The following is a 72089-nucleotide window of genomic DNA, read 5'->3' as shown; positions in this document are numbered from 1 at the left end:
AATATATCTTAAGTCTATTATATAGTATTTGTTATCTCATTTTTACTGGACATTTTGGACCACACTGAGATGGCACTTAAATGAGATATTTATTCATACATTAAAATGGGAAGTGGACATGTGCTCATGTATTGTTTATTAGGTTCAGGGTGCATCTTACTGTTGAGAGCTGAATCAGATACAAAATATGAATACTGTTGGCAAACAGTTCAGGTTTTCCAGCTCTTAGACAACCTGGTTATTCATCAAAACATATTACTTTATATTTAGCATATTCTTTTATCCTAGCTGATTCATAAAAAAAAACCAAATACAATTCATTTAATTGTTTGACAAGACTGTATAAATTTAAAAGGCACAAAAGAACTAAACTACTCCACTAAAAGTGGAGTACAGGAAGATTATTAGTTCTAGATTTAGGGTAACTAGGAATCGTGTACTTTTCCAGAGTCCTGTAAATCTATTCCAAATTAGGTGTCTTGATTTATTTTTGAGATATTTTTATTTGTGCTATATATCATATGTTACTGATTCTAGAACCACTGAAATGTGCTGTGACTTGTTGGCACTGATGTATTATGTTTAATCACCATATAAGCTCATTCTGTTCAAATCAAGCATGAGGTCTGACCTATAACATGTCTTAGTATCTAGTCTGACCTATAACATGTCTTAGTATCTAAGCACAAATAATATACAGATGCACGCACCATTCAAAAGTTTGCTTTGAATAAAAAAAATGCAGACCAGCCTAGAATTCATAGCCAAGAAAGGGCATTTTTACATTTGTTTTTGTAAATTATATGGATATACCACAGTGGTTAGTGACACTGTCAGTAATATTGCTGACTGGTTTAGATATAAAATATTAGAGTGTGTGGTTAGGGTTTTCTGTTTTATGAAGCAATACGTTTCTCTTTTTGTTGCCCATGGTCTCTACTCTAATAACACACAGCCTGCATGTTTGGAGCGACTGGTTGGGCATCCTGCTGATTCTGTGGTTATTTCTCCAACAAAATCACTGCAGCCTAAGATGAAAGCCACTTAAGGATAAATTTCACGCTAGTGTTAGAAAGTGCATCTTTACAATTAGATCTGTAGATACACATAATAAATTGACAAGTAGTGTTGTAGACTCTTTGGTGATATTTTCAAATCTATGCAAGTAGTCAAATTGGGATTGACAAGTTATATAGGGCTGAATAGTCTGTTCTCAGACCTTCTTATGTTCTTTTGATCACCTACTGTGTGTTTTTCCCCCCATTTGCAGGTCTTTGTGGTGTGTTTCACTTTTTTCAGTGGCCTAATGGTATTCAGCTACCAGCAAGTTCTACAGGTTTGGGTGATCCCACTGCTTCTTATTTCCTTTTTGTCTTATTCAGTGGCACACTGCTTCCTTTCAGTGTTTGAAAGGGTAGTTGATGTGCTGTTCCTGTGCTATGCAATAGATCTGGAAACCAATGATGGATCAACAGATAAACCCTACTTCATGAATAAAGAGCTGATGGTAAGGAAAAACAAATAATTGCCCTTTTAATTTGAAAGATTATGATCAAGAGAAGAGATTTTTTGACGTTTCAGACTAAAAGTTACTTGTAATTTGTTAGGTTTTCCCACTGCTAACACGGACCTATGGAAAAAATGAGCATCTTTTTTGCCTTTTTATATATTTTTTTGGCTAATATACTGACTCTTAGCTGTCCAGTTGTAAGTTCAGCTGCATTCCTTTCAGCTGACCTAAGAAGAGTTGAATGTCAAGGTCTAAATTTTCCAAAGCATCACAGGGAATAGTGAAGCCCGTAGTCACATTGTGATGACAATTTTGCAATTATGTTTGAGAAGGCCTGAGGCAGAAGAAAACAAGTACAGATGTTATGACCAAGCCATGACAGTTGTGCATGTGTTTGTCCCGTATATTAATCCACACCACAGAACCCATTTCTGTCAAACTTTACACAGATTTCCAATTTGCACAATAAAAAACCACAGGCTATGTTTTGTTCTAAATTTACTTGGCACCCCCACCTTGGGCAATACCGCTTGGTGCAGGCAGTATTGGGTACCCTTGCTACTTCTCAATATAACTTCAGAAAGGCCAGTAAGAAGATATGGTCCAAGGCATACCCACGATTGACAATAAGGGCAGGCCTACACATACAATATAATCACATCAGCCTTTTATTCTAAGAAAAACTAAGAAAACACTGGGAAACAAGGATGCTATTTAATTTAATTCATTATCATCCAAGATGTTTCTGTATCAACACTGTTTTACCCACAAAAATAGTTTATAGCTTTCCAAACAAAAAACCTTGAGAGCTAAAAAGTCTCCTGAACCAGAAGAAGAGAGCATTCAAATCTGATGGCTCTGGTGAACATAGAGCAAGTGCTGAAGAAAAGGTTGAGTGAAGGGAATGAATGCTCTAGGAATGACCACTGGAGTGAAGCAATCCAGTGCTGAGGTACTAAAAGGGAATGCAGACTAATGCCCTGAGTTTTCTTTTTACAACCACATCCTGTATTGTTCCAGTTTCAAAGAAGGCAAGTACCTCTTCACGTACTGCCTTCTGACCTGTGGCCCTAACGCCCCAAATCATTAAGACCCTCAAGGAGCCGGTCCTGGACTTTAGGAGTCCTCTTGTAAGAAAAAAACACTTGGAGCCTGGGGACAAATAAACATCTATTGAAGGTTTCATTTCTTCTGTCATATTCCAGTCCATTTCAAATGATGATAGGCATAATGAATTTGAAGAATGTTCTTATGATAATCTTATGGTAACATTAGAAAAGAGTCTTTCAAAAGAATAAATCATCATAGGCACCAAATTCGCACATTTCTTGATCACCAAACATTGTTTCTCATATTGCCTAACTGTTACATTAGTGTAATAAATATTTATCCTCTGCTTTCTTTGTGCTGGCCTTGTTGGAAAAACAAAGTTTCTAATGGATTGTCCTCTACATTTCTAACATAGCCAGATAAGGAATGAGTGCTTTCTTAACTGCACCTGATCTAAAGCTATACCTGTATCCCTTGCCCTGAAGTTTCTAACATTGACTACCAGCTTGTGTTTTGAATTTGAATCTTCATAGAAGGAGTGATCATGTCATAAATAAATGCAGACTTGAGCAATGGTACTTTTAGCTGACGTGTAAGTGATGTTCTGAAAGGGCCACAAACCTTTCACACAATGTAAATCTGAGGACTTGATCGCTGTTGCTGCAAGCTTGATGCTGACTGTTTTAATAATATTCAAGAAAGGGAATGGAATGGAATTACAGTTTTGCACAAAGGCTACTTTTTCTTTCTCGTATAAGCCTTCTTGTGGCTGCTTGCTTTGTAACCTGGCCTGATTAGATATCGGAATTGTTATTTCTTGGATTGCAGAGCAAATATTCATTATAACAATAATAATGACTCTGTCATTACTAGGAAATGGGAACGTCAAGATATGCTTGCAGTGACAGTATATAACTATAACTACAATCACAATAGGAACAGAAAGTGTCTTCCAGAAGAAATTCACTGGTTATGAACGACAGTATATTGATGGTACCTTGCAGCTAATCCCACCCATCTATTTTCTGAAACGTGTGAAGCAGGAGTCCACTTCAGTTCATCACAGGACATATTCAGTCACAATGCAAATTAGGCCTCATCAGTTAACCAAAAGTGCACATCCTTTAGAGGTGTGATAAAAATGGAGTAGCAGGGGAAAATCCAATTGGGCAAAGAGAATATAAAAATGCATTATAATATTCCCAAACATGCTTAATCCAATTCAGGGATATGTGACGATGCAGGTCTGCTCCACGCTCCCACTTCCCTTTTGGGAGCCTTTTAAACCTGTCACCATCAGTAATGTAACTGGATGAGCTGGACAATGAGGACACCAACAAAGCAAGGGGAACGGTGCAAAGTGCAGAAGTGCTTTTATTTAAAACCATCAAAACAAATCCAAACATAAACCCAAAATAAGTGCAGTGCTTCAAAACATCAATAAATAAATAATCCAATAAAAATAGTGAGGATGTGGAGGTTAAAATCCAATAAATAAAACTATTAAAATGAGGTTATAACAATGGCTGGAAGCAGTCCTTTAAAAGCAAAACCCAGTGCCTTCATATTGGGGCTCCCCTGCTTCTCCCATCTGGGCCGTGCACCAGGGGAGTCGCCCTACCTGCAGCCGACCTTCTCCTGTTGATCTGGAAGCCATTCGATTCCTGGCTCCGTTGGGCTCCGACAGACTGAGACTTGGGTACTGCAGCGACCAGGGCGCTCACGCTGGGGCTACCTACCACTTCCCAAGCCTCTGACTCCTGCTGTCTTACATGGCGAGCCATCTTGGTCATTCCTGCTCCTCTGCATAACTCTGCAGGAGTGACCCAATCCATTTGCCGGCCATACACCCCGCTAGGGCTCACTTCTCCCAGCTGCCTGTCCTTTTTCGCTCACACTGGCTCCTCCACTTCCTGCCTTTTCTCCTTATTAACCTCCATCCTTTTCTTTTTATATCTTTTCTTCCCTCCGCACTCACGCTTCCCCTATTTATAATGGGGACATGGCACAGGTGTGGAGATTAGCAGCTCCCGGCCCCAATTACAGATATGAGACGATTCCACACCTGTGCACTTAAGCGAGGATTCCCCTGCACTACATTGCGTCGAAGAACTGCTCTGGCCACACTACCACGCCACTTTTTTAAGCTGCGAGTGCGGCGATTATTTATTTAAAAACTGGCCTTTTATTCTGAGCCGCGGACCCGCTATACCACAGGACACTGGGAGCAAGAATGTATACCAGAAGGATTGGCCTCAACATAGGAAAAAAACTTGGATGGGGTTTCTGTCCATGGCAGGACCCACATGCTCAGACTACACTATTTAGGAATTGTCGGTTAAACCAGTGCACAACTTTTTAGAACCTAGGAACAAAAGCAGAGAGGAACCCATGCAGATACTGGGAGAACAAGCAAGATCTTCACACCCAACTTATCAATAATTTGAACCCAGAATCTGGGAGGCAAAAGCACCAACTACTGCAGCACCTGATGCATCAATGGCATGTCTATACAGAAAAATAGTCAAAGATTCTGTTTTGGGATTTGAAGTTCTCTGACATACTTTATATTAATTATGCTGTATTTAATGCTGTATATTTACTTCACACAGGAATTTATGAATAGAAGCAAACAAGAAATTCTAACAATGGATACAAGCCAGTCAAAAAGTCATGAAGGCTCTACAGAGTTGCAGCCAATGGTAGGTGAATGAGCTGGCAGAACAACAGTTGTGTATTGTTTAATGTGTGTGCTTCACCCCTCAACAACAAAACAAAGAGGTAACTTGATACATAAAATTAGAGGGCCTGGCCATAAGAATGGTCATGTAGAGCTACATTGGTGAAGACAAAGCAAGACGTAGTTAAGTACAAGTCTTGTGAATAAACATTAGTGATGAAGTTACAATTATAAATGTGCCAGTACATTATTCCTGTTCATGCTGACCATTTAGTGCATGTCTAACAAAAAATGCAGATTCAGATCAAGGTCTTCTGTTTATTAACAACCGATGTCCCATTCACAGATATTCTTAACACTTTTCCTTACTCAGTTTGAACCAATGATCACTGAAACATTCAGCAGAACCATAGTTCCTACAGACATTAAGACTGACAGACAGACATGAGCTTTCAAAAAAGGCTGCTCTCCGGACTTTGGATACCGCAAATGCAGCCGCCATGTCCTCCAGGTGCAAAGACCTTTGAACATCGGGCACCAATAAAGTTAGAGCTCTCCTGGCACGTAGTAGATCTCAATCAAGATTTAAACAGCTTTAAGATTGGAGATTTTCCTTCTGAGGCAACAGTGATAGAAAGAGTCAGAACTGCCACAGGACTATATTTTGACTTCTTAGGCACCCATCTCACTGTTATCCACTTATACTGAGGCTGAATTGGTGCTGCTGATTTTGGCCACACACTGACTAAGGTGGAGTGTGGAGATACTGAAGTCGAATCAGAAATAGCTGAATTGTCTGAACAAAAAGAGTCAAAACTAATTTTTGTTTCCAGACATGTAAATGATCTTAATGATTTATGAGATCTGCTCTGATTATATTAAATGTTACTAAAAAAGTAGCATTCATCAAAAAAATAGACATCCTCACAATGGAGACTGGGGGTTTCCAAATGTGTTGTAGTGTTCTGATGCTATGCTTAAAGGGCAATTCCTGTAGATCTGTCATTGTAATGATTACTTACATAAATAGATGCCTTTAGGGACCCCACCTATTGAGGAAATGTCAGAGTAAATACCTTTAAATCTGCATGTTCAGAGGGTATCAGTGACATGTTATAATCAGTTGGAAAGCATCTTCTTACATCTTTAGTTTACATCCTTCTGTATGATATGAAGTGCCTCCTATCGAGCACAGCACACTGGACCCAGTTTGACAACTTGATTAACAGATGTACAGAGGACCCATATTTTACAGACATCCACACATCATTTAGTAGCAGCCTGTGTTGTTACTGTTAAAAAAGGTTCAGTAACCACTGCCAGAAAGTGAATGTTAGCACAGGGTCACAAAAAAGACACAGAATTGTGTTCAGTGTTAGGTTTGTAACATCGGGCACAAAATTTGTGTGTACCTGTACTGTAATTGCATCATGCACTTTTTAAACTTGTCGACTAAACTGAACAAACTGTTTTCTTAAAATACAGATAGCATTTTTAACAATTGGGGTTAGGGTTATTTGTCATTTTGTCATCAACAAAAAAGGTGATGGGGATTTCTGTAATCTGGGTCTTGCAACGTGGCCGTATAACTGGAAAAGTCTCAATGCACAACTACAAGGCCTTGTAACCTTGTGCAAGCCAATATGCAGGGCCATCATTCCTGCTGAGTGGTCATCCCAGGACACTTGGACAAAAGGGACACTTAATACAAGAATGCTGTTCATTCATGTTAGCTTGGCTTTCAATGCCAATGTCCACCGAATGCTTTTACAAAGTTCAGGACATTTGTTTAGATGAAGGCCCCAGTGATTGCATAGTTTTCTTCCAACTAGCTTTTGAATTTCAGGTCACTATTGTGATCAATGAAACTCCTTGTTTCTTTAATGGCTCATTCTGCAAAACATAAGAACATTCGGAATGTGACCAATGAGAGGAGACCATTCAGTCCATTTAACTTGTTTGTTTAGCTAAGTGGTCCCAGTGTCTCATCCAGATACTTCTTAAAGGTTGTCAAGGTTTCTGCTTCAACTTCATGGCTTGGTAGTTCGAGATTCCTACAACTCTATGTGTGAAGAAGTGCTTCTTGGCTTCGGTCCTCAGTGCACTTCGCCTTAATTTCTACTGGTCTACTCAAGAACGCGATTCACCATTAGGCTGAAAGAGTGCTGCAAGATCTACTGTATCATTGCCTTTGAGGATTTTGTAGACCCAGATTAGGTTCCCACACATTCTCAAGAAATAATAAAAATGTGACTTGCATTTCTGTCTAAAGTTCAAAGTTCTGCCAGCTCATTCATAGTCTCTCCGTCTTCTGTTTTTTGTTTCATTTTAATTAACATAGTTGTCAAAAATGAGTTGTTTCACTTTGTTTACCAGAAGGCAATTAACAATCGGTCCCAAATAGCAAAGCATCAAGGTGGGCACGTTTTCATCAGTGTATTTATCATGAACATCCATGAGAACCCTGAATACAATGAGGACTGATCATTTATGTTAGGTAGAATGCCTAGAGGGGGCTGGGTGGTCTCGTGGTCTCCAGCCGTCTGGTGTTTTTTTTGTTTTTTCTGTCCTCCCTGGCCATCGGGCCTTACTTTTATTCTATGTTAATTAGTGCTCCCTTATATTAATTCTTATTTATTTTGTCTTTTTTCTCTTTCTTCATCATGTAAAGCACTTTGAGCTGCATTATTTGTATGAAAATGTGCTATATAAATAAATGTTGCTGTTGAAGTAACTGCCTTTCATAAAATAGGGAAAAAAATGTTAAAGTTAATGGACTCAGGGTTTCAAGTCTGCCCAGTTGTTTTTGTAGATTTTTCCCAGAAAATTAAAATAATGGCTGAATGAATTTTGTGATACAACGGTGTAGTAAGTACAAGGAGCTGAAGGTCAATTTAAGTGGTGTGGTCAATAAAGCAAAAGAATCAGCTTCTAATTAAGAATCTGATTACAGCAAAACCTTTGCAGTTACTGCGTCCTCACAGACGCCCTCAGACCAGTGGGCTTGGACGACGCTCATCAAACGCTGCAGCGCCCTTAGGTCATGTGCTCAACCTCACAGCTGTTCATCCAGGGCCGCGTCGTCAAGCATGACGCAAACTCCCAACTGTAGTGGGTCCAGTTACCAACAATGAAAAAACAAAATACAGAGAAGAGGTGAAACTCCTTAGTGAACTGTGTAAAAACAGCAGTCTGTCCCACAGCATTAGCAAAACAAAGGGGCCGATTGTGTACTTCAGGAGGCTTGGTGGGGGTCATGCTCCAATTGAAATCAATAGGGCAGCAGTGGAAAAAGTGAGTCGTTTCAAGTTTTGGGCATGCACATCACTGAGGCTCTCTCATGGTCACTTTTCTCATCAAAGCAGCTCAATGTTGCCTTTATGTTTTGTGAAGTCTGACAGAACGTCAAAGTTTCATCTCAAGTCCTCACTCACTAGCTTGAAGTACAGTGGAGAGCACAGTGGCGAGCCGTCTCAGTATCTGGCACGGCAGCTGAACTGTAAAATCACTGCATGCCTGTACGCTTTGGTACATACAGTACAATGAATAGGGGGATATTTATTACTTCATGCCATTTGTTATAGTCGCTTCTCGCTCAATGTTTATTTTATTATGCTCTACTTTTGGGGGGGTCTAAAGATCGATTAGCTAATCAAATGAGCCTGATGGACTGAACGCTGTCCTCTCACCTGTGACACGTCTTAAGTTCTTAATTGAACCAACGCAAGAGTAGGTAGTCATGCTGATGGCATAACGTCTACCCTGACTTTTTAGACAATTAGTGGTCTTCTACAACAGAGATAAGGACAGCAACTATGGAAATGACATTTTCCTGCCATATTCTCAGTGCCCCTGACATTGGTACCGAGCCCCCACAAACCTGAATTGGATTATATTGCTTCTTAAACTACATTACATGTGCAAAATAAATGCTGTAGTTGATTTTACTTTTCATAGACTTTATCAAAGCTCCAGTATTGCATAAGCACTTGTTCATGTCCAGAGTAAAACTTACATTACAATATTCTTTTCTGTCTTTTCTATTCATAGGCCTGAGAAAAACAGACTGCAGTTGTTGTTGGTCTTTGTTGTATATAATTAAATACAATGACAGCTTTCAATGTTCATCAGCAGCGAAAACAAAAACACATTGGATATTTGAGACCTCACACATAATGTTGACAACCCTTACAGTATGTGTCCTTGTCATTCTTGTATTCAGCCAGGTGATAGTTTTAAGAAATCAGGTTTTTTTTATCTTAAATAAAAATTGTCTGACCTAGATTGGCACATGTTGTAGAAGTATTTATGTTTATACTGGGATTAATTAAAGATGTGGGATAATATAATTCATAACAATGCATCCCTGGTTAATAACTTGAGAACATATCCAAATGTACATGTTCTTCCAATTAAACGTTTTTTTGTTTGGTCCTAAGTGAGTCAACAAGAAGTTCACATTAAAACAAAAAGGCGCTTGTATCCACTGAGAAATCAGACTCAACGTAAAACATGGCGTCCTCACCACAACTTTTCCCCATTTTAAATTTGCTAGGACTGATCGCTCTTTAAAGTGGGTTTTACTTCTCATATGAGACTCCTTATGTGGCATATTGTGTCCGTTCTATCACTTTAATGAATGCAATCTGAATGTGAACGCAGAGATTAAGAATATGATAAACACAGACTGGAAAAACAGTCATTAACTTTATAGCATTCCTAAATATTACTTGAGCAGCATCTTAATTGACCACCAAAATGAGAACAACGAAGAGGTCAGCAAACTACACAACTGCTGCTTTGTGTCAAAAACATTTTTAGTCTGGAAAACAAAAACCTGAACTTCTGCAACTAAACAGAAGCGCACCTACATACCTACATACATACAGAGAGCCTTTTACCCACAAACACCCACCCTCTTTAAAATCAGGGTGGTAGCACCCTTAGCTGGTACAAGAGCCACAGATGGCAGTGGACTGAACAAAATAAATTGAACAGTAGTACTGAGAAGACCCTCACGATCATCTGTTAACATTACAACCCAAAGCACAACACTAAAGCTGCACTCCTCTTAATGCCTGGGAATCACTGGGTGCACACATTTTAACACTGTCAATTACTCCAGCATTTCTGGTTTAATTTAGTGTGGTAATTTTTTTTTTACTCTAATTGACAGGAATGTGTGTTTTTTATTTAAAATATTCATTTTCTTTCTGTAACTTATGGTGTCTTATTGATACCCCTGTAATCTTAAAAGCAGTTCTCATATACAGGACTGTAGTTTAGTACCCAAGTGGATTGACAGGCATTGGATTTTGTGCTGATTTACTTTCCAGTATAAAAATACAAACACATCAGCCTCTCTGCAGTGGGCTGGCGCCCTGCCCGGGGTTTGTTCCTGCCTTACACTCTGTGCTGGCTGGGATTGGCTCCAGCAGACCACCGTGACCCTGTGTTGGGATATAGCGGGTTGGAGATTGACTAACTGACTGACATCAGCCTCTACACGTTAATGTAAAGCTACACACAAATCATGTGATGTGTCGCCTGCTGATTATTGGCACAGGTCACCTACAGTTTCACCGCACTCTACACAGGACAATTGTGACACTCAAAACCTGTAAAAGTTACAATAAACAGTTCAGGACTTTAGTGCTCTGCTCCATAACAAGGCTAATGTCGAACAGTGTCGACCAGCGTTCAACTGGGGCTTCTGCAGAATAACTTTAAACAAAACGAATCCGTGGTTTAACTTTACTTCACTTACAGTATATATATTGTGGTCTATGGCCGGCTTGTTATCCCGGCCAATACCCCCAGGCCGCCAGATGGAGCCCTCCCTGCAGCATGGAGGTGCCCCGAAGACCAGCAGGGAATCCTTAACAATGGAGTTTTCATCCACAGCCCTGCTGGATACCACAGGGGCCGCAAGAGGGAGCTGCAGGGAGGAGCAAAGAGTCATATATGCCCTATAATCCGGAAGTGCGTCATAGGCAGAGCGACGTACTTTGATGGTGAAGAAAAGGACTTTTGATCTGACCCGGAAGTGATAGAAGATCACATGGACTGGGGATTGGAACGCTTCCGGGTCAGGGACTATAAAAGACTTGTGGGAGCTCCCAGACGGGGAGCTGAGCTGGGTGGTAGGAGGGCAACGCGTCTGGGAGTGGTGGATTGTTTATTGATTAATAATTGTGTATTTGAATGAGTATTGTGGAGGAGAGGGTGCTTTGTGCACTGTGCTGTATTAATAAAGACAACATTTGGACATTTATCTGGTGTCTGGCGTATTGGACAGGGGTTCAAGGGAGCGATACTGCCCCCTATCTGTCACTATATATATATATATATATATATATATATATAGTAGTCACACAATAGTAAAATCAAAGTCCAAGACAAAATGTTGGGACACCCACCAGGTTCTCCCATTCAATTCCTGTAACAGAACAGGCGTTACGGAGATGAAAATCGAGGCTGTAGCCTTCTCTTGTCTTACATGTGCTGCTCGATTAAACAGGCCTTAACTTTTTGTGGAGCTCCGTCCTCTGGTTTGGTTCAACTCAAAGTGAGACACCTCCTTAGGACTTGGCCCAGAAGGGGTGCAGTCAGTTGCCCTCACTCCAGAGTCTTCTCTGAACTGTGGAGGTAACAAAAGGTGACAAGGTCAGTAGCAGCACTCCCTCTCATTTCGGGCTGGTATTTCATACCTCAGCTAAGCCCATAAGGCAACCCTCTGACATGCATGGGTGACATCTATCCTTATATAATTTGATACTATCCATATGTATGGTGTTTGCGTGAATACCTCGACTCAATACAAGTTAAAACCATGCAATGCGACTCTGTAATTAGAACATAATGTGGCAAACGCGGACGCAGTATTGCATGATTGACTAAGAACGTTCGAATGCTTCAGTGATGCCACTGGACGGCCGAGTATAGTAAGTCGCCGTTGGTTCGAGCAGATAACAGTAAGTTCGGTTGGTTTTTGGAATGTTGGTTTGGTGGAGCGTACTTTCCAGGACTAACATCGTCGACTGACTTAAACCCTTCGACGGCTCCGGAACCGTAAGTAATTTAAAACGTATCGCCATTTGCTTGGTACGTCAAAATCTACAGTATCTTTGGGCAGTTCGATTTGGCATCTGTCCTTCTGACATCTATTGGCAAACTGAGTAATGACGGCTGGGATCTCAGATCTAAAATGACCACACCAACATAATTATTACTCCGACTCTGATTAGAGTTGTAAAATAGGGTTTGTTTTGAAAATTTGTTTGCCGGAAAAAATCAAATGAGGTGCGCCGAAGAGCTGAGTTCACGTCCTGCAGCCCCGTTTAAACAGGAAGCTCTTTATTACATCAGCTGAAAAGGTCTATTTTAAGCACAAATCAGTGCCATGATAACAAAATCATTTCAAGGACTTACAAAAACAAATCATTCTTTGCATAGAAAGTATGGATTTCACAAACGTAGAATTGGTAGCCGATTCAATCAGGCTCCTAGTCGCTAGTATAGTGTATGTGTGTGTGTGTATATATTTACATGTAACCACAAGGGGGCGCCAGACAGTCCCAAACCACAGACTCAGTAATAATGTACCACACGTTGAGTGGGTAAGATAAAGGACTTTAACTCCTTCCTGAGCACCTTTCCACAATCCTCTTTCCGACAATCAGCCAAAGCACAAATACTATTTAATCTTCCTTCTTCCATCCACCAGCAGAGTTTTGCCGACTTTAACTTGCCCATGTGTGGCAACAGGCTTCCTTTTATGCTTCTGGTGCCATTCTGTGTCCTCTAGGAAGCAGTTCTGGGCCATAGACAAAGTAGGGTGATCCTCCCCCAACAGCACCCTCTACCAATCCCAAGGGACCCCTATAGGACTGCCCTCTCGCTGGTGTCTTGAGTGGTTTCTCATAAAAGGTCCACTGCCACCTACAGCATGGGGGATGGAACCACTCCCAAGTTCTGTCTTCTGTCGGTCCATCTTTTATTTTATACTGGCTGGGCACAGAGTTATCTTTCTGTCCAGCCAGTCACTCCATCCATCATTCCTCTCGGCCTCCCGTCCTGGTAATATAACCCATGCTCCTCCCTGGCGAGGATGCCCATTCTCCTCCTACAATACATTTTATATTACATACACACACACACACACGCACACACAGTGCTGTGTAAAGCTTAGGCACTCTAGATTTTTATACACATTGTGTCTTCTCATCTTCTTTATTGTGGCAGTAGAAAGAAACACATTTCAGATTTTCAAATATTCATTTCCAAAAACTTTTCAGAGAAATATTTGTATTTTTTTTAACCAGGTTAACATATTAAGCATCAGGCATGATTACAGGCACCAAGGATCAATGACATAATGGGTTGATTGAGCCAAACTGATTAACTGAAGGGGAAACAGCTACTGTATGTAAAGGGAATGAAACTGGCCAAAGGACCACTTATTTAACTAAAAGGTTTGGGTGGGGCGGATGGGAAAGTTTAACCTTCAGATCATCAGTTCTTACACAGTGGAAAGAGTGAGCGCTGCAACAGGACATAACACGGCCATCCTGCATCTGCGTGTGCTTCCACACCAAGAAGAATGACGTGCTGTCCAGGCTTTTCATAAGAGCTCAAGAAATCGAGAAGACTGAGGTCCAGAAACAGGGGGGTTGGTCAAGGAAAATTAGTTCAGCTGATAGATCACATTGAAAAATGTCACTAAGAAATCAAACGTCCAGCAGTGTTTTCACCTCTGACCTCCATGACAATACAAGAACCTGAGTAAGCCCCTTTATGAATCCAGAGGAGTCTTGGTTTTCATGGAAAACGTAACTGCCAAAAAGCATTTATCTAAACTGGCAACTCGAAGTCAAGAACTTCACCCAGGAGCTGAACAATAGCAGCAAGAAGTCTGGACTGACCAGGTCCAACTGTGAAACAAGTGGCCAAACAGAAGGTAGTTTGTCCACAGAAGAGCCAAAGAGGACTACATGGACGAGTATCGACCGCCAAAAGTGAAGCATGTCGGAGGTTCCCTGCGGGCTTTTAGCTGCAATTCTGCAAATGGAGCAGATGATTGGATAAGAACTAATGGAATCCTCAGTGCGGAGGACTACAAGTCGATTCTCAACCATCACACAATTTCATCAGAGGGGGGTCTGATTGGCCTCAACTTCAGCAGAACAATTTCCCCAAACACATTGTGAAGATCGTAAAGAAGCATCTTCAGCAATAAAAAAAAAAAGATCACAGAGTTCTGCAACAGATGGTGTGGCCTCCACAGACCTGTGATCTCCACATCAGTGAGGCCGTCTTGGATTAACCCAAGAGACAAGTGACAACTGCAATCAAACACTTCGGGCAACAGCAGATCAGACGTTGGCATCCCTGTCGAGAAATTCTGTCCCACTCATATCACAGAATTCTTTAATTCAGCCACATGGGAAAACACAGGCCTGTTTAAAAATTGTGCGCTGTGTTTGCTCAGGTTATCTTAATTCTAATCCTAGGAGGCTTTGCCCCCTGCTTGCCAACCCCCAGGTCAAAGCTACATGCAAGCCTCTGTCGCTCGTGTTTGGGAATATGGCTGTACAATTTAAACAGATTGTTATTTTCATGGGAATTGTTACATATGCATAATACTCCCAACTCTCACCTCGGAGTAATGCACCCTCCACCCATCCTTCTGCTGATACCAGCATAGGGGAGACATCCCCACCCACAATTATAGCAGCTCAGGTGAGCAGAGAGCTGAGGAGACTTCGTGCCAGCAAAGCAGCGGGTCCAGATGGAGTATCGCCATGACTGCTGAAGGCATGTGCGCTGGAACTGGGGAGTCCTCTACAGCGCATCTTCAACCTGAGCCTGGAACAGGGGAAGAGTCCCAAGGCTTTGGAAAACATCTTGTATCACCCCTGTCCCAAAGGTATCACGTCCTAGTGAGCTGAATGACTTCCAGCCTGTCGCTCTGACGTCACATGTGAAGACCACCATGGAGCGGCTGCTGCTTCACCACTTGAGGTCACAGGTCCACCACGCCCTCGACCTTCTGCAGTTCGCATATGAGGAGAAGGTGGGAGTGGAGGATGCCATCATCTATATGCTACACCAAACCCTCTCCCACTTGGACAGAGGCAGTGATGCTGTAAGAATTATGTTTCTGGACTTCTCTACCACCTTCAACACCATCCAACCTCTGCTCCTTAGGGACAAGCTGACAGAGATGGGAGTAGATTCAAACCTGGTGTCATGGATCGTGGACTATCTTACAGACAGACGTCAGTATGTGCGTCTGGGGAACTGCAGGTCTGACATTGTGGTCAGCAACACAGGAGCGCCGCAGGGGGCCGTACTTTCTCCGGTCTCAATTTTTGTGTTAATTTGTTTGACTTCATTGTTTCTCAGTGCTAGGATTGCCCTTGTACTTAATTTTTCTGTTGATAACCCTTTGTGCTGAAATTCTTCAATAAGGTTTGGACATAATACGTTTTCGTTAATTGGGATCTTAAAGTCAGGAAAACGTTAAAATTTATAAGAGCTGAGGGAGCAGAAACTGTGTCTGTCAAAAGCATTCACATGAATGAGAGGCGAGAGGGCCGTGTGCGTGATTGGAAATGGTTGAAAGGAGAGCGTGACTTGAAAAAAAATCTCATGGCCAAAGTCTGAACTCGTGAGACTTGAATAAAATCTTCCAAAAAGTCTCACATGATTTTTTTTTTATATAATAGAGAGACATTTGTGAGGAGATCAGAAACAAGAGTTATGAAGAAGTGATGAGGAAGGGGGCAAAGACTTGTTCACTTGTTTCGACACATTTTGTTAAAATATATTCCAATTAAAACTTGGGTTTAGGGGTCCTTTGGAATGGAGTCTATTCATTGTGGTACTTACTGGGGCTAACTGGCCATCCTCCTCAGCTTGCCTTCAGCTGACAATGTGGAAAGAAAAAAAAAAACTGGAGAGCTTGTTGGTAAGTGGCATTAGCGGGTACCCTCTTTGTGCTGACCTGTTGGCATCTCTGAGTAGCCCTCACACTGCAGCCGCAGAGCAATAAGCGATACAATCCAGCGCATCTGCGGCCCACAACGTGGAGAAACACAGGGTGCAGGCAGAGCCGTTGTCTTGCTAACAAATGGTCTTTTCTTTTAGTTTTCATTTGCATTGCATTATATACTCCAGTTACTCCGTGTATATCTGAGAAATGAACACCCCCTACAGTGTCCAAAAGAGTGAGGGAACTTTTAATACAAGGATATTGAAGTCATTTACACATTTCTGGTCAGCAACACAGGAGCGCCACAGGGGGCCGATTTTCTCCGGTCTCAATTTTTTGCTAATTTGTTTAGACTTCATCGCTTTCTCTGTGCTAGGATTGCCCTTGTACTTATTTTTTCTGTTGATAACCCTTTGTGCTGAAATTCTTCAATAAGGTTTGGACATAATACGCTGCTAATTGGGATCTTAAAGTGAGGAAAATGTTAAAATTTATAAGAGCTGAGGGAGCAGAAACTGTGTCTGTCAAAAGCATTCACACTAATGAGAGGTGAGAGGGCTGTGTGCGTGATTGGAAATGGTTGAAAGGAGAGCGTGACTTGAAAAAATCTTCCAAAAGTCTCACATGATTTTTTAATACAGGGTGGGCCATTTATATGGATACACCTTAATAAAATGGGAATGGTTGGTGATATTAACTTCCTGTTTGTGGCACATTAGTATATGTGAGGGGAAACTTTTCAAGATGGGTGGTGACCATGGTGGCCATTTGAAGTCGGCCATTTTGGATCCAACTTTTGTTTTTCAATAGGAAGAGGGTCATGTGACACATCAAACTTATTGGGAATTTCACAAGAAAAACAATGGTGTGCTTGGTTTTAACGTAACTTTATTCTTTCATGAGTTATTTACAAGTTTCTCTTTGTTTACAGCCATTGACATGTCGCAGAGGTTAACACGTGAGGAGCGGATAGAAATTGTGTTGATGTCTGGTGAACGCAGTAACCGGTCATTGCAGCAGATTTCAATGCAAGACACCCTACGAGACCACCCATCTCCCATGCTACAGTTAGCAAACTGCTTGCTAAGTTTCGTGAAACTGGTTCAGTGTTGGATTTGCCAAAATGTGGACGCATGAAAACTGTCACTAATGAAGAAACATCAGTGGCTGTCCTAGCTTCATTCAGCAAGAGCCCACAGCGTAGCACTCGCCGCATGTCACTGGAGAGTGGCATTAGTCGAACATCCCTTCGGCGGATATTAGCTACTCACAAATGGCACCCTTACAAACTCCAGCTACTGCAGCATCTCAACGAGGATGACCCAGATCGGCACTGAATTTGCAGAATGGGCAAAACAAAATTGGAACAGGACCCTCAGTTTACGAGAAGATTTTGTTCAGTGATGAGGCAAACTTTTATGTGAATGGTGAAGTTAACAAACAAAACCACCGCTATTGGTCTGACACTAACCCACATTGGATAGATCCCTCCAAGACTGTTGGAACAAAAAATTGATGGTATGGTGTGGTATATGGGGTACAAAGATAGTGGGGCCATTCTTCATCAATGGAAACCTCAAGGCCACTGGATATGCGAAATTGCTACATGATGATGTGTTTCCCTCTTTATGCACTGAAGCTGGCACGTTCCCTGAGTTTTTCCAGCAAGATGGTGCACCACCACATTATGGGTGTCAGGTCCGAGCATTCCTAGATGAACAGTTTCCTGGAAAGTGGATTGGTCATCGTGGCCAGTTGAATGGCCCCAAGGTCTCCCGATCTGACCCCTTGGATTTTTATCTTTGGGGTCATCTGAAGGCAATTGTCTATGCTGTGAAGATACGAGATGTGCAGCACCTGAAACTACGGATACTGGAAGCCTGTGCTAGCATTTCTCCCGTGTGTTGCTATCAGTGTGTGAAGAGTGGGAGAAGAGGGTTGCATTGACAATCCAACACAATGGGCAGCACATTGAACACATTTTATAAGTGGTCAGAAACTTGTAAATAACTCATGAAAGAATAAAGTTACGTTAAAACCAAGCACACCATTGTTTTTCTTGTGAAATTCCCAATAAGTTTGATGTGTCACATGACCCTCTTCCTATTGAAAAACAAAAGTTGGATCCAAAATGGCCGACTTCAAATGGCCACCATGGTCACCACCCATCTTGAAAAGTTTCCCTCACATATACTAATGTGCCACAAACAGGAAGTTAATATCACCAACCATTCCCATTTTATTAAGGTGTATCCATATAAATGGCCCACCCTGTATAATAGAGAGACATTTATGAGATCAGAAAAAGAGTTATGAAGAAGTGATGAGGAAGGGGGCAAAGACTTGTTCACTTGTTTCGACACATTTTGTTAAAATATATTCCAATTAAAACTTGGGTTTAGGGGTCCTTTGGAATGGAGTCTATTCATTGTGGTACTTACTGGGGCTAACTGGCCATCCTCCTCAGCTTGCCTTCAGCTGACAATGTGGAAAGAAAAAAAAAAACTGGAGAGCTTGTTGGTAAGTGGCATTAGCGGGTACCCTCTTTGTGCTGACCTGTTGGCATCTCTGAGTAGCCCTCACACTGCAGCCGCAGAGCAATAAGCGATACAATCCAGCGCATCTGCGGCCCACAACGTGGAGAAACACAGGGTGCAGGCAGAGCCGTTGTCTTGCTAACAAATGGTCTTTTCTTTTAGTTTTCATTTGCATTGCATTATATACTCCAGTTACTCCGTGTATATCTGAGAAATGAACACCCCCTACAGTGTCCAAAAGAGTGAGGGAACTTTTAATACAAGGATATTGAAGTCATTTACACATTTCCCTCAGGCTGTCCAAGTGGTGCCCAAAACAAAATAAAAAACTGGTTGTCATGTGCAGGCTTATTAGTTTCTTTTCATCGTTTCCATTCTTGCATTTTCTTCATCTGCTTATCCAAGACAGAGCCTGAAGCAGCAAGCATGAGGTGCAAGATAAGAACAATACCAAGCCAGGGTGCCAGTCTGTTACAGGACTTTAAACACACACACACACAGAGAGGGGCTAACTTGACAAGCCCTTGTCCTTCTGGGAGGCATCATTGACAAGTAAACTAAACGGCGGCACAATCGTGAAAGAGGAGCCTCTGTTGTAATCCTCTGTGTGATCAAATTCTAACATTAACAGCTCTGCCCGACTTTCAACAGCTGTCCGAGTGCTGAGGCACAGTAACCATGATAACAGATACTCACAGGAGATAAAACAACATATTTGTATGCGCCACTGCACAACTTTAAATCCGATGAGTACATTAAGATGGAGGCGGTGCAACAACTTTAGTGCTGGACTGACACGGGAATCTGCCTTGGAAAGGACAAACACTCGTCTGCGACTGGGAGTCTGATGATGATGGAAAGCCGCACAGCAGGTGCCTTCTCAATGGAGTAGACTGAGCAACGACCCCGCTCTGTAAGTTCAACTTAACACACACAACGGCAGTGTTACTCAATTGCTGTTTCTGAGTAACAATATGAAGGACAAGTTTAGATGCAAGTTTAAAAACCTTTGGGAAAAAAAAAATGCGACGATAAATGGTTACTAAAAAAAAAAATGGATCAAATCCGATTGTTTTATAAAGATTACAAGTAGGTTACCTTGTATATTCAATATAACAACATACTGATAGCTGCTGAAATGGAGGGAGCCAACATCTATACATATAAAGGAGAGTTGGGATCCGAGAGACTTGTGTTTGTGGAGGGATGGAGAGTTAAGGCGGGTGGGGGAGTCACGTGATCATCTCCCCTCCCATTCACGTCATTTCGCTCCGAGCTGACGCGGTCTTGCCGTTCTTTTTCCTTAGTGTTTAGTCCTTTCTCCTTTACTGATTTACTGTTTACTAGACGCAGTACTTCCTGAATAGTATTTTTTCCTTTAGCGTTTCTTAGGCCTTGTTCACACGGGCGTTAAGTTTTGGATAAACGAACTTGCTCTGAACGCCCTAGACGCTTATGTTGCATTTTGTGGTGGCGATCAATTGACTTCTACACCGGTCGTTTGTCTCTGTCTAACGCCAGCCTGCAGCCCAAATTGTAGTTTGTGTGTTAACCTGTGGAGGCAGTGTCGGAACTGGATATGAAAGCCCTTGTTGCTTTATTTGAGGTGCCTCCTTTCAATATGGACCATTTTGCTATGTTAGATATTAATCTTCTTGTTTTAAAAATACTCGTAATACGGCGACGTAGGAGAGAAAAATCGCCGCCGCTACTGGGTTCATCCTCCACTGCACAACGTCGGGTTAAAGGAAGTTTTTGTGCTTTATGAAGAAATGCGAAAATTTCCGCGAAAATTTTTAATTACTGTCGGATGTCGGTTTCCACTTTTGATTGTCTGCTGCAGCTGATGCAATGCCACATTGCACGCCGATCAACCAATATGCGACTTGGTGTTAGCCCAAGAGAGACTACTTGTCACTTTGAGGTAAGGAAACAGTAGTCGAGTGTGCGCTTACACCTGTGTTATGCACTGAAATGCGCCCGCCATGGATTGCCCCCCCTACATAATCATTATCAAATATTATATTAGAACATAAATTAATAGGTTCATGGTTTACAAATTACATGAGACAATAAAATAAAATAAGCAATATGAAAATATATATGTTGTATATGAAAACATAAAATATCCGTCCTCCGCGTAAAATAAACGCCAGCAGAAAGCGAACTAGAAGCGGTTTCCTTGCTTCGCTGGGTTTTGAACGCAAGAAAAAGCTGCATGCAACGCTTTTGATGCCGTATAAACGCTGCTGCCGACAAACGACGTACCAAAGCCCATGTGAACACTCTCATTGACTTACGTGTAGAAAACACTGGCGCTTGATCCACGCCACCGGACGCCACGAACGCAAAAACGCCGATTTTAACGCCCGTGTGAACAAGGCCTTAGTGTTTAGTAGACGCGTGTGCCGGTGTTCCCCGGCGGTGTTGCGGTTTACTGTTACTTTTACTTGCTTTGTGTACTTTAGTGTTTTAGCAGACTTTATTTCATTTACTGTTTTTTACTGTTGTTCCCGCGCGTTGCCCATTTTACTTTATCTCATTTAGTGTTTGGTAGACTTTTACTTTATCTCATTTACTGTTGTTCCCGGCGGTGTTGCCGTTTTTCCCCGTTTCTATTTTTTATGTAGCATGTTCACGAATTAGTCATTGAGAAAATTTATATATTTTGGCTCCTGGAGGACAAACAAAAATGTTGTATATAAAGAAGCTCTATAAGTCACATGTCAGAATAATTATGTATCTACTACAGCGAAGAGCACGTGGTCTGCTAGTTGAGTATAAAAACAACACATTATCTGTAACTGTTGGCATACTGGCACAGCAAAGTGAAAGACTTACCTGAGTAATTATAAATGAACTCCTCCATTGTCATTTACCGTCTATGTTCAGTTTTGAAGCTTTTGTTAAGTGAGGCTCAAACATAAATAACAAAAAAAAAAATCGATTGAAAAAATCGATTGATAGAAGCGGAAATAGAAAAGCAAACTAACAGCTGTCAACGTGTCACTTCAGCAGTTTGTGACAAGGGACCCAACCAGCACCGTCTCTGGCAGAACACGCGGGGACAGCCCGCGGTCCTCGTATCGTCACACTCGCCGTGTGCCTTAGTAAACCCTGACACTCGGCTGCTATCCAAACAAAAGGGCTCCTTTATTTATTTAAATGTTCCACTTCCTTTAATGGCACGTCATTTTTTCTGCATTCATTTTAGAAACGATAGATGATGGATTCTGTGCTTATTTATACGCTTTGTCACAGATTATGAAGTAAACATAGCATCACGGCTTATTATTAAGTTCACAACTTTTGAGGACTGAAGTGCCATCTTAGAAGGATCATCCTGCCAATCGACTCTTTCCACTCCACTTGTAAGGCTTTATCGCAGAAGACTTCAGGAGCAGGTATCTCCCATGCTGGCTGCTTAAGAAGAGTTTCGGGAAACACTAAAGTAGCTCGTCCTTTAAAAAGGCGCTCGTTAATCACAAAGACTCTCCGCTTTCAGAAAACACAGCCCTGACCTGTGAACCTCGCTTCCTTTTCATTAAGGTCGTCCCATTCACCTATCGGGCAAGGCAAAGTCGAGCAAGATGGACACTCGGCTCTCCTTGAACGCTGAATCCACACAGGAAAGCCTAGACGTGTCATCAGAGCTTAGTGGTGTCCACATTCAGTTCCAAGAGTCTCCTTGGGGCAAAATTTAGCTCGCTTTCTTTGCAGACTGCATTGGGGGACTCCTTCATGGCTGGTGGAAGAACAAGACACACAGAGTCTTTAAAAAGTGGACCCCTCTCCAATCTGGAGGACAATCCCCTCCAAGGGCTGGTCGGGTTGGGTTTACTCCTAAAATGCTGCAATGTGCTCATCAGATTTGGCAGGCAGTACGAATCTGCAGGCAACGACTGCCATTAGTGTCTGGACCAGCTGACATTCTGGGCACCTAAAATTATACAAAGGGTCTGCCAACTGCTAACCAAGCACATTGTTGGCATCCAGCTGGCTAGCCAACATTTAGACTACAGAAAGCCTTCAGTCCTGCACAGTACATTCAGAAATGAAGAACTGTGTCCGCTTTCTTCAGTTCAAGATCGAGAAGAGCATGCTGCAGGTTAACAGCTCATCCTTGCAGAGCCTTGTTTCTGCCATTCAAGGGTCTGGTCCTTCCATGTTTCTTCTAAACAGCCATCTTGCTTATTTGTATCATCATCTAAACAAAAGCCAGTAGAAACTCTGCTCTACACCCATGGCACTGCCATACTAATCTGAACACTCAAGTGGTACAAGACTGAATTTCAAGGTCATCCTTTTAGGCCTTCAGTTTTTAACTGAGAAATCTGTGCATCTTCAGAACAGAAAACAATCAATCACCTTCTGCAACGGTAGTGGGTAAAGGAAAATAATAAAAAAAAAAAGTTATTTCCTTCTTTATTTCCAGATTTAAAAAAAAAAAAAAAGCAGCCTCAAATGGAGTGCAGTTTGCCTGAAAGCATACGTGAGGTATTCATTAGACACGTAGGTGCCACATTTGACAGCCTGTGTGTGCTACACATCGTATCCCTAAGTGGGGGGGACTGAGATGGTGGCAGGAAAAACAAACCTGTTTGTAAGAGAACAGTACGTCTTGCATTTTCAGCAGCACCAGCACAAAGCCTTTAGGCCAGTTAAACACTTCATGGATGAAGACTGCGAGATGGATGAAGACTGCGAGAGGAGCTGAAAACTGCTGCTCAACACGAACAAGCAAGTGCAGTTGGCAAAGGCAACAAAAAGGTCACAAGTTACATATCTGAGAATCGGTCTCTACATGACACGCAATTCTTAAACATCATTGCTGTAATTACAGACCGATTTCAGAAGTTTTCCCTAGAAATACAGGTACAAATGTATCAGTTTAATATTGAACAGTTTAAAAAGCATCAACCCGACCAGGGCCCTCATTCATAAAGCTTCCATACCCACAAAAATGTGCTTAAGCAACTTCCCACAAAACCACTGGGATTTATAAAAGAGATTTTGACGGGAGAACACGTGTATATTTACGGCAACTCTGACCCTGCATACGCAACACACGAAGGAGAGGCGCTAGAATGCCATGCAGGATCCCGCGCTCTCCACGGCGGAGCACAGCCAGGTGATCTTGAGTGCAGGTCAGGGGGGTCTCAAGGTGTCAGGGGTGCAGATTGCATATGCATGAGGCCGATTAGCATGCTCCATATACGGAGTTCAAGGGCAGCGTTTGAGGTGCTCCCCTGTTTTCACAAGGCGACTGCGATTTACAAAATGGTAAACTGCACAGAGGCATCCATACACCACATCTTAGAAAGCAGATTTTTTTTTTTGGGCAAATGAATTTTCCTGCTTTTTTTTTTGGTGTGTGGACATTTTCAAACTCAAATCCACCTAAAGTTTTATAAAAGGAGGCCCCTGGTGCGAGTGTGTGGAAGGCAGCCCCTCCAAAGTTCATCCTGGCTTAGACACACTGTTCCCCTGATAGTCTCTGCCATGACGCCATAATTGCATTAAGCAAGTTTAAAAAATGATTCATTTTTACAGTAGTTTGTGTTAATTAGTTACAATGGTGTCTACATTAAAAAAAAAAAAAAAAAAACACCCGCAGAAAAATAATTCTGTGTACTAAACAAACTCATTTGTAGCCAAGCTATAAAGTTAAGACTTTCAAATTTGTTCACACCTAACCTTTCAAATCAAAATATCAATATAAAATGTAGACAACTTGTAGAAAGAAAGAAAGCCAACAGACATCAATCTTCCTGCATATTCAATTACATCAGTAAACAACATTTAAAACAAAAAACAATTTATTTATAAAAGAACAATACATAGAACAGATTTATACTGAAAGACATGGCAATAAATACAATGGCAAACAGTTCTAAAAACAGGAACATATGGCACATACATTAAAAGTAACATGGCAAAACTAACAGCACAGAACGCATTAAAATCTAAACTTTAACACCTTTAAGGTTTGGTCAGTTCTATATTAAAAATAAAACACACACATACACAATTTACTTCATGCTTAAAAATATTTTTTTGTTTTTTAAATTCCAACGTTTCTTTACCAACTCATTTAGGACGTAATTATTAGCCATCTGAGTAAGCGTATCAGCGACTGCTGCAAACTGCCCGACAGCCCACCTGACTATCACGATCGGCACACTAGGCACCACAAAGCTATGCTGAAATCCCCTCCGACTCGTGCACTTGGTCGAGTTTTGTGTGTTGGCCTGCTTAACAAATGGAGCTCCATAACGTAAGGCTTTAGGTTTCCACTTAAGACACATTTAAGAGAAAAGGCAGAAACACTGCAAGAGGTAAATAAATCTCACGCTGCATAGCCTGCTGTAAGTCAAAAGACAGACAATTCTTCACAGTACTCAGAATATATTGCTTTTAGAATACCAAAGTTTACAGCTGTAAAGGCAACTAGATAAAGTGGAAGTTTTAAATGCAAGGACTGAGGTTAAACTTGGAAAAGGAACGATCACAAGGCAAATGTTCTCTTAGGCATCAGTAAATAGGGAAGACGCAATGCAAAGGCTTTCTTGGCTGGAAAAAAAAAATGGATTAACACTGGTTTCTAAAATGAAGCACTTAATAATCTATGGCTTGATCATTGTAATGACCTTGGTATTCATCGTGGTAGCTGCCTTGATACTCCTCTGGGTACTCTGCTTGGTAGTCGCTGTCGCTAATCTCCGAACCATTTGTTCCTGTGCCCTGGCTTCCGTTGGCATGAATTACAGGTTCCGTTGGAGGAACACAGTACTTGGAATCGTATACCTGACGGCCCAGCCCATAGACACTCATGCCCTTTTGCGAGGCCACTTTATTGGTGCCCATCTGTAGTGAAATGGTAGTGGAGTCCATAGGCTGCTGGGAGAGTTTCTGATCAAAAATGTCTCTTCTTGTTCCCGGAGCCAACATGCCAGCCTGGAAAGAAAAATAAGGTCTCATGAGCACAGACGGCATGACATGTGCAGACCTAAACTGTAAACTCACTATGAAAATCAAGGATTATTGAATTATCAAATGATAGACAGACAGACAGACAGACAATAGCACTAAAAGCATAAGAACTGTACTTTAGTATTTAGGTCTGTATCCTACCTTCTGTTGTAAATACGGTTACTTTACTTTAAAATGTTGAATGTCTTATGCAAAGCTAGACGAGATTATGAGATAAACCCTACTGCCCACCTTAACGCATTAAAAACGGCCCGGGATGTTACAGAATCAGGACTGGTATAAGAACGAAGAACGGTCAGGTGACTTTACTACAAAGTGGCCTTGTTTAATACCAACTGAGGTAGAAGTCGTATTTGGAGGACAGGGAACAGAGGGAGAACAGCAGGAACTTTTTCTTTTAAACATCATATAGAGTTTCATTTCAAAAATTATAACATTCAGTCAAACCACAAGATTCTTTTGGGAACACTTTACTGAGGTACAAGGCTTTAAAAATAAGGCCAGCTCCTTTTCACAAAGTCTGTCAAATGCAAAGGTTTTTGATAATCACTTCTCCAGTGTGCCATCACGCCTGCACTCTGCTACCTCATCCTTACAGGCAATTTCATCCATGTTGAATACAATCAAAAATATACTACCAATTTCCAAGCATGAAAACAAAACCATTCCCTCTCCGGAAACACATTTGTTGTTTTCAACTGATCTTTAAAAAACAGTTTCATAAGGGGCTGTCCTTCATGCTCTTAAACTCTTCTACTCCAGCAAGGCACCTTGGTAAGAAAACAAGGCAAAGCCTCACTCCAAAAGCATAAAATCTTGGCAGCAAACCTCTGAAATTTGGAACAATGCGGTACCTCATTAGACAAATGCTAATACAAATCATTATTCATCTTAAATGTTTAAAGAGGTAAGCAGGGGTGAAATGAAGAGGAACTCAAAGACCACTGCAGCCATACGCAATTTACATTCACTCAGCCAAGTTTCCTCTCCCCAGCCAAAGGCTATTGTGATTTACCAGCTCTTCATATATTTATGTAAACAGAGAACATTCTGCAAAGGTACAAATGAATTGGGTTTATAAATACAATTGTGGGGGGGTGGGGCAAAGGTGGGGCCAAGTTTAAAAATAAAAAAATTAAATTAAATTCTGCTTTGCTACCAAATGCTGTAAATTAAAACCGGAAGGTCAATTGTTTTCAATTTTAAATTTTAGTTTCTGGCAGAAAAGGAAAAATAACTGACTTATCTAAAGACTATTGTAGTCTTCTGTTATGTTAAATGTCTACTTTAAAATTTTTTTTTTTTTTTTTAATATAGCCTTTCATAAAATATTTGACTGATACAGACAATATAAAAAATTCTCTCTCTCAAGCCTCCGACACGTCAATATCCAACTCCTCATAAGTTCAATCGGTGAAACATCACAATCATGCTCACTACCGCTGAAGCACCCCTATAGAATTCGGAGGTGGTCTTCCTCCCCACACATCTTGAAGTTCGGAAAAAGCTTCAAAGATTTCAAAGTGTCCAGACCAAAGCTCCAGAGGTAGACCCAGAGAGAGACTTCATCATGGCAGGCCACAATAGGCTGGCTCTTGTTTAAAAAAGGTCCCTAAATTCAGGATTTTTTAAATTGCACCCTGCGGAATTGTGGAAAAATAAAGCCAGCAAACGTGCGTGAATTTTTCAAGGATGTATCGATTTCTGTAAAGGACACCGGCGTTTTATTTTTTCCTTCAGAAAAGGCTATACATTTTCAGAGACGCTTTTTTTTTCTGGGCTATGAACATATATAAATTTACAATATACACAAGAAATCCAGAAACATGCATCAAATTTCAAACTTCAAAACGGAACACACTGCAGAACAGGGTAGCACATGCCGCTTTAGAACAAGAAAAAAGTGAGAACAGAGTTGTTTTGAGGTGATGCTAGTATGCTGCCAAAATAATTTTAAATTTGTTTATTTAGAAACAACATTTTTCACATTAGTTATCAAAGATAGATAGATACTTTATTAATCCCAAGGGGAAATTCACATACTCCAGCAGCAGCATACTGATAAAAAAAAAAAATATTAAATTAAAGAGTGATAACAATGCAGGTAAAACAGACAATAACTTTGTAGAATGTTTGTTTGTATCATATGCAGTTACCTTGAAAAAGTACTCAGGCCCCAAACCTATTTTCAACATTTTATTGTTTCATATTTTAACCTTACAGTATATTAAATGATATTCCGTTGAAAATACACTTTCGTATATCATACCAAATGAAAATAAACTGAAAAATCAATTTGCATTAGAAGAGAGAGAGAAAAAAAAAAAAAAAAGTGTGAGATTTAGAATATACACTCTTTATAAATACAAGGGTACCTTTGCTTAGGTGCAGTGTATGTATTTATTACCTTACCATCTCACCCAACTTGTTGATGGTCTCCACTTGTGTGTCACCTGATCTCAAAGAATTAAACAGAGGTTCCAACAGTATGGTAAAGATTTCCCACAAAACAAAAAATGAAGACAAACAAGGATTCAAAACGAGTCAAGGCCAGAATTATTAAGCATCATCAATCTGGAAAAAGGTAAAAGACCATCTCAAAGACATGGGCTACACTGAGCTTGGAGATATGTCCAATCGTACGGAAATGAAGAAAATATATAAAACTACAGCCACACTGACCAAGTCAGGCCAGTCATCTGAACGTACACCAACAGCACTTGTCACTACTGCAACTCCAAATGTCACTCGGGATTTGCAGAAGTCAGTAACTGAAAAGATGTGCACGGCTCAACTATCTGCATGGCATTGTAATAAAAGGACCTTCGACAAGTGGCAAGGAAGAAGCTCTGGCTGGAGAAACACAAAACGTCACTTGGAAGATTACATGTAGAAGAAAGCCATGAGGTTTGATGAGACTGCAGTGGAACTTGTCAGCCTGAATGTAACGTTTTGTGTAGCATAAAGTCTAACACCGTATATTAATGCAACATCCCCGCTGTAAAACCTGGAGATAGCAGCACTAGGTTTTTGGGGGAAGCTTTTCAGCAGTGGGTTCTAGCAGTCTGGCCAGAACTGAATGGAAAATGCATGCTGCACAATACAGACAAGTACTGGATGAGGTGAGTCGTGCTTCAACGAGGTATTTAATAGCGGTTTGGGTGAAACAGTCAGCCTTTCAGGTTTTCTAATTTACAAAATTCCTAGTTAGATGGATCAAAATCTCAGGATGTGATACTAAAAGGTTGGGGGATGATTACTGTTTCTAAGCACTGCCTCTTCCTAGTTAGTCTTGGATGTCTGTTCACACATTTGCAAGACTGCTGACGCTTTACTGTATGTAAAGCCTTGGTAAACTTGCCACTAGTGAATTAATTATCCACTTGAAAAACAGGAGCGAAAAAAAAAAAAAAAAACACAGGGGGATGACAGATGAAGCATTTGCATCCTTGTAGAATTTAATCTTTCCTGTGAAATAAGATGCTGCAGAGAAGCACAAACACCTCAAAAGTGGTCTTCTCTGTGCCATTAACAGCACTAATGTGCACACATATTTACAATAAGAAACCTAGAGCAAGAAATTCCAGTGACGCGCTGTAAAAATCTGCCTTTTTGTTTACAAACTTGATGCTCTTCTGGGTAACTGCCTGAAGATGACTAATAACATACCATGTAGAAGTCCTTGTTCAATTAACAAGGATTTTTTTGATGACCCAGCACAATGCACTGTCAGATTCTATTCTAATTCTACCCTAAAACAAATTTTTAAAGAGCAGATTCCTCTACAGCTGCAAAGCAAAACTAGCCAATCCTTGTTCAGCACCACGATGTGTCGTCTACTCGGACACCACTGCTGTTGTCTGCCAAGATGACTGGATCATATTTTCCAAACTCCACCAGCACAATCAAACCCTTTTAATCAAAGGGACAGCACAATTCTGTGTTGCCCAAAACATCAGGCATGCTTAGGAAAATGTATTTTAGCATCTTTCTAAACAATGAAGCTTACTGACACATAGCTACAAATATTCAGTTACTAGAAACTTAACATTTAACAAATGCATCTTCTATATTGGAGATCGTACCTGGCTTGCCCCTTTGTTGGTTCCCATCTGTAAACTTATAGTAGTCTGGTCATATGGTTTATCTGCTTGAGTCTTTGGATCATAAAGATGTCTTCTGGTACCATATGCAGTCATGCCTGCCTGGCTGGCACACTTGTTTGTCCCCATCTGCAGATCACAGACCATTATATACAATTTTAATTATACACAATATTTTAGTCTTTTAAGACCTCAAAATATTTTTGCATTCATGTTTTAACAATAAAAGTTTAGAAGAGTGTCATCGTTAGAGTTCTGAAGGCAGAACTACTAAAATCCCAGGAACAACTTAAAGTTTGGAAAAACCATAGAGTGGTACCAAAGTGTTTTACAACATGAGCTCTGTTCTCCCAGGGGCCTATACTCAACTCAATGGAGAAGTGTTCAGGAAAGTGGTAGAAGAAAAGAAAAAAACATCTAGTGTGAACAAGGCACAACCAGAATAACACATATTAAAGCAAACTCATAGTATGAATCAAATCATATAAGGAGCAAATAATTTTTTTTTTTTTTTTTTTTTTTTTTAATTAACTCATTGAGTTGCCTTTAAGTTTGTCAAAAAGCTGCTCATCTCTTGTAAGAGTCAAATAAAACTAAAAATGATCCAAAAATCCTTCATACTCACCTGCAAGCCAATAACACACTGACCAGCTTTAAGTTTTTCCTCATCAAAGGTTCTGGATTGCTTGTCTGCATATTTGACACCAATGTCAACCTTTGAATCAATACCTTTGGTCTTTGCCTATTTTGAACAACAAAAATTTAAAAGCAAATTTATTGTGGTATGAATGTTAGTACTAGCTCAAATGGCAGGATGCAGGAAGTATGCAGTAAGTGATCATCCAACAACTGCTAGCCACATTACATTCCAAATTAAAAAGTTACAAGAGTAGTTGGATGAAAATGTAAACTAACAGAAAAAAAGACACTATTTATTACAGATGCATTCAGCATTTATTCACCATAAACTCACTGTACTTACCAGACTAGCAAGGGCCATGAGTGAAGTCTGAACTTGGGTCATGTTGCCGTTCTCAAAAAGGTCATTTGCTTCAAAGATGTCAGTAGGCTTCATGCCATAGGATAGCATTGCCTTGATAAAATTCCCAAGATTCTCAAGCTAAAAAAGATGTGAGAAAGTTTTATAACATCAATTATAGCACACTCAATCAAATGTTTGTTGACTGGGGGGAAAAAATGCAAAAATAGGAATTCTTATCAGTCTTACAATGCAAAATATTCAAGGTGGCAGACTTGTGGCAAAAAAGTTTGCATTTCTAATGGAGACACTTTTATATATAAATGCTTATTTAACACCACACGTTTACAGGGCAAATTAAACAATTAATTTTAAAGTTGATGCCCCCTCAACATTACCTTTGTAGATCAGTTTTTAAAGTTAGGCTTCTTGTTTTATTCTCCAATGGTATTGCATTCTTACCACCATCTCACTTCACTTGTTTTAAAGACCATCAGATAAACGGTTTATAGTGTTAGCTCATCACCCATTACAATAATCTTTATTAGATTATTTAATATGGGTAAAGGGAAGTTTTAAAAAAACCACCAATGTCTTCACAAAATGTCACAAAAAAAAGTCAAGAATGGATTAAGAATATTTTTCTTACCTTATGCCAATTTAATTGGGAATGATTAATTTTTTTTACTGATCCATGTGCAAGTTTATTGATTAATCTGCATAAAGAGAGAAAAAACAAAAACATCATGTCAACTACAACACAAAAAGGAGTACAAATAAGGTTTTCATTGCTTTTAAAGTTAACAAAATACATGTTTGCAGAGACCTGCTCAGATATCAAATACACCTTTAACTGCATTTCTCCTTGGACATCATGTTCTATCCAAATTGACTTTGGACTAAAAGTTCAGTGAACTGCAGAATACCCAGCCAGGGAAGGGAAAGGCAGGGCCGGTCAACCAGAGCAAGGGCAGACAGAACCTGTGCAGGCTTGAATCCTCCCTCTAACTTTAATTGTGGACAGCTATTCATTTACTGTTAGGTGGTTTAAAAGAGAGATCATAGGACATTCATGAAACATTGTTTGTATGCTGCTACAATAGTTTTTATTTAACTAAACTTGTAAATGTGGACTTGTGTGGCCTTCAAGGAATAAAACTATGAGCATCTGACTTGTAACATTTTTCCAACACGCTGCTACCCAGTATGTAGCATTCCAACTGTTCATTGCCCATCTTGGAAAGTGATCTAGAACGCTGCTAACTTCTACTGCTTGCATCTGGCAATTCTATGTGCGCAAAATGCAACAATTATATCCTTTAGCCAGTGCTCACAGAAACCAAGCATCTAACTCAGCCACTTGTTTATCATCCTACTGTATATATAAACGCAGTGGTAGCGCTGCTGCCTCGCAGTAAAGAGACCCGGGTTCGCTTCCCGGGTCCTCCCTGTGTGGAGTTTGCATGTTCTCCCCGTGTCTGCGTGGGTTTCCTCCCGCAGTCCAAAGACATGCAGGTTAGGTGGATTGGCGATTCTAAATTGTCCCTAGTGTGTGCTTGGTGTGTGGGTGTGTTTGTGTGTGTGTCCTGCAGTGGGTTGGCACCCTGCCCGGGATTGGTTCCTGCCTTGTGCCCTGTGTTGGCTGGGATTGGCTCCAGAAGACCCCCGTGACCCTGTGTTCAGATTCAACGGGTTGGAAAATGGATGGATGAATATATAAAGATGTGCACCTATTCTACAGTTGTAACAGCATTTTCCCACCAAGATCTGATATAGTAATTGTGTGTGCATGTGTATGGAACTAAGGGTTATGAGTGGTCCCCATGGAAAATATCCGTTTGGATACATGACCATTATAAGTGGGTGTTTACTACTTTTTTTGATTGTTTCGTGGGTTAATAGGTTCTGATGATTATTATTATTTTGCTAATCTGGATAATCAAAGAAAATTAGTTTAAGATAATCAATATTAATGTTAAAAAATTATTGGTATTAAAAACTAAAAATGAAGGATTTTTCAATAAAAAAAAAGGATTAAGAGCATGAGGATACATTAAAACTGAGCAACAGAACCAAGAGCACCTGTATACTCAAAATACATTCTCTCTTTTTGCAGGTGAGCTGGTTTGCAAACTCAAGTTTTACTTTTTAATGAAACCAAAAACATGCATGGCACACTGAAATACTGCAGTAAGCCAAGTTGCTGCTTTAATAAAATATTGTAAATATAACATGTCAGTGTCTTTCTTCTGTGCTACGAACATATATAATTTACAATAAAAACCATTACTGAGGATTTAATGTAACAAAGTTTCAGTTGTGATGCTATCTGAACACAAAGCTATGATGTGATGTAAATGCATGCAAACTAGTGTGTGCGTGTATATATGTGTGTATGTATGTGTAATACACACACAATACCATTTTTTGTTAAGCGCTTAAAAACACAGCATTACAACTGACCGAAGCGCTGTACAGTTAAAAAGAAGCAAGACTAAAAACAAAATATTAAAAGCAAACATTGAGAGAATTAAAACAGAGATACTAAAAACAGGTAAGAGGACCCAATAAAATAGAGAAATAGGAAGCAGCAAGTGGAAATGAGACAGGTTAAGAATTAAGCCAATGTGAAGAAGTGTGTTTTTAGGCGTGATTTAAATGTGGCGACTGAGGCGGCTTGCCTAACCACTAAAGGTAGGGCGTTCCAGAGCCTGGGTGCACAGACGGAAGGTATATATATATATATATATATATATATATATATATATATATATATATATATATATATATATATATATATATATATATATATAGGTATATATGTGTTTTGGAAAAATGCAAAGAGGTGTTGGGTATGAAGGTTGTGTGCAGGGATTTTGGTATTCGCTTATTCCCTTGTTGTGCAAAACAAACAAGAATCAATAAATAGCCTGAGCAGTTTGAGTGCAGGAGAACCACAAGAAAACCCGGTTATCAAGTCAACAGTTAGGTAAGCATGTATAGTAAATACAATTTAAATAACATATGGTACTAAATTAATTTTACGTAGACAGCTGACACACCAAGTATGCAGTAATTGTTACAGTTAAAGCTATACAAAAAAGAATGCATGTATGTATTAATGAAATAAAACATTTTCTGTATATGATACTTAATTTTGGGTTGTCTTTCCATTCTTTGTGAAATATTTTTAGATAAGTTTAGATTTTTAGCCACCATTGTACTAAACAACTTTTGCCACGTGTCTCTGAAGAAATCCAAACATGGCAGTGAAACACCAGTGCAAGCCAACAGTACAGGAGAGCAGCTGTAACATGCCCAGCAAAGCAGACAACCATCTGTGCACGCACGTTTCTCATGGCCTAGGAAACGGTTACGGGATTTTCATTATTTATATAATTTTTTTTGTAGCAAAAGCAGTGGAGTAAACTTTTAAAGTAGCGAAATGCAGGAAATGTAGGTCATAAAAAAATGATTATTCAGGTGACCAAATAACAGCAAGGTCATCCTATGTTAACAGTACGTCTAATTCAGTTTGGAGCTGTGGGAAGAAGGAAAAAAAAAAAAAAAAGTGGATAAAATCTAAGAATTTAGATACATCCTCTAGAATTATGTTTAAACTATAGTTTAGTATATATAATACTAGTATATATAATAAGTATAGTATATATAATACTAAGGTTTTAAAAGACTTCATTCTCTTCTGCCTTTTTTGCTTCAAAGACAAAAATGAAAATGTGCACAAAATACAACTAATGCAGGTTAAGTGTCAGCATTAAATTACCTAGAAGAACCCTATTTGTATCTTTTCTCAGAGATGCAGCAGTTAAAAGGAAACATCAATAAAACACAACCCAAAAAACAGTTTTAAAATAAGCTGTGCAGCCTCAAATTGCTGCACTTGAATACTTACTCGCACAGGATGACTCCATCTTTTAGGCCCTTTTGGAAGTTGTCCCCAATTGGCATTCCAGTGAGATCTTCAATCCAAACCCGCAATTCCTCTTCCTTTAGAGGATCATATTTCTGTGCAATCTATCAAAAAGACAGAGACATTAATATGTAGAATGCTCCTTATTTAACTGTTGGAAGCGAGATTAATGCACTGATGAAACCAAAGTAAAAAAACACACAGAACGTCTGGAGAAAGCCTCCTGAAGAAATAAACCAAATTGTACTTTGTTTATTCTTAAGAGTAGTGAGACATGTACTTATAAAATGGTACAAATATTACCTCTTGCATCTATATACTACTTCTTTCGGCTGCTCCCGTTAGGGGTCATCACAGTGGATCATCTTTTTCCACATCCTCCTGCCCTCTGTATCTTATTCTGTTACACCATCACCTGCATATCTTCTCTCACTACATCCATAAACCTCCTCTTAGGCCTTCCTCTTTTCCTCTTCCCTGGCAGCTCCATCCTTAACATCCTTTTCCCTAATATACTCACCCATCCCTCCTCTGCACATGTCCAAACCAACGTAATCTCGCCTCTCTGACTTTGTTTCCCAACCATCTAACCTGAGGTGACTCCCTAATGTCCCCATTTCTAATCCTGTCCATCCTCCTCACACCCAATGCAAATCTTAGCATCTTTAACTCTGCCGCTTCCAGCTCCGTCTCCCATTTTTTGGTCAGTGCCACCGTCTCCAACCCGTATAACACAGCTGGTCTCACTACCATCCTGTAGACCTTCACTTTCCCTCTTGCTGGTACCCGTCTCTCACAAATCACTCCTGACACTCTTCTCCACTCACTCCATACTGCCTGCACTCTCCTCTACACTCCCCATTACTCTGTAACGTTCATATTAGGTATTTCTCATCCACCTTCGCCAACTCTACTCCCTGCATCCTCACCATTCCTCTGTCCTCCCTTTCATTCACACACATATTCTGTCTTGGTCCTACTGAATTTCATTCTTCTCCTCTCTACAGCATATCTCCACCTCTCCAGGGTCTCCTCAACCGGCTCCCTACTCGCACTACAGATCACAATGTCATCAGCAAACATTACAGTCCACGGGGACTCCCGTCTAAACAATTCTCCATTAGTGCCCTTTTCACAAAAGCACATTCCTATCCAGAACACATTTGCCATTACACTTAATGTGCAGTTAAACCAATAAAGCAGAATACCCCAAGAGCTTAAAGGAAAAGGATGGTAGACATTCTGGTTTATATAAATCAAGGAAAGAAGAGAACCTACAAAATGCAAGCACACCACATTTGCTCATGAACATGTATCTGCTGTAATGGATTTTCAGGAACATAAATGCACAATGCATTTCACAAGGTGTTTTACAGAAAGAACAAACCAAACAAATAAATAAAAGCCAGTTTAATTTGACAACCTCCTTAGTTTTATGTCCTAACATGTTAGGATGAATTCAAATTAAATAGAAAGTGACATCCACTCAAGAGTCCCGGATTCAAAAAGAATAAAAAAAGGGGCATGGTACATTAAGGAATTTTCCTTTAGATAACAGCCGAGATCACCAGTACAATGGCTCACAGAGACACCCTTTATTACATATAAAAACCTCAGTTCACCGTGACAAGACTAAAGAAATACGGGAGACCTTTAGCTCATGAAGGCCCAGATAATTTGCATAACGTACCTATAAAACTCACACTTTATACCAAACAACACAAACCGAACAGCATAGTCCATCTTATACACTTTGTTTTGCATTGATAGAAAGGTACAAAATAACTAGACAGATTAAACGTCTTTAGCAAAAAATCTTAAATAGTAAATTCTTATATATAAAAATACTAAAGTTATATGATGTCATCGTCTCCACAGTAAATATACTGGCACATCTAGACTTTGTTACACAGACAAGAACACAGATGCCATCTAGCATTTTACAAACAACTGTATTTTTAAAAAGGACCAAAGTACAGATAAACCTGTCCCATCACAGAAATATGTTTTCAGTTTAATATGCGTTAACAACCAAGGGTAAGCTGTCTTCGCATGACCTTTGGATGTCAAAGGTCAGCCATTGTACAGCCCACCGGAGCAAGTTTCAGGTTATGGGCCTTGCTCGAGAGCCCAGTGCAGTTGGTAACCTTCTGGCAGTAATGGGATTTGAACCAGCAACCTTTTAGATATTTGCCTCCTTCACTCTTATACCAGTGTGCTCATGAGAACTCCACTAAAACAAAAGTTGTCATGAAATGTGTCACCTTTGCCTTCACTGCCTACCTTACCTCTTTTGCCTCAAAGAACCAATCTGTTTAAACTAGTGCTGAGCTGATCACATGGGTTCACCTCACCATCACGCATCCGTTTAGCAGAACATTCTAAAAGGTTTGTGTGTGCCACATACGAGGCTGTTCAAACTCCCTTTACAAAGTCTACGAATTAATATATACATACAAGTCCTCATAAAATATTTAGTAAATGGAATTCACACATGACATGCTACACACCTTTTCTGCCAGGAACAACAACCAATTAGGAAAAAAACATCTGGGAACTAGGGGGCAAAAACAGTGCAGTATTGTTCTTCCTTCTTTCAAAAGTCATCTGGTTCCATTTTCCTGTGAAGTAGGCCCACAGGAGATAGTTGTCTGTACAATTTCAAAATAGACGAGCATACGTTAACAACAATAAAAAGAGAGCATCAAGTTGTCAGCAGTCCCCAGCCTCCTCTTTTAAAATGTCCCCTCTTTAAAATTGTTGTTTTGTTTGGCCACAGACCAGCAATTCAGAATGCATACAGGAAACTGGAAGAAGCCTTCATCTTCAACACAACTTCCCAGCAAACCCTCCAGAGGAAAGACAAAGAGACTCAAACCCAAAAATATGATTGGGACAAAAGGTCTTCCCAATTAGAACACGGCTCAAATAGGACACCAAACTATTTAAATTTACTTTTTTTATTGTGTGGTTTAAACAAAAAAACAACCCTTACTGATTATATGTATTTTTACCCAAACTGGAAATTAAACAAAAATGAAAACAAACATTTGTTCACTTAAATAATTGTAACTTTTACAAAGAAACCACTTTTTAATCTCCGATATTCTACCACTTATGGCACACTGTTAGTAATATTCCATATACAGAGTGTTGCATTTTGATTTTAGATTCTGAAGTGTAAAATGTGACACACATGTCTGAAAACCAAACACCATAAAGCCAGTAAAGGAGCAGTCTCAACAAAAGTCAAATGCTGCCTATAATTTACATCGGGACAAGTCCATCCTTCAGAGAGGACAAATGAAGTAAGAAAAACTGATGAAAACGTAACCAGCCACCTGCACTGGCACAGTCGGGGCACAGAGCAGCTGTAAGTCAGTCATCCATGGTGCTTTGCATATTTACTTTTTAAAACAGTGTGAAATGATGTAGTAGGACATTGGCCACGTGTGCGTTTTACATTGATCATTCTTGCCAGTTATCCAAACAAAATGACAAAATGTCAAATTAACTTCAATCTGGGTAAAAGGTTTGTATCCCATATTACACAATTATCCTCATGAATTCAGTACAATACGGCCATATATTGTATAACAAGTGAATAATGGGGAAAAGACCAATTAAAAACTAGTCTACATAGCAAGCAAGACTAGCACTAAGGGAACCCAACATGTTAAAGCTCCTGATACGCCAAGACAGTCAAGTCTGACCCTTTAGGCTTACAAACATCCAACCTTTTACTGGATGAAAGCATTTTCAAAAAAAAGAAAAAAAAAATCAATATGGTCATCTTACATACAAGTTTGACAACATAAATAAAAATAAAACTGCTTCCTGGTAGAACCTGACTTTTTGAAAAGGGCATTGCCAGGACAGACAGTTGCTATGCATTTTCCCCAACTAAGCTGATGATAAATGGCAGATTTTCAACAATTTTTCCAATGTGCAATTCTGAACCTGCCATAAAAAGAGTAACCCATATACAACTGCTACATCATAATCTACAAAAAGGTCTAAATGACAGTCATTTAAAAAATAGAAAAGGGGCTTGAAATAATTCAGTCATTTGTAGCAATAAAGCCTCAAATGAAACTCATGTGTTTGTTCACTGAATCAGCCAACGTAAGTGAGGAGTTTAGTTTTTCAGTCCAGTATAGGAACTTTTGAGACGTGTGCCTTTGATGAAAGCTCAAAAATTTCTTAAACGTTAGCTTACACAGGTTTTCAAGCAAATTAATTTTTTCACACTACCCAGTCTGTATAAATAAAATTATTGCAATTCCTACATGCCACTTTAATGTTAATATACAGAAAGATCACGTTTCCTTACTGCATTTTAGTTCACCAAATATCATTAATCATCTACTCTAACCCACATTATCTGTCAAGCTGTTCTCCTAGTATTCATTTGTCACAGGTTCAAACCATGCCATACTCTTTATGAACTGCATTGTTGTGCTTTGTAAAGCAGTTTTTGCTGGTGTACAAAGGCACCATGTAAAACAAAAGCTGACCAATGCTTCTCACAAGACTGAAGCTCAGTGCTGTGGAAAGGTGCTTGGCTTGTCACAGATAATATTCTGCAGACAATACACAATTAAAGTGAAAAGCCTCAAGAGCACCAGTCAAAAAAAAAAAATTCAAAGCAGCAACTTCAGCTTCATTATGCAACAAAAAGTAAAAAGAAAATAGGTATACAATGCTCACTCTTGTGACAGTATCCAAAATTAAAATATATGTTAATGAGAACTTGTTTTGCCGACTCTTCTCACTTCAACGTGTTAAACAGCTTGATCGTGTGTGAAGGCTGATAGGAACAGCTTCCGCAAGGACAGCATTTTTGTGGAACAGGCATATGTGCAGTTAGACAGTTAAAAATTGAATAAGGCAAACATTATTAAAGCAATATTCCTTTTATAAAATTCAAAAAACTAAAGCTTCACCGCTAAGACAAAGAAAGGACTTCAACTATTTACAAACTTTAAATCAGAAAGTGGAGAACAGGCACCGGTTAAGAAACAATTAAAAAACCTTGCTAAGAAAGTGACGTAAATTCACTTTTATTTGGAATTGGATCAGAAAATCTATACACTCCCAACCAAATGATAAAACATATATAAAAAAGGCTTACTCTTTACTTCTGAGGTAATCCATCCATCCATCCAAGGCACATTGATTAAATTGTAAAATTGAGCTGCAGCAACATTAATATTCATCTTTCATTCATTCATTTCCTAAAGCTGCTTCTTCTAGCCAAGTTCACAAGAAGCCAATCCATACTGCATATACACAAGCATATACACAAGAGTCCTGAATGGGGCCAAAGGGGACATACTTGTACAGGGGCTGAATTACCCTACCCGACTCCCTCCATTCAGCTTAATAGTGGGTAGATGGGATTAACAATTTTTTGAAAGTTTCACATGGACACCATTGATTACAGAATTTTCTTGCTATGTGCATATACCAAATTAATTCACTTGTATTTTCAAGTAGGTATTTTGGTTGGGGTGAAGGGGATGCAACAATTAGCAAAATCAAATCCAATACATATCCATGCCAAAAATTAGCCAAATATTAATCTGAATATGAAGATTTCTTTTCATCATTTTAATAAGCAGGCTTGCCAACAACTTGCTTGTTTACAGGTTTATGTTGCTTTTGTGAGATTCAGCAAGAAACACCGTTAGGTTAATTAACATTTAATGTAAAAGTCAACTTACATTTTTTTTAAATGTTACCAGATACTGATGCTTTCTTAGTACAGTTATACTGCACAACCCTACTATAGACTCAATCAAAATTATTCCTTATTGGTATATTCAGGTTTTCTGATTATTTTAGTATTTTGGAAGCCTTTGTTCTCGAGTAATAATGTTGGAAGCTTTTGTAGTGTAAATAAAGAAATCTCTTTTTTTTGGAGGTTGGGTATATGGGAACCTGCAGTAGGTAATGTTAATTTTTGATAAAAGGCCTTGATGTTCCCAAGTCTGTATCTCATTCAAAATTATCCACTGAACAGAAGTTCAGAAGTGCACATCCTCTTCCAGATTTTTTGTGATATGCTTGTATATTTTCATGTGTACGTTGATCTTTGTGTCTGAGCTGCTGGACTACATGGTGGTATGATGCTCGCTCTACCAATTACAATATGATAGGAATCATGGAGAGTGCAATTCTAAACAGAGATGATATCGGGTACATATCTTCATGGCACTTCGAGCATGCATATACTCCACTTCACATGCAGGATACAAGGGTGGTTTGCTAGGGAATGGCAAGAGGTGGGCTACACAAGTTGTGCACTTTCCTGTGGGGCAAATTCCACTTTGATCTGTTTTAATGCTGCCCTGTGTGAGATATATTTTAGGGGTATGGGGGGGCCTGTCGGATGCAGTGTGCCCTTCTGTTGAGATTTATGCGGAGGCCAAAGAATAACTAGTTCTACTAATGTGCATCAGAATACTGTTTTGAAAATACAGACAACACATTCCAGCTGCTTCCATACTGCTAAAATATGTACTCTCTTTGCTTTCCTGATTTCACAACATTTTTAGTGGTTGTTTTACCAGGCTTTTGAAGAAGAAAATGTGTGGCAAGCAGAAAAATTATTTCAACTTCAAAATTATTTGTTTTTAAGATCTAAATGAGCAGCCACTAATGCATTAGATGGAACAATAAACCAGCCAGCCTTGTTTCCAAGATTTGTTTGAAGCTTGTCACAGTTTCTCCTTGCTATAACTGCACAGTTGTGAGTGAAAGTTAATACTCCTAATCTTATTTACTAAATTCAGGAGCTTGATTAAAAGGTAAAACAAGTCATTTAAATTGAGACATACCACACACAACCCACACTAGGGGTAACTAACACCATTCATTTTCACCACCAATTTATTAAATTCAGCAAACAGTAAGTGTATTGAGGTAGATGTGATGTACATTTAAGTTGTGTCCTTTGACACACCACTGTAGTCAAGTCCTTTATATTCATAGGATAAAAGCTAAGACTCCATTCTCTAAGGTGTTTTTTTATAGGAATTTTTATTGTAAAGTAACTATTTCATTCCATGCTACAACTTACAAGCAACTGGTCACATCACCATGCTCTCATTGCATATACAAACTCACTTATTTATGAATGTACAGTATTGGGGGAAGAAAGTGTCCATAACAAACAATTTCAGTCTTAAAAGTGCAGTGGGATTGTGTTCCATTTTATTCAAAAATCACAAACACTTAAAGTTAAGGGCGAGAACCTCACAATCCTGGTTCAAGAATCAAGCCTCGTCACTTGTACGTCCAAGGAAACAGGCAAGCTAGGTGGACACACAAGAAGAAATCCCTTGACAAGGACAATAAATGATAAAAACTGACACATAATACAGAATGTATATATTTATCTGGTAATGCCATCCATATTTGAATAATATCTTTATAATCACACACCAATAAAGATCACTGAACAAAAACTAAACTTGAAACAATAACAAAACCAAACCTCTAATTATTGAAGAAATCTCTAAAATTGACTTCAACAGATCTTTAAGAGTTAACATTTCATAATAACAATGCTTATATCAGCACGCTTTCTGATGCCAACTATTGGAGACCAGTCAAGCGACAGGCGAGTGACTGCAGAACAAAGTTGTGACTAGAGATTACGATTTGTGCGACATGCCTGAAAACCTGACTTAATATGTCAGAGAAAGAGCACACATGTGACACAAGAGTTTCCTGTGAATCAGCAGATGTTTGCTTTACCTTACACTTACTTATTTTGGCACCCGGTTACTCCAGACAAGCTACATACTTGTGTGGCAGTTTACAGATCTGATTTTGCAAATCACTTCCATGAGCAGCTTTTTCACAATTTCAAATACTTTTAATTAGTAAAAATGTATAGACGCACCCCTTCACAATGTAGTTCGTTTTACCCCACTGCTCTGCTTTCGGATCTACAGATGCAGATCAAAAGTAAAATTATTGTTCTGCATCTGATCGTGTTCTGACTCACTTAAATCTTAGTTCCTGGAATGTTTTTATGCATAGACTCATTAATGCAAATGGAAAATAACTTTCATAATTCAGAGGTTTTTGTTTTATTGTTGAAAACCTTTACCACCTCACTTAAAGATTTAGTGTCAGCAAAGCACTTTTATTTGACTTGGCCAACACACTGTCATAATTAGTCTCAGTCTTGTATGGATGAGGGCTTGATCTGTGATGTCTGAAATAATGAAGCGTAATTTAAAACAGTCAGGCCACCTTTATTACATATAGAAAAAAAAATTACCTATTTAGTTTAATCCCATCTGTTACTCCTTGACAGTTGGCTCCTGTCCGTATACTCCGTCTACCTTTTTTTTTTTTTTTTGGAACAGCTCGTGATTTCCTTTAAATTTTACTCTAATTTTCCTCACTGTCCACATGGAGGAGGATGATTTGCATTTATATCACAAATTCAGTTACTTGTTCAGCGTTTTCCTGTAGTTTTTGTACTTTGTGTTTTATTGTCTGTTCTAATTCAAAGCTCCGTTTCATCTATATTTATCTTATAGTTAGTAATACAATTTTGTATCCAATGTTATGCATTTGATTTTTTTCTGCTTTTCACTGCTATTCCACTCTGATATTCTGTGAAGGGCTTGGAGCATGGGAAAATCAGAGTTCACTTACACAACTGGGGCTAAAGAAGCACCTAAACTGAATTCAGTTTTAAAACTATGATATTTTAAGATTATGATGTAAATTTTATGATGTAAATTTTTGGCCATATCACCCAACCCAAAGAGAGATGAACAGCAATCTTGTGCTTTCTTACTTTAAGGAATAAAAGGTAATCAATCATGTGCGACTTGGTCTTTGCTTCATAAATGCTTCCAAGCAGTGTTAAGTATACCCGATACAAACTTCTTTATGACCACATAACCTTGTATGTACAGGTAATGCAGTTTTTGTGAAAAACTGGGATTAAAAACTCACTTCATTTAAATTCTGAAGTAACTGCTCACCAGTACCAGTTTACTCATCAAAAGCACTTCATGCTTTGCAGTTGCCCTGGGGTTAGGTTGGGGGCCTAGTCTGGCAGGGGGTGATACACAAAAACAAAACCCATCACCAACACTAAACTAAAACAAACATGCAGCTCATAAGGAATAAAGCTTAAATTAATTTTATGGCTTGCTAGTCTAACAAGGATTGCTTCACCCAGCCATCAGTACAAGAACGAAGACAACAGTGCACATGCTTCCCTTTTCTTGGGTGCAGTTTCGTGGATATTTGGGATGGCTCTTATTTACCTAAAGGTTGTGTGAATATATCGATCGATATCTCTCTCTTTATATCTATCTCTCTATATATCTCTCTATATCTATATGCTTAAATTTGCCAATTCTGCTGCTGCCAGTTGTCACAGTGTGTAGAAACAAGCATTCAAACAATGTGAAATTGTTAACCCAAGTTAAATTATATTAGAATATTTGCTTACTTTTTTTTATTAATTTTACTGCAATCATTCCATACAAATCAATTTTTACAAAAAGTAGGATTGAGAGCAAATCGGCCCCCACCCCTGAGAGAGAGAGCAAGGCCAACGGAGTAAAACGTAAGGCTTGTAAACATACCTAAATTGAGGCGTTTGATAAGCCAAAAGAGATGGAGAATAAAAAATACCGAAATAATTGTTTCCTCTGTGCTTTAAGAGCTTATTCTAAAATATTACTGATTAGATCCTGCCATGTTTTGAAAAAAAATCTGTATAGATCCTCCGAGTATTTGATTTTTTCCAATTTCAAATTGTATAAAACATCGGTTTCCCACTGACTTGGAGGAGAGTTAGGATTCTTCTAGTTTAGCAAAATAAGTCTGTGTGCCAAAAGTGTAGTTTGTTTGTCCTTCTCCACTTTAAACCCATCTGGAAGAACCCCAAACACAGCTGTTAGTGGATTCGGAGCGATTGTGACACCAAGGCTGTCTGAAAGGTAATTAAAAATTTTGGTCCAGAATGACGTTAATTTGGTGCAGGCCCAAAACATGTAACCCAGTGAGGCTGGGATTTGATTGCAGCGTTCGCAGGTTGGATCTTGACCTGGAAACATTTTGGAGAGTTTTACGCAAGACAGATGTGCTTGATATATAATTTTGAGTTGAATAATTGTATGCTTTGCGCATATGAAGCTTGAGTGAATTCTCTGCATTGCTATTTTCCACTCTTTTTCTGATATATTAATTGAGAGATCTTTTTTCCAGTGTCCTCTTGGATCTTTGAAGGGGAGAGACTGTAAAATAATTTTATATATTGCAGAGATGGTGTCCGAGTCCTTGAAATTGAGCAATATTTTTTCCAGCGTGGAGAAGTGTGCAAGAGGAGGAACATCAGGCAGGTTCTTTTTAACAAAAGTTCCTAATTTGAAGATAGCGAAAGAACTTTTAATCTGAATAATCAAACCTTGTTCGTTTGCTTATTTGACAACCTGCCAAGTTCTGAGAGGATTGTGAGCCTTGGGTTTATAGGGTCATTATTGTCAGGTATACAAGTAGATGTACCTTATCCTAAAAGGTTCCATCTTCTTTACATGTAATGCAGTGTTAAACACCCACTAAACAAACATCCAGAAGGAATGCCCAATGCAAGTAACTTGTGACTGCACATCAGTAATACATAGGAGTTTGTCTAGGCCACATAGTTAAGTGAGCAAAATATACGACAATGGCTGAAGTGCGGTTATTACCACAGAGTATTCAGTGTTACTGTGGATATTCTTGAATTCAATTCCCATAGAGTTACGTTTTAAGACAAGATAAACTTAGAGAGATATTTGATATTAACTATTTTGGACTAACCAATCTGGCCATGCATTTTTGCCCAAAGGGACCAGGTTTAAACTTTGATTTTAGTCAAATTAAAAGGAACAATAAACATTGATACACTGCAGAATTAACCAGATGCAAAGGGCAAAACAAATGCCCCATAACATAACTAATATTAGTAAGTAATGTCAAAATCACACTAAAACCCTGCTCCGACATTCCAAATCCATCTGACATAACATTATATATATAAAAACATATACTATATAGCTTTTGTAATGCTATCATTCACAGAATGGATTGCTTTGCCAAACAGCTGGCACTTCAAACTAAACAAACAGTCACTGGAACATGCAAGCTACACACTCAAAATGGAAGCTCCTCCTGAAGAATTATTAAGACTTCAAGTCTTAGTGAACTTTTGCTCATTTTCCTCACATTAGTGACAGCATTGCAGATTTCCTGAAGGTTAGTAAAAACAAACCATTGCTTTCCGAGCATTACATCTGCACACAGTAAGATGGATAGATAATTTATTAATCCCAAGGGGAAATTCACATACTCCAGCAGCAGCATACTGATAAAAAAATAAATGATAAAATATATATATATATATATATATATATGATAAAAATGCAGGTAAAACAGACTGCTCCTCTGTCTGGAGATGATACAGTTCAGTGGATGCAGTAGATTCTCCATGATTGACAGGAGCCTGTTCATCGCCCGTCGCTCTGCCATGGATGTCAAACTGTCCAGCTCTGTGCCTACAATAGAGCCTGCCTTCCTCACCAGCTTGTCCAGGCATCAAGCGTCCTTTATGCTGCCTCCTCAGCACACCACCACGTAGAAAAGGGCACTCGCACAACCATCTGCAACATCTTATTGCAGATGCTGAAAGACGCCAGCCTTCTAGGGAAGTATAGTCGGCTCTGTCCTCTCTTGCACAGAGCATCAGTATTGGCAGCCCAGTCCAATTTATCATCCAGCTGCACTCCCAGGTATTTACAGGTCTGCACCCTCTGCACACAGTCACCTCTGATAATCACAGGGTCCAGGAGGGGCCTGGGCCTCCTAAAATCCACCACCAATCAAGGACTCCTTGGTTTTGCTGGTGTTCAGGTGTAAGTGGTTTGAGTCACACCATTTAACAAAGTCCTTGATTAGGTTCCTAAGTGATGGTTAAATCTTTTGGGTTATTGTCCTTAATGGGTTAATTCACATTTGCAAACCAGGGTGAAAACTTAAAGGTTCTCAAAGTGTGGTGTACTGACCTCCTGTGTAGTAAGGGTTTGAAGTCCAAAGTCCACAAGAATGTGGATTCAAATCCCAGTACTGACATCGTGTGACCATGAGTAAGTCACCATACCTGCCTGTGTTCCAACTGGAAAACAAATTAAATGTAACCAATTCTATTTCAGATGTTGTAAGATGCCTTGGAAAAAGGGGTCAGCCAAAAAAGTAAATATAATTTTTTAACAACCAGGCTGCTGCCTAACATCCACAATACTCGAAGTAGTGGGTCCAGGGGGAGTACATGTGAAAGTAACATTACGATGCACATTTTCCAACTTTCTTACCAAAAGAAACTAATGCTTCAATAAATTTTAGCATGCACAACATGAAAAAATATTCACAATCAATATTCACCTGCGGTCACTTCCAATAACTTTCTGCACTACCAGAATTCTTTTAATAAGCTATATACTACTGTGTTCCTGGAAGTATATGAACATGCCATGCCACGTACAAGAGGGTTATTGGTAGACAACAGAGGCTGCAAGTTCTTCTTCCAACCCAGTTTCTTAATTCAAAGCTAATTATTACTGCTGAAGCAACTCTTGCTCAACCAACATTCAGTTACCTCACTTGTTAAGATATCAGTGTTTGGAATTCAATTCATAATCACAAAGCTGGGTTTGCTGAATTTTTACTGGCATGCTGCGATGTGCATACATTTTTCTCCTGTTTTCACCACAATTTTCTCTCTGTTGTTCATGTTCTAGCTCTTAAAGCCATTACTTAGGAATAAGTCACTACAGCCTTGCAGTGTTTGCCCACATCTCTTTTGCTCCTTGTTACTTGATATTGTCAGATTATAAGAATGGTATCAAAGAATGAATTAGAAAAAGGACAAAAAAAGTAATGTACTAGCATAGCAAAAATACAAAGACTTCTAGATTTCTTATGAATGTAAAAGTAATTTTCTGAATGAAGAAGAGTGTGGAGAAAAGCAGCTGAACAGGGATATCAATTAAAGTAAGGAGAGTCATTGTGAAACTATCTGAAACAAAAACTTGCTGCCACAGAGTGCCTAAGGACTTAAACTGCAGAAAAGGTGACCTAACCTGTCTGTACTAACCTTCACATTTGGTATAACAAAACAGTTGGAAAGAAAGGCAAAAAAGGATGTAATGACAATTAGGACCAATTCAGACCAAAGCATTTTAATTGTATTGTTGTTTTAGCACTTGACTAGAATGCTGCTAAACCAATTTGAAAAGTTATTTCAAATTACTTTCATGAACTTATTCACACCTAAGCATTTTAAATCACAAGTGGGTTAAAAAAAAAACTCCTGCATGCAGCAGTTTGTGTTTTTTCAGCCAAACATTTTTTCCATTAAAATCAATAGCAGTGCTCATAAAATGCTAGTACATTTTTTTAAAAAAAAAAACAGGAAATGAATGCCTCTTTCTGGATAAAGCATTTCAGTGAAACTAGAAAACAGAAAAAAAAAACATGCTTGCATCATGCATGCGTGTGCATCAGTCTTCCAGCAACAAATCTGAGGGGCAGATTAAGGTCCATAGCTTGCAATCAAGTGGCAAAAATTCAACAAAACTTACTGGTATACACTTAATTTTAATACAAGTTAAAGTTTAGCATAGATGATCTAACAAACAGGCATAATACCACCACAGAGCTCTTCCTCACATCGCCATATTGGATTTGCATGTACGCATGTATTTCTGGATTGATCAACATTACTGAATAACTTGAACCAAGTATTTCAACCCATTTTTACACAGAATACTTGAAAGGTGTCAGTGATACTTCTCATTTAAGAAAATACATTTAGTTCTTAGAAGAAAAAAAAAAAAACAACATCCAAGTGCCGGTTGAATACTGGTCACTACACTACCAGATCACACCACTTCAAAATATCTTTAGCAAATAACTGGATAAAAACTAAACAGATACAAGTTTCTATCACAGGAGTGGACACAGCACACTCTTTTCTCCTTATCTGTGTGATTGAGCCCTGAAAATGATCAGTGCACTGTGTGCTTCTTGCCTTACTCCCATTGCTGCTGTGGTAATCATTGGTTCCCAGTGACCCTAAACTGAGCAGATTAAATCTACCTCTCAGCACATGCAGGTTTACATTTATATCAATATAATATACAAATTCTTCCGAGTTGATAACCTGTTCCTAACTAGTGGCCACTAGGCAAGTTATACTCTTGAGAAATAATGCAATACATCGCTACCTCAGTGATCGACACCTGTGTATAATACTGAAATTTTCAGGACGCTGTCTGTGCTTACAGAGAGTCCAGAATTGTCCTCTTGACCCGTCTGCTGAAGAACAGGGTGCACCCAATGTGCGCACCTACAAGGCTGATGACAACTGCTCTTAAAGGTGCTATGATCACCAGGTCAAAGTCAAAGACGACATTATGGAAACAACCACTTTACAATATGACGACACCTCATAACCTACACAATGAAAAGGTTAAATCACATTTCCCTGCACGATGCCTCTTTGAAATGCTTGAAACAATGCTTGTAAAAATGACATTAAAAACACTTGAAAAATGTGAAAATACAAGAAATCTACAGTATAGGGATGACTGAAAATGGTAGAACAACAATACTGGCAAGCAATTAAATTAAATGCCTAGGCCCAGTATTGGTTTCCAATTGCATTAGAACAGGAACAAAGACCTATAGCTACTAAGTTAGGGTTTATACTTCACGCGACATTTGCTCCTGGTACACAAGCAGTGTACTTTTTATACTTGCACATGTACTTTATGTAAATCTGGATGATTCCACCAGATTGCAGTGCAAGATATCACCATGGTAAGAAAACAATGTTTTATAAATTCAGGACACCTTCCCCCAATATCTATGAAAGGGATGGGCATTTAATGATTACATCCATCAATCCAGGGATGCACCCATTAAAGCAAGCATCAAGCACAAGTCAAAAATAATCCCTGGATGAGGCATCAGCTCATTACAAGTTGAACACAAGCTCACACACTACTAGCATCATTGTAGCATCACCAAATCCCCAAACCTACACGTCCTTGGAAGGAAACCGGAGCACACTGTGGAAACCCACCAGGACAACATGCAACCTCAAGGTAGGCAACATCAGGGATGCAACTCCCTACGAGGCAGCCACGCTATCGCTTCGCCACTGTGCTGCCCTCAAATGTGTAATGATTAACAAATATTCATTATTTAAAATTTACCTGTAAAATGTAATATACATTAATGCATTTCATCATGAAAGTGATTTCAAATATAAATCTAAGGATTCTAACTGTGCAGAGAGCTAGATCATCATAAAATGTAATGTGTTGTGTGTGGCAATTGCTGTCTGCCGTGGCTGTCAGTGCAGGAGGAAGCCCCAGAAACACATAGTGATTAACAACTGGGTTGGTTTTAAGATGACTTCTACGACAGTCTACTTTAAATGTCAAAATAAACTACAAGGTTAAAGTGGAAGTTGAGATCAAAACCAAAATTTCCACTTTAAATTCAAAATAGATCTTTTCAGTGTGTCCCCAATTTTTTTCTTCTCTGTGGCTCAAATACACTTCCATACATTCTGATGCCGTTGTGAAGGTGCAAAACAATAAAGACGGCACAGAAGATGGTATATCTATAGTGTCATTACGTATGGGGAATATGTGATGCTTTAAAATAAAAGCACCACAAATACATTTGTATGTCAGCATTTTGCTTCACCACAACAAACTATTCAAACATCGAAGCACGCACATTGATCCTGTAGGATCTGCTGTCACATGTTGATAGTTAAACAGAGACTCTGCCATCATGTTCCAACTTGACCATAAGGGCCTCCCCAATGTTTTGCTGGTACTGCAACTGAAGACGTGCTCAGACAATGCGTCAAATGAATGCTGGGAACATGTGGCAGCCATGATGTGTCCAACCGGCCCTTATACTACATAACAATTTCTACTTCAGTACTGTTCCTTTCTCGTCTGCTTCTGTTTGCTTATTGTGATTGCCCTTTCTTTCTCTTGCTCAGCTCTTCTTCCAACTCTGCCCATCTCCAGTCCAACCTTTCTTTCTGTAAAAGTCTCTTATTTTACACAGATTCACTTTCAGATTAGCCTTGATAGCCCACCTCTGGCCTTCTATATCCTTTAATTTAATATAGCCAATGACATATGCCACTTCTGTTGCATCACTATTTGTTAGTCTGCTGGTGGTTATACTAATACCAGTACTAATATACTAAAGGTGATTCTAGATTACAAAAATGCCCCTAACAAGTACTTATCCGGAAATATAGCTCCTAATGCAATCATACACACATATTTATCATTACAAGGAGTTACACAAAAGTGCAGGATACCCCCCCCCCCCAATCTAGGATAAAGCAAGGCAGAAACTAGTTCTAGATGGAATGCAGTTACACACAGTCATCTATGCTCATGTTTACCAGGGCTACTAAGACTCACTAAGCATGTTAGAGTACCAGAGTCTTTAATTAAAACAAACTGAACAGAAAGGCTACCTACAAGCTCCACAAAGCAGGGAATCAAATTAACATAAGAGGACAAAGTTTGTGCCTATCATGGATCATCTCACATGGGCAGCATTTTCACTGTTAATCACTCCCAATCAGGGGTGGAGTGGCTGCATATGTCCTGTCCTCCTGGGGTCAAGTAACCATCAACCTTAAAAGCTTTCCTTTCACTTAACTGTATAGGCTTTTGATTGCTTATCTTATCTTACTAAACTTTAGCAAAGCTACTCCTGGTAATACCTTCTGCACCCCACCAGTTAGGCTATCAAGTGATGGGTATGACAATGTTCAAAATGAGTGATGTACTTTGGTTCACTGAAAACTTCAAGCAATTCGGGATTGGAGCAAAATGAAAACTACTAACCAAAATAACTACTGTAGGTCCTCTCACTCCATTCTAGTACTACACGGTTGCACAACAGGAAAAAGGAAAGCGGAATGCCCATTTGTGATAAATGCTTTAAAATGTACACTGAAGCCATACATGATAGTATGCTTCCTTTGTGTGTCAGATCCAAGTACATATCAGAATGAGTAGTTCAGGTAATCAGGTCATGTCTGGTTTGTTGAAAGCAGTATTAACTTGCAAGGTTACTTCAAAACAATTCATCTACTGACTTGTGCACCTTGTAATTCATTTTAGTGTCACTTCTTGCATTTTGTGTGTGCCTATAAAAAAGTAGAGTATTCTGGAATAAATCAATCTGCAACTCTTAAAAGGTCCATTTGGTCTGGCATATAAAATTACTCATTCAGCATGTCATACTTAATTAAAATGACTAACCTTACAGCAACTCTTATGTGGGGTGGGGGGTTGAGATGACTACAGTAAATCCTTTTGTTCAACAGTTAAGTTTCTCTCATTTTTGCTTTTCTCAGCACCCTGTCAATACACAAGTGTATTGTTTCTGTGGATATTAACATTATGTTTTGACTATACTGTATTTGCAACAGGTGTAAAGTGCTGTGCGCACTGGACTCAAAAATGAAATGTAGTTTTTAAAAATAATTTTAAATTCTAAGATTGGCTGTACATAAACAGTGCAATCTTCCCATTGTTACTAGGTGCTGAAGGGAGATAAATGAAAACTAAAATGTGTTACTTCCAATTTCACTTTATGCCAATTTGTCCAATTACATCTTACTCATTCATCAACTGACTTGTGTAGTTTGTGTAACACTGCCATTATCCTTTGGGATAAATAAATTATGCATCTAAACCTAATGCAAAGATTATGCTGCAGTTAGTGTGATTCATAAGACAAAGGACCGTGGCCTTATAGTGTCACTTTTTGCTGAAATACATTGACAGGTACCTCCTCCTTTTGATTGATTATACATAGACCTCAGAGAAACGACAAGAGATACACAGATTTTCAGCATCAATACTATGTAAATATCTTACTCAGAAACAGGCGTGTTACTGTTTACATATGCACCTCTATTAGTACCGCTCATGAGAGAACAAAATGAGTTGCATTTATTTTTTTAAAGCCTTAAAATGTATTTTTAAAGCATTTATAAAAGCTTTAACAGTAAAACATTTAGGAGGACTTCAGCTACTTCAAAATAATACTGACTTCCCTAGTAGTAAATCTTAAAATGCAACTATAGAAAAAGAGTACATACAGTACTTGCAATATTGCATCTAAGTGTTACTATATATTTTAAAAAGTGATTTAGCAAAGCGGTCTTTTACAAATTTTTTTACGTAATGGTAGACAAAAATGCAACTGTAGTCCATGGTCTTTTAAGCAGTTTGCCATATTTAAAGCATTAAACCCTTGAAAAGAATGTTTATTTATGGCAAGCTTCAAAATCACATAAAACATATATGCAGCAGGAAACACTACTGAATATTATACATTTAACAACAAAGTATGAAACATGCATCTGAATAGTCAAAAAAAAAACACACACACACATACTGCACATTGTGCAAGTAGAAGGACTTTTGTTCATGTAACCAAATTTCAGAAGCACATAAAATCAAAGCAATAGATATTTAATACAGGGCCTGATATTTAGAACAGAATTGCAGGCATTCTGCGTAAATTAAAAAATTCCCACAAATTGTTTTTTAATGCACAAATTTTCTACACATCCTTTTTTGGTAGGAAATCTTTCTTGGCTGTTGCAAAAATATTCAATGTCAATATACATTACTATTTTATAATTGTGACTAATTTCTTACTTATAATTAATATAGATGCTTCCATGATTTACATTTTGTAAAACTTGATTGCAGTCACCCTGGACTTGAGTATTGCGCTGTGGAATTCAGCTGTTCAGTGGAGCCACATAATTGAAGAGCAGAAAGTCAAAGACAATACGAGGAGCTCTTTGTTTAAACTGCACATCAGAAGAAACCACTCAATTTTGTTAAGTTGAAGGCTAAAATCAGGTATATACCACTGACCTACAGCCATAGACCATGGTTAGTCTAAACACACCCTTTATTTTTAGGATGTTGTAAGCCCATGTCTTTGATTCTTCTTAATAATGAACAGCCTAATAAGTATCAAGTTCAATATATTATCGCATATTCATTTTTTATTACATCTTGAGAGTACTGGCTTTTTGGGAGAGGATAGTTGGGGGATTCTGTGCGTTTACTTTAACCAGAGAAAAATCTCTGGGTCATGCCAACACTGAAGCAACACACACACTAAAAGCAATGCCCAGCCTGTTCATGAGCTCTGATATCACGATGAACCTGCTGGCTTTCTTTGCCCTCATTGTGTACAATCCAGAAGGTTAAAACTGAGGTGTACTGGTCAACAAAACAATCATTTGAAATGAATTGTGGACAACAGATCATGACTGAAAAACATTTGAGCTTACATCTCAGGTGTTTGCATTTTTTTACTCTGTGCAGTAGTTAGAAATCCCTTCTGGGGAAAAAAAAAAAAATGTTATTTGATGCAATGATATAGAGTGTCACTAAAAAGTCTACAGACCTAGTTGGTATTTTCTGTACGTTGCTTAAAATCATCCGAGATCAGGTGCCTCATCTTGGATGAGTTAATGCCGGTGAAGCTCATCCGCGATAAGTCAGTTTTTCAAACACAGCTGTTTAGTAGATTAGTCTAGCTGGATCTAATCATCTGAGATGAATGCACGCACCCGCACCGATTGAAAAAGCCCATATATATAGTCTAGAAAACATGATCAGCAAGTCTTTGATAGGCTGCAACAAAATGACAAAAGAACAGGCACATTTTTTTTCCCCCCCACACAATCAGAGCAGAACCATTTGTTCGAAGGATATGAAGAATTTCAAGATTTAATATGCATAAGGGGTAACACTGCAAAAGCAGCCCAAACCAGAAAAGACAGCTGGCAAAAAGTAGTGTGCATTGTACTTACTGAATGCAGCATTTCCTATGTGTCAGGTTTAATTATTATTTAATATGTCATATTTCCAGATCAAACATGAGCACAAGGAGAACATGGGAACAGGTTAAAGTGAAGTACAAGAATATACTTCAAACTGGTAAATATTGGTATATAACTATTTAAAGACTTGTTGACATTAAGGATCATATATAATATAAAAAAACATTAAATTTTAAAGCTAATAAGAAGGCAGACAAGCAAAAAACAGGTGGAGGTCCACATGGTCCAGACCTAACCCCTGCAGAAGAGTTGGCTCTCCAGCAAAATGCCCATCGCCCTGTTTCTGAGGGCATTTTTTTTTTTTTTGGTTGGGTCAGTTGCAGGGAATGTCATATCCTTGTCTGATCAACGACATATTGACGAAAGTCAAATATTTGATGAAGACATGGTGTCTGATTATTCATCAGGAGGAGAGGTACATTTCAAATAATATTTGATCAAACTCCACTCTGATCAGTCCCATGTGCCCCAATCACATTTGGAAATCCTGGGTAATGAGAATGTTAGGCTGATTGGGAGATTCTTTATAGAACTGTGGGAGTTTTTGCCTGTGTACCTGCAACGGCATGAAACGCCTCTTATTGTCTGCACACACAGGTGTCCAGGAAACACTATGAAAACCCAAAGGAAATATTTCAGAGCTAAACAGACTTTACGAATTGCCTGGCAAACTGCACTTTTAGACAGATTTTCCAAAATCGCCTACAGTATATATATATATAAAAAAAAAAAAAAGTGCTGCTTGCAAAAAAACGCAAAGCAATGCATACTGTCTGTGTGGTTGTGAGAATTTCCTCCGGGAGCAATAAAGGATCTTGCCGATCGCGCAAAACCCTCTATGAAATTCTCTTCTTCCAATTTGCGCACCAATAGATAGATAGATAGAATTGGTTGCTCATTCATGAACGATGTAGCCATGACTGAATGAATTCCATGCATGGAAACGGATTGTGTGAGATAATCCTCCGAGCAGGTTTGAGGATTTGGATGTGCTGCTATGACAACACATCCAGGATCAGGCCAAATCGTCAACAATTACATCCTGCTAAACGAGTAATCCACATATGAATAATACCCCCCTAGGCAGGTTGTTGATGACAACTCATTTATGGTTTGGAATGGTCATTTGTTAAAGACACAATACAAACATCATCATGCAATTACCAAGTTGGGACTAGGTGCACCCAAACTGAACAGCCAGCCAACCATGGCCATTATTGCAAATACACAGGAACAGATGGTGTACAAGTGTCTCTTTATTGCAACCATGAATAGTGCTGTATTAATAAGTGTATATTTTTTCTACTCATTCAAAAGACATTTAATTGGTCACATCACACTCTCAAATAAATTGTGTATTTTTAATTCTCAATTAAATGCTACAAATGTGGCAATAAAGACTTTTGCCATTGAAAGCAGAATTTGTGGGATACCTATAATCTTCTTTCAGCTGCTCCCACACCTACAATCCCATGCCAAAATTCAAACCCTGGTAAAATGTTAAGTCATTACAAAAAAAAAAATTGTGTTCCAGTTTTTTCCATTAGAAACAGCCGGCTTCAATTTTTTTTTTTTTGCACTGCAACAGAGATAATTGGCTTTCCTCCTACTTTTTCAGTTTGTCTTTCCTCATACTGAAAACTGCTCAATTTGGTTCCTCTCTACTCAGGCATATTGTTTACTGTTAAGAATGATTATATCACTTTTTATTTTTTTTTTACTGACAGTATATTTAGAAAACCTACAGTAATAAAAAGAATGTGAAATTTGAATGTACTCTAAGAGGCATCAATATTGAAGCAAAGCAAAAGGTTAACGGATATGTTGAATATCTTCAGCCATATTTAATTTTGTAAAACACCAAAATTTTTAAAAACAGCAGTACTCCAACACATTATGTCAAAAGTAAATTTAAAACCAGTATTTCAAATGAAATGTGGCATTTTCCATTTTAAAAGCTTGTGTTCCAGAGCAAAGACTAACCTGTGTTTGTTTTGTTGGGTTTTTTTTTTTTATAAATATTGCACAATGTGAGTGAAGATTCATCTTAACTTAAAAAAAGTAGAAAAATAGTGTATTGAATTCTTATTGCACCTACTCTCTGCAAATCACATAAAACACAAAATTACAGTGGCTGCTCACCCAATTTTAGATTCATGGGAATGTGAGAAAACCTGAAAACTTCCAAGTCATCAAATCGAAAGGTGGAAAAAACTCTCTCTTCTGTGTCATTTCTGCGAAGCATGCATAAACAGTACTCTATTCAACATGTGCTGGCAACCTTCCACATGTAACTAGGGACTTAATCCACAGAGCTGAAGGGGAGGCGGGTCCCATCCATTTTCTATACAAGTGAGATTTGAAGAAACTTGCAACTGCTCTGACAGTCCAGATAACCCAGTGGTACCAACACGTTAGCAGCAGTTCTGCAAGTTGCAAAATTAGGCCTCCATAGATCAGACTAAGTCCCCCACCCCAGCACATCCCACAGATGCTCTATGAGAGAGAAACCTGGGTAATTTGGAGGCCAAGTCAAACCTTAAACACTTTACCTTACGATTCATCATTTACCATCGGACCTTACTTATTCTATGTTAATTAATGTTGACTTATGTTTATTTTTTATTGGTGTCTTCTATTTTTCTATTCTTCATTTTGTAAAGCACTTTGAGCTACATTTTTTTTGTATGAAAATGTGCTATATAAATAAATGTTGGTTGATTGATTCAAGCCATTCCTGAAAAATGTTAGTAGTTTGGTGGAATACATTATCCTGTCAAAAGAGGCCAATGCCATTAGGTAATGCCGTTGCTATGAAAGGGTGTATGTGGTCTGGAGCAATTTTTGGGTAGGTGGCACATGTCGAAGTAACATCCACATGACTGCCATGTCCCAAGGTTTCCCAGGAAAACATTTCTCATAGCACCACACTGCTTCCGCTGGCTTGCCTTCTTCCCATAGTAGATCCTTCTGCCATCTCTTTCCCATGTAAACAAGTCACACACACATATCGGGCTGTCCACATGATCTAAAAAGGACCCTTGATTCAAGACCAGGCCACTTTCTTCCATTACACCATGGTCCATTTCTTCTGGCAGCAGACAGATATCTGCATGAGCACACTGACCGGTCTGTGGCTACACAGCAAGCAGTGCCAGACTGTGTGTACCGACACATTTCTCTCATGGCCAGCATTAGGTTTTCAGTAATTTGTGCTACAGTAGGTCCTCTGTAGGATCAGACCAGATGGGTTAGCCTTCACACACATAATTAAGCCTTAGACACCCATGGCCCTGTCATTGCATTTCGGGAACAACCCAGAAGACCCGAGGTTTAAAAGATATGACTCGTCATCTAGCCATCACAATTTGGCCATTGTCAGTCAAAGCCCAATACCATGACAGATGCCACTGACAAGATAATCAATGTTTTGTCAGTGGTTTTAATGTTGTGGCTGTTCAGTATATGAACTGAAAACCAAAGCAGAACTAGAATTGCCTGCAGTGGTTAATGTTGCTGCCTCAAACTACCAGAGATCTTTGTCTGAACCCAGCCTGGTCACTGTGTGGCATGTATGCATTCCCCATTATCTCAGGGTACATCTTCTCCAGATACTTTACATTTCTCAAAGTATTTTATAAGACATCAAAGTTGGACTGATTTGTGACTTTCAATTAACTTGGATACATCATCATGTTCTGTAATGGACTGGAGATCAGTCTACAGTTGGTTCCTGCCTTGTACATAATGCAGTCACAACTAGGGATTTCACAAGAACTGATACTTCGGTACCATACCATAATTCCATAAAAATAACAGTGCTAGTTTAACAGTATCAGTAGTTCCAAATCAAAGTTGGCACTGCACTCATGCATGACTGCAAGTAGAAAAATTACTTCTGAAGGCCTGAAAATATGAGAAAAGGGTGACTAAAAGCATACATCTGAAAAGGGCTCGTAAGAGTGATGCTATAATATCACATTAACACAGTATCTAAAACAAACAGCAGAAGTTATGTCTGGAAAACTTTTGTTTTCAAGAGAGTAAAATTATAGCACAATTCTGTGAACTGAACTTGTTAAAAAATAAAAAACACACACATACACAGGCTTTTGTTACTGCTGCTTTTATATCTATAGACTTAGTTCAAATATAGATGTTTGCATGCTTTCAGTGTGAAATTATACAACTGATCAGATGAGAGCTGCAAATACTTAACTCGAAGAGTCAAAAATTTATACGAGAAGATGAAATGATGGCAAGAATAACCTCCTTTTAAGTTTTCTACACAGTCTCAATAAAGGAACTGAGACTTTACACCCTGGCAATACTACCAACAATGGTAGTTTCAATCAAAGTGGCTATTTGGCTTCTCTAAGCTAGCAGTGAAACGAGTTCCTCCATTTGTTAACTAAATAAAATGTATTTAGTGTTCCAATGATTCAAAAGACAAAGCACATGCTGCTACTGATATGACATGTACTGTGTTAACAGAAAAATAAGAGACATGGCAAAGAATACATTTAGAAATGTACACATAAGGTAAATCATGTAGCTCATATTATTCTTTATAAATCCCCACAAGGTTAAAACTTTATAAAACAAAATATTTACTATTACACTAATAATAACACAACTACATTTATATAGCACCTTTACCATGCTTAAGGTCAATAGGGGCATCGCTTTGTCCGTTACATATAAAACTACAATGCAACATCAGAAATGTCATTTTTAAAAATGCCAATACTAGTTTGCTAAAATGATGGTGGGCTAACTACTTGATGGGTTTACCACTATTTAAAAGCTGTTCCGTTTTTATTTATATAGTTTCATATTCCATTACAGAAGGCAGCACAATATTGTTTACTTGAATAATGATGATTTTAAAAGATGCCGAATGCGACTTCATTGTTGATGCGGTCTGAAATAGGATTCAAGTATCAAAGTTTCACTGGTACAGGTACAGAAGACAAAACGTCTGGTACTGTGACATACATAGTCAGAACAGGGTCTGGAATTTCACAATAGTATATTGCAGTTGTTCCTTATTAGCACAAGGAACCAGACTACACCAGGTTCCTGTTTCGATTCCATCGGGTTTTCTTCAAAGACTCCTTCAGCTATTATTAACATTCAAACTGCAATTGATTTTAGCCTATTTAAATTTTATTTATGACAAGGCTGCACTCCAAAAGAATTAGTACTTCTCACAGTTTGTAAACATTAACTTAATTCATGTTAACGCAGATACAGAAGCCAGAAAAAGGACATCCAGTGCAATACAAGTACCTCCAGATTTAAAATATTTATATAAAAATAAAACAGCAGGGGGAAGAAATGGATATCAGCAGTTTCCTTCATATCTGTTGCGTTTAAATATACTAACACAAATTTATTGTATTAAGTATTAGCAATACATTAGCAAAAACTACTCGAGAGCTCTTCCTTGTAGTGTAAACAACTGGCACCAAGCCCGCAGCCCTGTTCTGGTTTCTGGAATTACTAGAGAAACAACTTTTTCATGACTTAAGATGAATGAGTTTATTCTTGGTCCCAAATTAGTCCAGTTTATAGGATACTAACCAATACAAATACAAGGTGCAAGAATACTGTACAAAACAATCAGACAAGTGTCAACTGTGTTTAAACATAACTTTCAAAAGAAATCATGTTGTTAAACTCTGTTTATTTAAGCCTGGCCTATAGACCAAGTGTAAAAGTTTCACTTAACTACTGTTTGAGAGTTTGAATGGCAAGAGTGGTGTCAATTTAATGGAAAAGGATTTACAAAACCGAGAGAGGACAGTGCCTTCAATGTAGAGCTTGTTTGAAATCCCAGGCTTTGTGCTGGTTTCCCCCCTTTTCTTCTGGTTATTTGGTTTGCTCCCACAGTTCAAAGACACATCTGAAAATTCCACATCTGGTTTGTACTCTTGTTTACCCTTAAATGGACTAGTATGCCACCCCAAGTGGTTTCCTACCTTATGTCTATTACTGCAGAGAACATTCACAACAACTCTTGGGTTGCGGTCTCACACACACACAAAGCATAAACACACATTTAAAGAATTAAGCAGGTACATAATTCAATTACTACAACTGACAAATGTCTTACTTTCAGACTATTGCTGTTAATGCAAACCATGATAAGAATGATACTCTCATATTTACAAAAAAAGGCTTTCATTCATAAAGCAACACTAACTCAAACTTGTTGCTATGTGCGGAATTAGAGATAGAAGAAAACAAAAATCCTACAGCATAATGGATGGACTAATTTCACTACTAATCTCAAACTGGAACTGAATTTGTGGAAATTGGACACCCAAGCGATGGTATCCAACTGCACACTTTCTCAGCTCACAAAAAATGCTTTCTCTAAAACAGAACCCCTCACCCAACGGTAAAAGCACACTAGACATTACCAAAACTATTTATCTGCTTACTCGGTCTATTGTTTGAAGTATTCAGTCTCATAAATAAGTGAACAGAATCTTAATGCTAAGTGCAACATTTGAAGACCTTTTGGGTAACAAAAAGAGTAAATCAACAACACACCATGTATTGCTCAACATTTGACATTGCATACAACCAGTATAGTCTGCCTTAATTCTGCAGTGTGAAACGTTCGGATGTTCGCATTCACTGTCCTGCATAAAGGTTATAAATTATATGACTTTTCATCATTCACGGAAATGACAGGAACAGTTGAGGCACTGTTTTGAAGTGCATCATAAATTACCTTTATTTAACCACTATGGCCTGCAGACATGCTCAATTCTGCCTAAATGAATAATTTCCAGACAGGTAATTGAGACAGCTACAAATATCCTACTAGGACCATAGAGTAAATTACAACTATTTAAATCATGTACTAGATCACTCAGCTGCTGGAATGTTAGTGAAACTGATCCTTTTCCATTTTCCTGGATATGCACATTGGTAGTTCCTAGACAGCAGTGGAATCTAATCAAAGTGCTATTCATGAACAAAACATTTTAAGATAGCCACTGGCTGTTTAGCTTTTGTAAAAAGCCTCCATTTACCAGCCTTCTCCAGATGTCATGTCTACTAAAACAATTACGTTATTAATATCAAACTTTGAACCTTTTTTTTTTGCTACCTGAAAGACTTAAAGGGACCAATGAGAGGGCCATAACTACACAGCACACGCAGGTATGTTTATATTTATATGGAGCAAAATAAATATAAAAAAATCTATTCTACCTACTTTTAACTTCAGGTACATAGTGGAAATTACACATGTGGATCCACACAGTTAAAAAAAAAAAAAATAAGAACTACACAGATGGAACGGATTGTAAGACAAACATTCAAACAAACTACAGCTAAACTTTCCGTCCATACCACCGATTCTCATCTATATCATGTTATCACTAAAATTCAAGTGAAATTTTTCTGATGTCTGTGAAAGTGTATTGAGGGTTGGGTCTAACAAACATTTTACCTTTACATGGCGCCTCCAGGCATCGACCATCACCAATAAAAGCGCCTTGTCTGCTTATTATTGTACTCTTGCAACTGGAGCAATGTGCAAGGTTAAGTGACTTTGTGATATGGTGCCAGCTTTTGCGTTCACAAGTCTAAGCCTTAACCACGCAGCAGCCTACACTCTGTGAAGGGCGGTATGTAAAGTAACGAATTCAAACTGAAGAAATGCATCCCAATCAACGCCTTAAGTAGCTGTGTCAGCACTTCACACGCGGCGGTCCCCTGAAGTCGAGATGTTTTCTGCCTACCAGGAGCTTCCTTGGGATAAGCAATGATGTCATGCTTCAGGAATGCTGGAAAAAAGAACAGGGATTTTTACCGCCCCAGCCCCCCATCCGCTTCTGAAGGACATTTCATGTTAAAGGGCGAATGATGAAAGAGGACATTAAATAGCCGGCGCAGAGATCGAACTCCGTGGATGTGTTGCTCCACATACGCCGCTTGCGACCAGCATGGCCTCTCGTGCAAATACATTTACAGCCTTTCTGAAAAGGTTGCAAGTAAGCCTGCTATCACTCTAGCAGGCGTAAAGCGTTTAAAAAGCCTTGGTGTTTTGTTTACATTCTACACCCACCACTCTTAAATGGCGCATTTAAATACCCCCGTTGTTTTATTATCTTCGTATCCTACCAGCCCCCATCTAAGTCTCTTTAGACCTCAGACCTGCTGGTCTTTCAGTTGCTAATAAATGCATGACACTGCGATTTCGATCACAAACGTCCGTTCCTTAAAGAAAGCTGTAAACGAGAACGCTAGAAATGGAAACGCGCGCACCTAGCCCCCTGGGCGTCATCCGCACTCTCAAGTAACTCGTGTGTGTGTGTTGTATGAACAACACATCACCAAAAGCCGGCAGGTATGCGGTGGCACACAAACAAAAACCGTAAAATGTCCCGACCTACAAAATAGAAATTCTAAATAATAAAACGTTATGCACACGATATTAAAGACAAGTCGTGTGTTCATTTAAAAAAAGCTCGCCGTCCCGAGCTGGGAATCGATGACGGAGAAAGGGGAATTTGAGACGCCCTCCTCAGCATCCCCGTCTAAGCACAGAGGAACTGCAGGAAAAGTGCGACGACCATCGGGGTACCGCAGTCGTAAAACGGATTTCAGGAACGACGGGAGGCCTGGAAATGGAATTAATACTGACGATAAAACATCGACTCAAGTGGCCTATTAGAATATAACCTTCTTTCCACAAACACACAAGCACGTAGTCCACCCATCTCAAAACGCTTACTAAAACAAACGATACTTGCTACGTTTTTACGTTAAACTGCATAAGAAAATAAAAACAAACGGTTTCCACTAAAGAACTGAAGAGAAACCTCCCCAGAAGCAAATTTTAAAAATGCTTAAAATACTCTCCAATAAGCCCCTCTCACGAAAGAAAAAAAAAATACATTCCCACCGCCGCACTGATATGGTTTCAACCACGAGGAAACAGCGGCATTTCTTACCTTGTTTTTAACTTCGGCTGATAAACCGTAAGATGGTCCTTTGTTGAACTGAGCCATTGTCGTTTTTATATATCACTTGCACGTTTCTGTTTTCACACCAGCTGCTAAAGAATAAAAAAGAAAACGTCGGAGCCTCGAGGTAGGATTGTCGTTATCGTAACGTATTAAAAAAAATCCTTCGTAATCTGTAAAGCAGCTAATTAATAAAAGTCCCCGTGCTCCAGCCTCTTTTGCGCTCTCCAACCAGCAGCACTGCGACGGCTCCGCTCTACAGAAAGTTCTAGTTTCTATAGCTGGATTTTTTTTTTCCAAAAAAATGTTCTCAGCCGATTGACGGTGGCGCTTCGACCAATCAGAGGCGACTCTTTTGCATACACTCGCTCTTTGTTGCGCTGCAAAAGAAGCGCTGGGTGTGTGTAGTAGAAGAGAAAGAACGGAGATGGGAGAGAAGACCCCTGCTTGGCATCCCCTCCAATTAGGGATGGAACATTACAGTAAAGGCTGCTTTGTATTCTTTTTTCCATTTTGAGGACGCCAAGCTATGTTTGCTTCTTTTTAAAATGTCAAACTGTTTTTGTCAGAGAACTTTCTGTCTGCCTTATGTTTATAATTACGAATAAAATTAGGTGATAGTTTAGCCTTTAACAGACTGTTAATGAAATATCCTGCTTATGACTGTTAAATGCATAATATGTGTTTATAGTTCCCATGCCTGTACTTTTTTTTTTAATGGGCTGACCTAAGTTTATTCATCTCCCAAGGAAGCTGGCAAGTCGGTTGCACGCACTTACTATTTCATCCATGCATTGCTTCAACATAAAATATAACGCCAAATAATTGGAAATAACATTATTTTCATCTCTTAGCAGATATTAAGCATCTCAAATAAAGGATGAACATTAACTGAAGAGTAGTGTAGTGTTTAGTGCTGCCATGCTGCCTCACAATTATTAATATTTAAAATATAAATATGATCCTGGAAATATTTAGTAAAGGGTATTCAAACAGCAAATATAGAACAATAATAAAATAATTATTACAAAAATACATATCCATCCAATTATTGAACAAGCTTGTCTATTTCTGACTCATTGTGGCTATTTAGTTATATTTTTATTAATAAATGCTTCAAGCACTTTACTTAAACAGCAGGGGAGCCACTTCAACCACCACCGATAACAACTTAAGAAATCTGACAAACGAGAGCGGCCATTCAGTCTATCAAGCTCGTTTGTTTAGATAATTGCTAAGCTGTCCAAATATCTAACCCAGGTACTTCTTAAAGGTTGTCAAGGTTTCTGCTTCAACTACGTTTCTTGGTTATTTGTATCAGATTCCCACAACTCTTTGTGCAAAGAAGTGTTTCCTGGCACTTCCTGTACACAATTCACTATCACACTGAAAGAGTTCTGCTGGATCTACTTTATCAATGACTTTGAGAATATTGAAAATCTGGGTTAGGGCCCCACACAGTTTCCTGTGCTCACGACTAAACAGATTTAGTTCGCCAAGTCTGTCAGAGTTTGGTTTGATACAACAGCAGCCATTTTTGTGCCAATATGCTCACCAGAATCTAGCTATTAGATGGAACAGAGAGATAGTTAGCCAATTAGAGACCTAATGATTAGGGGGCCAGGACAAACAAGGTCATGGTGGGCAATTTACCTAGGACATTTGGATATACCCTACTCTTTTTAAAAGAGGCCCAGGGATCTTTTATGACCACAGAGAGACAGGACCGTGGTTTTACGTCTCATCCGAAGGACAGCAAAATTTTTTCCTGGGGGCACTGGGGTCCACATACAGACCACAAGGTAAGCACTCCCCGATGGGAACAGTAACACCTCTTCCAGAAGCAACCCAAGCTTCCTTAGTTGTTCTCCCATTCAAGTATTTGCTGGGCCCAAATATGCTTAAATTCAGGTGGATTACCTGTTCTGAAGTGCAGGTGGTATGGCTGCTGGCATCAGACAAAGGACTGGAACCAGGAGTGAGTGAGGTTCAAAGTAATAAGGGCAAAGACTGTATATGTTACGTGTTATGTATATGATTTACAGTATTTACATAATGTTTGTCAAGCTTTGTAATACGTTTTCTAACTAGTAGCTGCTAAATCAGTTCCTTCCAAGCAGTGTGTATTTCACTTTACAGCCAGACTTGCAGTGATCATTATCACACTATCGAAGATCAAGAAACAACCAAGCTCCTTATGACAAGTCACAAAATACTGAATGCACCAGCTCACCCATAAAATGTACATTGCTTGCAGACAAGTGACACGTAGCCTGCCGACACTAGCAAGGGCCTGGCCTCTGCCTAACTAAAGAGGAAACCAATGTCAGTGTATTGTAATTTAAAGATGTACATGTAAACTTGGAATACAGACAAATTCCAGTTTAGTCAAATGTATAGTGTAGTTCACTACAATTTAAAAGAGTATAAGTAGAAATTGTCAAGGTGAATATTTCAAATTTTTTCAGTAAAGATCACAAAGGTAAGAGATACAGCATAAGCGGTGATGGACATAGTTACTTAGAAGTAATACTTTAGTGTTAAGATTTAAAGAAGAAATCATACCATATATTTACTGTATAGCCTTCACATAGTTATGGAAAATTGATTTATTTTAGCCATCCTTTATTCTGGTTTAGTGATGACTTCTGCTTCCATTTTATTTTCTGAGATTTGAACTGTGTCTGTCGGATGAGCTCAAATTGCATTAGGTTTGCTCCTGAATATTGTGACTGGCTTTTTCCACTTTACCCAGCCCACATTGTGAGGAATATGTTGTAAACAATAAGATATGGTATCCAAAATAAACAGGTAAGAAAAGAACCAACAAGATGATGTTAGAGCAGCCATTCTTCTTCTTATTCTTTTGATATACTGTGTAGACAATTTAAGAAAATACTATATATTCACCAGGATATATGTGAGAATCATTTCCTGTAAGTAACACACACATTTCATTTTCTCTGGGTTTTCTGGACACAACGTAAACAGAAAGAAGAAATTCAGTGAATATTAGCTTAATAAAGAGAACAAAGCGTCACTTATAGAGGTCTTCACACCTTTGTTTCCCTTCTATATGTTTGTTCCCTAAAACATACAAAATATTGCATGTTGAATTATTGCCCAACTAACAATTTGAAATGATATACTGTAGCTCAGTATATTTTTTAAGATAAATGCTATGCAGACATTATAAATCACACACAATCAGAGAACAAATGCAGGTAAGAATATGGGGTATAATACCTTGACGGTCCATAACAAACCAAAGAACTGTAAGCATGTGATACTATTGCTGACTGGTAGCACATATAGCAGTTAAAAACAAGTTCATATGCAAACTGCTCCTGGTATCACATTCTGACTGGGACAAAAAATTAACAAGAATGTGAAGATGTTGAACAGAGGCACATGATAATGAATGAAGCTAATGCATGCTAGTAAAGGCCTGGTGTTAGCAAAGCATTAAACAAAAGACAACCGTATTAGAAAGGCCAAAAATGCAAACATGCTGTACCAATACTGAACACATTTCATTAACTGATAGTGTTTCATATACAGTACGCATACTACCTGGACCAAACATAGCACAACTAAAGAGGTCAATGGTCATATCACAAAAATAATGGATATAATTACATAATTTTGGTTGAAGGTTGACAGAGGAAACATGATTTAGAGAGGAAAGCAAGACTAAAAAGACAGAATAAACAATATAAAAAGTTCTATCTATCTATCTATCTATCTATCTATCTATCTATCTATCTATCTGTCTATCTATCTATCTATCTATCTATGTAAGACATACAGTAGAGTACAATTTAAAAGGGCAGCTCCTTACACCAGAAATTAATTCTTTCTTTCTTTCTTTCTTTCTTTCTTTCTTTCTTTCGTTCTTTCTTTCTTTCTTTCTTTCTTTCGCAACCTGCTGAACCAGGCTGTTCAGGAACCTTATCCTCAGCAACCTCTTCCAATACACACTGTGAAATTCCCAGATGCTCTCAGTCCAGCTGAGAGAAATAATCTCTCTAGCATGTGCTAGATCTGCCCCCTGATCTTCTTCCAGTGGGCTGTGCCTTGTACACCAACTGCAAGACACACCAAGGGTGCATTCGAATTACCCACAGCCAAACCAACTTAATCAGCTGTTTCGATCAGGAGAAGTGGCATTTCTACTCCAGGATTATTCTGTATTGCCATGCTCCACACTCAGAGTGAACCCACCAACCCTGGGCAGAAATCTTATTTCAGCTTTCTATACTTCCAAGTTCATGCTTTTGGACAAGACCCAAAGCTCATGACCATAAATGAGGAGGGTTATACAGACAGCAGAACATTTATAGCTCTACCCTGCTGAAATGACTTGGGCTTTTGCCACCACAGTCTGTTGAATCATTCATTGGTCAAACTTATTATCACATCTAACCCACCTTGTGAGCTAGTCACAGGGGAACTGACTTTTATGGCTTCACTTGTATCTGACCTTGGAGCTTTCTCATATTGTTTTTGTTTTGCTAGAACGTCCAATTTCAATTTTATTTCTGTTAATTATTGCATTATTCCTCATAACCTTATTTGAATTTCCTTAGTTATTTTAAATTATGCCCCCTCTATTTCTTGTTTATTGTCTTAAAGATGCTATATTAATACAATTTATTATTATTATTACTATTATTATTATTATTGTATTTGATGAAGATGGGGCAAGACTGTAATTAGACTAGAGGCCCCAGGCACATTAGTTAGCATTATGTCAGAACCTGAGGACTATTTAAGGGTCTTACTACAGCTGCTTCAAGTAAATTGGCATTAGGGCAACCCTTTAATCCACCATGATAAACTGCAAACTGTATGGCTCCCAGTTGGATGGTTGTGAGTTTCCACACTTGATCAAGAACTCTGGTTCCAGAGCAAATGTACTGCATGGAGGTGAGACAGACTCTGTCTAGCAGGAATGTTACAACTGCCTACATAAGCTTTGGTTCCTAGCCTGCCAGAGAAGTTACTCTACACATCCCATGAGCAACTTTCATTGCCATATATTCATGGATCTGTTCCTCTCTTGCTTGTCACCTGACTGGCATTGCACATGACCTTCATCCTTCATCTTGTGAGTGGCGTGCCCTTATTGAGGGCTCTTGCACTTTTTTGAGTTAGTCATTGGTCACTTAGCTCCCAGATACACGCCAGTGAACTCCTCCCACAGGTCTGACTATAATAGTGGGTCCCTGCACCCCTGTTCTAGATAAGGTTCTCCTCGATTTATTCCTATACTCTCATGTGGGACACTGATAGAGTGTTCTTTGTCTATCACCTTCCCTTAGGCAAATTTGTCATGTGTAACTCTGCCAGCTGTACTCATCTACAGACAACATAGTTTGAAAGATCACTGAGTCACAGAAGCTTCCTCGCCACGCTGAGGTCACACTCCTAGGAAGGGTAATTTAAGGTAATATTTTTCCTATATGCACATTCCTTGTTCACAAAGCCACTCATCACATCATTTTATGTACCTCTTTAATTAGGGGTGACATGCATTGAATTGCCTGCAAGGCTTGGAACTTTTCAAGTGCTAACAAGTTGCATGCGTCACCTGTCTACAGGCGTAGGAAGAATGCACATCCTCCATTCTGAGCCCTTGATTTAAGAGACATGTGGTAGTAGTACTAAGCACTGCACCACAATGCCACCGCTACATTTTACTTGTATTTGCTAATTGCTGTTACTTAAATTACCAAAGTCAATGTCAAATTTTATTTTATTGTTTCATATAAATAGACATGTATACTTATATATAGGTACATTTTGTATGGATTTGCATTAATCTGGAATTTTATATTTAATAATTTTTGGAAATGTTTTCTCCTGAGCATTTTTCCTTAGAAGAGCGCTGTTTAACAATACATTGAATTACATGTATTGGATATATGGGTTTGTGTGTATACATAGACTTTTACAAAAACAAATTTGCATATTAATTTGAGGAGCCTAATCAGACTGACCATTTGCAAAAATATAACACTGTCCAATTTCATTGTAGAGCCACCCTGTGAAGCAGAGAATAAGAAAACTCAGTTATTTCAGACTATAAGGCAGGTTCTATTAATGCACCGTTAACGTATCAGCCCTTATGAGAATGTAATGATTGCAGTTATCTGGTAAACCAGATGGATGATGTTAACCAATGTCATGACAAAAGTATAACGTGCGAGAAAATAAACATGAGAGGTTAGGTCAGTAAGGACGGTGTAGATAAAATTTATGGCACTGCGTCATACCTTGTGGGACTAGGAAGTGACGAGACACATTACAGAGCAGAGTTCAGCTCTCACATGACTCAATGTCTGTCATGGATGGACAAGCAGCTTCATGGAGTGAGAAACATTTCCAGATGTTTCTTTTCGTCTTGTTCACTTGCAACAATCTTTAATGTGACTCAGAGTTTTATGAACCAACATACCATACTCATCATGTCACTTTTAAATAATCACTGTCACAAAAAGACCAATTTCTGTCCTAAAGTAGAAAGGTATTTAAGAATTAGACATGCTGTAATGCCCTGCCTTATTTCAAGTATGTGTCACCTTCAGCACTTTGTTAATAAGGACAGTGTAAGGCATACTTTAATATGGATCTGCATAAAGTGTAAGCTACAGAGATCCCCTGTTATCACTAAGGGTGGGTTTTAAGCTGTTATTCCCGAGGCAGCCGGTGTGGTCTCAGGGTGCGAATTTCATTGCTTACCTATTCATTCTGTCAACCTGGGTAACGTCTGACATTGGACTGGGTTCTGGAAGGCAAAACCTGAATTTCATGACAATAATTTGGGATAACAAGTAAATGATGACAGCTGTTATATTTGGTAAAATTAGGGCCAACTGAGTAACTTGACAGCAGAATTTATGTATGCTTCTTGTTGGGTTTTTTGCCACCTCCCGATAGAAAATAGGTCCCACACAGTGACTACAGCTGCAGCCTCAAGTAACAGGAAATACTAAATCTGTCATGTCAACATTCTGTACTTTAACCAGATGTTTATTTGCCAGAACAGCTCAAAGCTACTATAAAACCCATTACAATCAAACAACATGATCTTTAATGGAGAGAAGGGCTTGGTACTTAAAAAAATAACATTGAAAGGATATAAACCTTACAGAAATGGATTAAAGCAATAGCTAGAATATTATGTGGATTTTAAAAAGTTTCTAAGAAGCTCAGTTTTAAAGAAACTACACTGAAATGATAAATTTATATTTTATTAACATACAGTACATCAGGTTATCCTCCATTGTCATATTGTCTACATAAACTCATTTGTAGTTAATGGATATTTCATATAATGGTACACATCATGAATATTATTCTAAAACACCTCACAACAAGCTTCATTGGAGAATGAAGATTTGGTTTCTGGTATACCAGCCTACATGAACTAAGTATTGTTGCTTCATTTGTGACTGTTACATCCATGCTAAAGAGCTGCATTACAATAAAAACAACACATCACTCCATAAGTTTTTGATTCAGGGAAGAGAAGTGTGACACATGAACCATTTGTCGGCCCAACAAAGACATTTTTGCATCATCTTTATATAACACCTGAACTCATGAAACATTTCTTGAAAGCGATGAACAAAGAAGGTGAACAATATGGATATTTGAAACCAATCTTCTTCTTCTTCTTTTTTTGGCTGCTCCTGTTAGGGGTTGCCACAGTGGATCAACTTCTTCCATATCTTTCTGTCATCTACATCTTGTTCTATTACACCCATCACCTGCATGTCCTCTCTCACCACATCCATAAACCTTCTCTCAGGCCTTCATCTTTTTCTCTTGCCTGGCAGCTCTATCCTTAATATGCTTCTCCCAAAATACTCAGCATCTCTCGGCACATGTCCAAACCAATGCAATCTCGCCTCGCTGACTTTGTCTCCCAACCATCCAACTTGAGCTGACCCTTTAATGTACTGATTTCTAATCCTATCCATCCTCGTCACACCCAATGCAAATCTTAGCATCTTTAACTCTGCCACCTCCAGCTCGGTCTCCTGTTTTCTGGTCAGTGCCACCGTCTCCAATCCATATAACATAGCTGGTCTCACTACTGTCCTGTAGACCTTCCCTTTCACTCTTGTTGATACCCGTCTGTCACTCTTCTCCACCCATTCCACCCTGCCTGCACTCTCTTTTTCACCTCTCTTCCACAATCCCCATTACTCTGTAAGATATTTGAAACCAATGTTTCTATGAATATCTCATGTCAAGATTAAGGGAGGCATTTTTGTTGGTGCACAAATCAGACAAGTTATCAA

The 72089-nt window shown here is 38.9% G+C and overlaps 2 protein-coding genes across 4 annotated transcripts in view; one reads left to right on the top strand and one right to left on the bottom strand.

Annotated features, from left to right (window-relative positions):
* LOC120514771 (choline transporter-like protein 3) overlaps positions 1-9524 on the top strand; it is a 60286-nt gene extending 50762 nt beyond the window's left edge. For all 3 annotated transcript variants that reach the window (XM_039735316.1, XM_039735315.1, XM_039735317.1), the window contains 3 exons: positions 1271-1507; positions 5173-5262; positions 9291-9524. In XM_039735316.1, the coding sequence (XP_039591250.1) occupies positions 1271-1507; positions 5173-5262; positions 9291-9296 (333 nt within the window). In that variant the 3' untranslated portion in view covers positions 9297-9524. The remainder of the gene's footprint in view (positions 1-1270; positions 1508-5172; positions 5263-9290) is intronic.
* A 15050-nt stretch (positions 9525-24574) lies between these two features.
* Positions 24575-64059, bottom strand: cnn3a (calponin 3, acidic a). Its single transcript, XM_039734623.1, has 7 exons — positions 63766-64059; positions 34762-34883; positions 31498-31564; positions 30852-30989; positions 30495-30611; positions 29852-29998; positions 24575-25730 (listed from the first exon to the last, which is right to left on the bottom strand). The coding sequence occupies exons 1-7, from the start codon at positions 63820-63822 to the stop codon at positions 25392-25394; spliced, it is 987 nt and encodes a 328-aa protein (XP_039590557.1). The 5' UTR covers positions 63823-64059; the 3' UTR covers positions 24575-25391.
* Between the last annotated feature and the right edge of the window lie 8030 nt (positions 64060-72089).

The sequence above is a fragment of the Polypterus senegalus genome, chromosome 14, assembly GCF_016835505.1.
Source record: "Polypterus senegalus isolate Bchr_013 chromosome 14, ASM1683550v1, whole genome shotgun sequence".
Classification (NCBI taxonomy): Eukaryota; Metazoa; Chordata; class Cladistia; order Polypteriformes; family Polypteridae; genus Polypterus; species Polypterus senegalus.
This window is presented reverse-complemented; position numbering and strand designations above follow the sequence as displayed.

Excerpts from the sequence above, each read along its gene's own strand:
- cnn3a (XM_039734623.1), bottom strand. The coding sequence starts at position 63,822 with ATGGCTCAGTTCAACAAAGGACCATCTTACGGTTTATCAGCCGAAGTT. Across the intron at positions 29,999-30,494 it reads AGTGTGTTATTGGCTTGCAG|ATGGGGACAAACAAGTGTGC; the intron begins GTGAGTATGAAG and ends TGTGATCTGCAG. Across the intron at positions 25,731-29,851 it reads CCAACAAAGGGGCAAGCCAG|GCTGGCATGTTGGCTCCGGG; the intron begins GTACGATCTCCA and ends TTTTCTTTCCAG.